This window comes from Suncus etruscus, chromosome 17, assembly GCF_024139225.1.
Source record: "Suncus etruscus isolate mSunEtr1 chromosome 17, mSunEtr1.pri.cur, whole genome shotgun sequence".
NCBI classification, from domain to species: Eukaryota; Metazoa; Chordata; class Mammalia; order Eulipotyphla; family Soricidae; genus Suncus; species Suncus etruscus.
In genome coordinates, this window is record NC_064864.1 from 61,180,465 (window position 1) to 61,252,009 (window position 71,545).

Consider the following 71,545-nt stretch of genomic DNA (forward strand, 5'->3'; position numbering starts at 1 on the left):
AGAAATAGCTCCTGGCAGGCATGGGGACCATATGGGACACCGGGATTCGAATCAACCACCTTTAGTCCTAGATTGGCTGCTTGCAAGGCAAACGCCGCTGTGCTCTCTCTCTGGGCCCGAATTATCAAATTTAATGTGTCATCTCTCTCAGGAGCATTGTAATTTTAGCAGGGGCTAATTTTTTTTTTTTTTTTTTTTTTTTTTTTTGCATTTTGGGCCACACCCGATGATGCTCAGGTGTTACTCCTGGCTATGTGCTCAGAAATCATTCCTGGCTTGGAGACCATATGGGACGCTGGGTGTTCAAACCATGGTCTGTTCTAGGTTCACAAGTGCAAGGCAAATGCCTTCCACTTGTGCCACCACTCAGGACCCAGGGACTAAATTTCTATTTGGCCTATGTCAAGAATTTCAGGCAGTCACATCTAAGTGTTTGGGAGGACTAAGTCACTTTTCCTCAATTCAAACTTGGTGGAAGTCAAGCTTACCCCCAAGAAAAGCCTGGGGATAAGGTGTCACTCACAGAAGTTCTATGTTGTGACTAGATAGTTAAGAGTATCAAGTATAGGGGCTGGGAAGGTGGCGCTAGAGGTAAGGTGTCTGCCTTGCAAGCGCTAGCGTAGGACGGACCGCAGTTCGATCCCCCAGCGTCCCATATGGTCCCCCTAAGCCAGGGGCAATTTCTGAGTGCATAGCCAGGAGTAACCCCTGAGCGTCAAACAGGTGTGGCCCAAAAACCAAAAAACAAAAACAAAAACAAAAACAAAACAAAAAAAAAAAGAGTATCAAGTATAGCTCAAGTATATATATAGCTCAAGTATAGCTCTGGTCTTGTATGCTTGAGAACCTAGATATCACTGAATCCTTCTCCTCAATCATGATTTTTTTTTTTTTTTGGTTTTTGGGCCACACCCGTTTGACACTCAGGGGTTACTCCTGGCTATGCACTCAGATATCTCCCCTGGCTTGGGGGGACCATATGGGATGCCGGGGGATCGAACCGAGGTCCGTCCTATGCTAGCGCTTGCAAGGCAGACACCTTACCTCTAGCGCCCCTCTCAATCATGATCTTATCTAGAGCAAAACCTGTATTTTATTATGCTTATAATAAGTATACAAAGACAGGCATCAGCAAAGGCAAACAACTCTAAGTAAGCTAGTTTTACTGACAGCCGCATACAATTAGTGGTTATAAGGCATTATGAATCCACAACATACTGCCCTATAAAGGCATGACAATTAGGTCAAGAAAATAATGATGCTAAATAACATGTGTAAGCATCATATATATAACGACAATGACAACAAAATAAACATGCTTCTGGATGAAGAAGATACAATTAACGAGAATTCGGTTAGATTAGGTGTGTGTTTCAATTATTCAGTAAAAAAGAAAGAAGTTCAGGCAGGAGAGAAGGTTCCAGAGGTGGAGCATAGAAATGCTTTGAGTGGGCCCGGAGAGATAGCACAGCGGCGTTTGCCTTGCAAGCAGCCGACCCAGGACCAAAGGTGGTTGGTTCGAATCCCGGTGTCCCATATGGTCCCCCGTGCCTGCCAGGAGCTATTTCTGAGCAGACAGCCAGGAGTAACCCCTGAGCACCGCTGGGTGTGGCCCAAAAAAAACCAAAAAAAAAAAAAAAAAAAAAAAAGAAATGCTTTGAGTGTTGCTGCAGGCCAGGATTTGATCTGCTGGCCTTAGGGCTGGGAGTAACCTCCATCACTTCCTGGCATGGTCTGAGAACCAAAAATGAAAACAAACAACAACCACAAAAATACTTAAAACAAGAAAAGGGGGGGCCGGGCGGTGGCGCTAAAGGTAAGGTGCCTGCCTTGCCTGCGCTAACCTTGGACGGACCGCGGTTCGATCCCCGGGTGTCCCATATGGTCCCCCAAGCCAGGAGCAACTTCTGAGCACATAGCCAGGAGTAACCCCTGAGCGTTACTGGGTGTGGCCCAAAAACCAAAAAAAAAAAAAAAAAAAAAAAGAAAAGGGAACGGAAGCTCTCGCAGGCACTTTGAAGGCTCCTGCACAGAAAACGAAAGTCAAATTTACCTGTCGGCCAAGACAAAAGCAACAAGAACAGAGGGAAGAAAAAGACAAGGTTACGTAAGGTATCCTCCTGAAATTTTGATTTCTGGCTCCATATTTCTGTTAAATACCAACAATAGTAACAACAAAACTGATAATAACAAAGGCTTCAGTATCAGTTAAAATTTCTTTTATATGTCAAATTCCCAAACAACCTCATGAGGTAGGTATTTATTTTCCCCACAGTCTTCCGGGTGAAAAAAACGAAAGCCCCTTTCCCAAAGGTGAAAAACAACTTGCCTTGGTGAACTGGCAGAGTTGGGGTTTAAGTTTAGATGACCTCCCTCCAGAGCAATTCCACAGTGCTACACCCTCCTTCTGCCTTTTCTCCAATCAACAAACTCAATTTTGAATACATGGTGTCATCCGGGGTGAGGCAAACTTACCTCATCCTCCTACTCTTATCAGAACCAAAAGGCCAGGGTAGAAGCGATAGCAAAGGGGGTAGAAAGTTTGCATTGCAAGCAGCGTACCGGTTTGAACTCCCATATCCCATAAGGTCCCCTGAGCACCTTTGGGAGTAATTCCTGAGTGCAGAGCCAGAAGTAACTCCTGAGCATTGCTGGGTGTGACTCAAAACCCAAAAATAAAACCCCAAGCCACCTAAGGGCCTCTTTGATAAAATACCACTACGAGCAAACAACACAGTTCTCCGGAGCACGGATATTTGCATAATTTGAGTCAACCTAGCCTAAACCCCCACCGGTTCATTGATGTTTCCTCAAGACATAACTCATTAGTTTGCCAAGTAATTATTTTCCAAAGCCAGGTGCTTACTTGCAGCTTCATCTCTCCTACTTATTAAGGAGACCCCTTCTCCTTTCTCCCCCTTTTCCCCAATCTCCTCTGACCAAAGAAATAAATGCTCTAAATGCTATTCTGAACGCTCATTTATGAGCTACCAAACAGGGAACATATATGATCAACGGAACCATCTTCCCATTGGCCTCCCTGGAGCTTCCTGTTCTGAGGCTGGAAAAAAAAATATCAACGATAATCATCTTGCAACCTATTTTGCAGCGAGCAAAGACACTGCCTGCCTCCTTAGCTGATTCCTTGTCCCAAACCTGGCCTGCCATTCAAGCCCCTCGGTGCTGCCCAGCATTGCATGCGCCTCTGCGGATGACAGATTTAACTGTCATCTGAGCCTCTCCCCTGCCACATCAGCAGGGTCCTGGGCACGGGAGGAAAACCAAACGGGCTGAGAAAGGCGGAATTTTCCCCAATGTCACCAGGACGGGGCCCGAGGCGCCGGCAGAAGCCGCGGGAGGGCGGAGACCGAGACCGCTCGCCTCCTCTCCCCGCCCCGCGGCGTCCGGCCGCCGGGCCGCCTCCTAGGCCTGCCGGGCCACGCTAGGCTTGGCCAGGCCGGAGCCTCTCCCCGGGTGGCGGCGGCGGCGCCCCCTGCAGGTGGCAGCGGGCAGAGCGGGCGGAAGAAGCCCGAGCCGATCTGCCACCGTGTCCGAGTCGGAGCCGCCGCCGCCACCGCCGCCGCCGGGGACGGGAGATCCGGGGGTGCCGCCCGTCCAGCGCCGATCGCCGCCCCTGCGCTTGCCCTCGCGTCGTGGCTCGGGTCCGAGCCGGCGCGGCGCTCCGATCGCCCGCCCGCCCGCGTCCACCGCACGGCCCCGCCGGGCCTGCTGCTCGCCCTGCTCGCCTGCCCTGCCCTGCCCGCCCCGGCCTCACTCTGGAGCGGCCCGGGCAGCCGCAGCAGGGCCGGCGGCGGCGCATCGAGGAGCTCTCCAGGTCGTCCCGGGAGCGGCTGCTGCAGTCCCGGGACAGGATGTTCTCCAAGTTCACCGCCATCCTGCAGCACGCCGTGGAGGCGGTGAGGCCACGGGCGGCGGGCGGCACGACAGGCCGGGGATGCGGCGGCCTAGGCTGGCTGGGCTCTGCTGGGCAAGGCGGGGAGGCCGCTGCGGGCTGGGTGGGCAGCGCCCAGGATCTCAGTCCTGGGTTCCCCCATCTAGACCCCCGGGCTGGGTTCCCTCCTCGGCAGCCTCCTCCTGCGCGCGACTTGCCGAGGACCCTCGCCCTCCCCACTCCGGGCTTGCCTGCTTCTTCTGATGGGGTGTGGGGTGCCAGGGGACTTGGGGTGCATTGCATGCACCTGGCTGGGCCCCTGGAAGCTCGCCCTGACCGTTCACCTGCTCTGGGGGAATCAAAGAGGCAGACAAAAGAAGCCATGGGGACCGGGGAATTCATGCATGGGGCTGGGGAGGGTGGGTGGGATGCAGGAAAGGTGTGCCCCTGGGGTCCTGGCGCCTGCCAGGATCACCCCCAGTTTCAGAGCTCGGCTGCTGTGGCTCCTGCAGGTCGCTGGTGGCCCAATTCGGTTGCATCTTTAGGATTTGGGGTGAAGTGGAGAGGTTTTTGTTTTTGTTTTTTTGAGGAGGACCGGGGGGGGGGGTCTCATCGAAGGGGGATGCGACAGCTCCCGGGTGGCGGCGGAACCCCGAGACCATCTGTTTCCGTTCCCGATGGCTCTTCCTGGACTCGATCCTGCAATTGTGTTTCGGGCAGAGATCGGATTCACTCCCACTGCCTAGCCCGGGCCCTCCGGGAACCAGGGGGCGCAGGGGGTCGTGCCTTGCTGCAAGCCTGGTGCTGAGAGAGCTCTACTGACCTTACGTTGTTTTCCTCCTTTGGGGAGAGCCCCTCCACTTCACTTCCACAGGCCCTCCCCCCTGAAAAGTGCATCCGGGGCAGAAACAGCTACTCTGCGAATTTTGATATTTTTGAAAATGTCAATCTCTTTTGGACTAATGGAACAATTTCACTTTCAGCGGTGCCATTTTTTTTAATGGTCAGATAAGTTACACAGTCCAGTGGGTTTAAATTGTTCTTTCTTTTTTAACAGTAGAAACAGTTATTTTAAAAGATAGGTGACTATGTTTACTATTGATTTTGAGCTGTGCTACAAAGTTTCTGGTGGGTGGACTGGTTTTAATTCTTGAAGATATTACACCTGAGGGAGATGATTTTAGACATCATTCAATATTCTTTCTTACATACAATCCACAGCCAATTTGGAAAGGGTTTTTTTTTTTTTTTTTTTTTTGGTTTTTGGGCCACACCCGTTTGACGCTCAGGGGTTACTCCTGGCTATGTGCTCAGAAATCGCCCCTGGCTTGGGGGGACCATATGGGACGCCGGGGGATCGAACCGCGGTCCGTTCCTTGGCTCGCGCTTGTAAGGCAGACACCTTAGCTCTAGCGCCACCTTCCCGGCCCCTGGAAAGGGGTTTTAATGCATAAACATAGTGTTATTTCTGCAGTTATTCTGTAATTTACACCAAAAGTCATTTAAATCTTGGCACTGAATTGGAATACTTGAGAATAAAAATTTATACATTATTCGCATCCATCTGTCAGGCTGTTACCTACAGAATTAAGGATTTAGAAACGTCTAATGACTTTTAACCTCTCCTGAGGAAACTCATTTTTGTCCTGAGGCAGGTCAGGGTGTAATTGTGTACTAGCGTCTGCCACATTATCCATGTAAATTGTCAGACTGATCTGTGATATTCAAGTTCTTTGCTGAAGTTAGAAAGAAAAGGTTGAGTAGATTAGATCCTAATCCAACAACTCATTGTTTTTAGAAAGTAAAATTTTTATTTGCGTAAAGTTTGGTTGTAGCCAAGGTACTTCCCACTTTACCTTGATTGGAGGTTCAATTTCATGAACCGCCTTTCTACCCCCTTTGAACATTCTCTTCTTGGCCAGGAGATACTAATTTTCAATAAACCAATCTTTTGATAAGGGACTATGTTCATTATTTTGGGGGTGGTTTGGTTTTTGGGTCAAACCCAGCAGCACTCAGGGGTTACTCTTGGCTCTATGCTCAGAAATCGCTCCTGACAAGCTCAGGGGACCATGTGGGATGCCAGGATTCAAACCACCGACCTTCTGAATGCAAGGCAAATGCCTTACCTCCATGCTATCTCTCCGGCCCCAGTACTGTGTTCATTCTAGCCCAATATTGTTTCCCATTAGTTTATTTGCTTGCATTTTCTTCCATAACTAATCTTAGCATTTCTCTGGTCGCTTCATTACTTTTTTTATTTTAGTTTTTTTGTTTGGGGGAGGGTACCCTAACAGTGTTAAGTGCTTATTCCTGACCTATTCAGAGATTTATTTGCAGGTGGGTAGCGTGCAAAGCCACTACCAGGCCTGTCTCAGTCCCTTTCTTTGCTTTTATTTCTGTACTTTTGATTTGGTGCTCAATGAACTGTTTTACATACTGTATTGAGATGTGGTTGCTAACAGAACCTTTTACATTTGTATCTTTGTGGTAGTTTGTCGGTCCCTTCAACTATTTGTTCAGCCATATTTGATATTTATAGCTATTTATTTCTTAGTTTGGGGATTACACCTGGCAGTGCTCTGGGTCCCCTCAGAGGTGATAGGAAAACCATGTGGTGCCAGAGATGGAACCTTATGCTCCCAAGTACAAAACATGTGCTCCAAAACATGTGCTCCAGCCCTTTAAGCCATTTTCAACCCCCACCTTGTAGGTTTCTTCTTTCAGTTGGATCAACCTTCAAGTGATTTTTAAAGTCTGTCAGACACATACTTATTTAATTCATTCATTTAAATAGGTTTACTGTTCCTTACTTTTATGTGATTTTTTTTTTTTTGGCTACGCTTCCTTCCTCTCTTTTTTTCTTTTAAGATTTTAAAATACTAGTTTAAGAGAGAAATTTACACTCTGGTCAAACACAAAGGTTGTCATTCTTACCTCTCTTTTCAGACATGCCAGTCTAGGGCCGGAGGGATAGCACAGTGGGTAGTGCATTTGCCTTGTACGTGGCTGACCTGGGTTCGATCTCTGACATCCCATATGCCCCCCCCCCCTTTGTGATTTCTGGACACAGAGCCAAAAATAACCCCCTAGCACCACTGGGTGTGGTCCAACAAGTCCCCACCCCCCAGCCAGTTTCTCTTAGGGATGAGTAAAATGTCCTTCAGCTAGTACTGGTCAATATTTGTTGAGTGCCTTGTCTGTGCTAAGGGAGCTGCCTGGGTCCTGGTTGCTTTGCTTGTTTTTGTTTTTTTTTTTTTTTTTTTTTTTTTTTTTTTTTTTTGGTTTTTGGTTTTTGGGCCACACCCAGCAGTGCTCAGGGGTTACTCCTGGCTGTCTGCTCAGAAATAGCTCCTGGCAGGCACGGGGGACCATATGGGACACCGGGATTCGAACCAACCACCTTTGGTCCTGGATCGGCTGCTTGCAAGGCAAACGCCGCTGTGCTATCTCCCCGGGCCCTTGTTTTTGTTTTTAAATTGATTTATCATTGTTTGGAGTTGACCCTTTCTAAAGGATCTGACAGCTTTTCAGGGCAAAGTCATTTCAAGAGGATAAAGGATCAAGCCTGGGAGGAAAGTTTTCTCTATTTTTTTGAATCGTTTAGTGCAGTGTTTTTCAACCTTTTTGTGCAAAGCCACACGGTTTTCATGAATAAAAGAATCACGAGGCAAACCACCATTAGAAAATGTTAAGAAAATTTTAACTCTGTGCCTATATTGACTATATACATAGTAATTCTCTTGAATCAAATAAACAAAGAAATTATTTCATAATTACTTTATTATGAAATAATCTAATGATTAATGATTTGTCTATTTGTGAGCCAAAACCGTATGTTACGAATGAAATTGGAATTTTTCCCACAGCACACCAGAAAATATGTCATGGCACACTAGTGTGCCGAGGCACAGTGGTTGAAAAAGCGCTGGTTTAGTGGAACTCAAGTTTCAGAATTTGAACGCAATGTTTTCTTTGGAAATTGCTGTTAATAGGTAATGGTAATTTTGAGCTTGAGCTTTTTGTTAGTCTTGCCTTGGGATTCCAGGGCAGCACTGGGGGAAGAGGGGGCCATGAGGCCACTTCCAGCCAAACTTGTTCCACTGCGCAGGTCTGAAAGTTCTGAGTTTGGGCTCAACAGTACCTCCATGCTTAGGGCTTCAGAGCTGGGATTCACCTGGGCCACCCTGGGTGGTGCTGAATGGGGTTACGGGGGAACATTTGGTACCAGGGTTCAAACTCCAAGGCTTTGTATACAAGGCCCTTTGACTCATCACCCCAGAACCATTATTATTATTATTATTATTATTATTATTATTATTATTATTATTATTATTATTATTATTATTATTATTATTATTATCATTATTTTTGTTTTTTGGGCCACGCATGGTGGCACTCAGAGATTACTCCTGGCTCTGCGCTCAGAAATCACTCCTGGCAGGTTTGGGGGACCATATGGGATGCCAAGGATTGAACTCGGGTCAGTCACTTGCAAGGTGAACACCATACCCACTATGCTATCGCTCTGACCCAGGACCATTAATTTTTTTCAAAATTCTACTTTCTTGGGACCAGAGAAATAGTAGAGGGCTAAGGCACTCACTTGCCCTGCATGCAGCTGACCAAGGTTTGATCTTCAGCATTTCATATGGCCCCTGGAGCATGTCAGGAGTGATTCGTGACCGAAGAGGCAGAAGTAAGTCCAGAGCATGGACCCCAAACAAATAAACAAAAGCAGCAAAATGTTCTCCTCCCTTGGACTAAAACCTCTAAGCAAACATATATAATGTTTTCTTTTTCCTTCAGTTCTCTTCTCATAACTTTAGTCAGTCTGCAGATGTCTTGTGAATCTGCCTCAATGCCTGGCACAGACACTCTGGGGTCTTGCACAGTGTTCACTAATTCAGGCGATTGCAAGCACAAGTTCAAAGTACAAAGAACACAGGAGAGACTGTGGTCCCAGCTCCAGCTCTGGCCCTCACTTCTACCAGGGACAAGTTGCTTCATTGTTTTATGTTTCCACTTCCTCACTGTAAATTGGAAACTCTTATACAAGTCTCATGCAGTTAGCATGAAATTCAGGCTGGAGCAATAGTACAACGGGTAAGGTGCTTGCCTTGCACCTGGAAGACATGTTTTTTCGATCCCTGGCACCCTCTGGAGAAAGTTAAACCACAGTCAGTTGTGGGCCCCCACACAAAAACAAAACAGAAAATAAAGATGAGATCTTCTGCATGAAGTTTTTCACGCTTGATAAGTGTTATCCAGTATGCTTACATTTGAATGATGCTGGTAGATGAAATCCTTTCTAAGAAAGCAAACATTTAGCCTATGTGCTTTAAAGTATATAAAGATAGTTGGGGGGAAAGTCTGGAAGAAAGGAGGACTTTGGGGAAGCAGGAATGAGAAGAAGGGCAGTAGGATAGTTACTGAGGAAGCCCTCTGGTAGATGCCCGCTGGTAGATGTGTGGCTTTTGCAGGGTCAGTGCTAGTCTGAATAGTCCTTGTTGGGCCTTTGTTGTGGTGGGTATTTTGGAGAATGCTCATTCAGGGTTTTGGTTACTCATAAGATGCATTGCCATGGTAGTTAACTGGCTTTGGGCCTGACCTGGAGTGTGTTGTGAGAATTTGAGACCACACAGACACGTCAACCTTGCAATGTGGTGTGTAGTTCTGCTGATGATGTATTCCAGTGACTAGAAGATTAGTCATTCACAGGGAGTTTAGGATCCTGTGGAGAAGGACAGGGGGCAAGACTGCACGGGACGGAATTGTGTTCTGGGCCAGTTTTGGTGGAGGTGGTGACTTAACATAGGTTTTCAAAAATTTAATATCTTTTGTATTATAAAAAGTTAACACTCATGGTCCCTCAAGAACTCCCAGAAGTGAGTAAGCCCTGGCTGAGCACAGCTAGGTGTGGCCCAAAATAAACAAACCAAAAAGTGTAAATAAATAGAAAGTTGGTGCTAATTTTGTTTAGAACTGAACTTAAATAGGGGTGTCCTTGGGACACTGGTGGAAAGATGTGAGCATTCTGTGATTAATGTGGTTGGGGTTGGAATGAAATAAGTAGGAAATGTATAATTAACAGTCTTGTAGGGGCTGGAGCAATAGCATAGCGGTAGGGCATTTGCCTTGCACGTGGCTGATCCGAGATGGACCCAGGGATCAAACCCCCTGTATCCCATATGGTCCTCAGCCTGCCAGGAGCGATTTGGAGCATAGAGCCAAGAGTAACCCCTGGGTGCTGCAGGGTGTGGTCTGAATCCCCCTCTCCCCCCCAAAAAATGTCTTGTAAATCCTGGTACTTGAATAAAACAACAACTTGTCTCTGATTTGAATCCCCTCCTGCTGATTCACACATCTTTTTTTTTTCTTTTTGGTTTCCCAGAGCACAACCATTTTTATGCAGTGATAAAATAGGTAATTTGCATGTTAGAATTAGCAGTGAAAGCTCATTTACTAGGAAGTTTTACATAAATAAGGAAATTTATTCGTGTTTGAACAAGATTGTTGCTAAACCAAGTTATTAGCAATTTAGAATTGTTTCCTTGTCAACTTAAATAAATTTCTTGTTTGACTCTAACTCCTGGGGAGAGAGGTGAGACCTGTTGGCTTGCCTCTGGATGTGAAGGGTTGTAGGACTCCTCCCTCCTTCCAGTCTCTCCCCCCACCCCCCCAAGACTTCTGAATCACTGCTGTGGCTGTATCTCCATTTGGGCACTGACATGCTTCCACGCCCAGAAAGTGCCCTGGTACATTTTAACCAAATGCTATATTTACATTTTGGAAAGCAGGGCCTTTCTTTTGTTTTTCTTGTCTTGAAAATTTTCTCTTGGAGGGACCTGTCCAGCAGTGCTTGGGAGCCGAAGTACTTGGTTCAGTGATGCCAGCTTGGCAGAGAGATGCTCTGGCCACCCAGAGTGTGGAAGGCTGCTTGGCCAGATTGAGGGGGTGATGGCAGGGAGGAAGGTGGCCTCTAGGCAGTGCCTCGAAGTCAGACTAGGGCTCAGAATTCCAGTTGTTGAATACATTGAACTGTGTAGAGAAAGCTCACTTTTAAACACCAGTTCAAAAAGTACATTACATATGTGTGTGTTTATATAAATATATGTAAGTCATATAAAATGGGTTTTATTTATAAAACAGATTTTAGGAGGAGTAAGCTCCTCTTAAAAATGAGAAGTTTAGCTGATTAAAGTATTTTTTTCATCTAAGATTGCCAGGAAGATTGCTTTGTTTTTCCAAGCTCCTACTTTAGTTTCTTTTTTCCTTTAATTTAGTTTAGTTTAGTTTTTGTTGCTTAAAGGGGATACTCCCAGCTTGGGGCCTGGCAAATGAGTGAATGAGGGGGAGTTCACTCCTGGTCACTCCAGGTGCTGGGAATTTAACCTGGGATTCCTCCAGCCAACTTTTCTTTTCTTTTCATTCTTCCACTGTATAGTTTCCTCCCGGAAATAGGAATTGTAAAAAAAGATCGTTGACAGAGCTTGTAAAAGTTTTCAAAAATTCATCTCCTCTTTTTAAAATACTAGATGGACTCTTCTGTTCTCCTGATTCAGTCCGTAGTCTTCAGAGTGGTGGAAGCAGGTAAGGGCTGGCTGCCCCTGGTAGTCCTGTGTTGAGACTGCTGAGAAGTCTTGGAATTCCTGTTGTTCCTCTGAGTGTATTTCAGCTGGACAGAGAAGCACTGCAGAAGCACTGCAGCTGTCTGTGGGCAATGCATGTGCTTTGCCCCATAGTTTGATTCAGATTTTGGCAGGGTTTGAACTTTAAGGTCTCTGCTGCAGACACCAAGAAGTCAAGGGATGCCCTGGCCTCTGAGTGCATTGGTTTTGTAGGAAAATGGAAGGTGACAACTCTTGTCATGTTTCAGGTTCACAGAATAGAATCAGGTTGGTTCTTGCATTAGCTGGGCCAGCTCTGTGCCTTCTGGACCAGGGTCATAGGACCATATAGGTCCAAGGTTACATTCTTAGCCTGTTCACTCTTGAAGGAAAAAAAAGGTGCAGTTAGATGTTATTCTAGCCATTTCACACACATTTTGGAGTACTTATTTAGTTTCCAGTTGGCTGAGAGCTGGAATGATGTCATGTTGGTCTTAAAACTTTGAAGAAGATGAGGGGTGGCTTGGGTGGAGAAGAAAGCATGCCCTGGGAGCTCTCACTTTAAGGGCTGGTACCCCTGCACCCCAGCTCTGGGTGGGGCCTCAGGCTGAGCAGTAAAGACTGTGGAATTTAAATTGGCAGTTTCTCAGACCTGTAGTTGCTTTAATAGAAAAAAAAAAGCTGCCCCTAATCTAGGCTTAAAAAAGAAAGATTCTTTATCTGTATGTTACTGAAAGTAGGGAACAGTTTTCATCTGATTACAGGTTGACTTTGGTGCCGTGATGTGTAACTAGTTACAGAGCAGTTTTTTACCGTGCAGCATATCAAAGTCCTAGGTACAAAGATTCCTGGTTATTGATAATTTCATTGTGCTGATCCTTTAGTAATAGGACATTGCATTTTTATTTAGTGCTCTTCAGTTTGGAACGAAATTTCAGGGGAGGGTGGAGGGTAGCTAATACTGTGATTTAATATCGGTGCTGGCTGACATGTTTTCCTTCTCAGTAAACCCTGTTCACTTACCTTTATACTGGAGTATAAGCCGACCCCTTAATTTTACCCTAAAAACTGGGAAAACTCGAGTATAAGCCGAGGTAGAAAATGCAGCAGTCACTGGTAAATTTCAAAAATAAAAAATATATACCCAAAACAATTACAGTAATTGAGGAATCAGTAGGTTCCATGTTTTCCAATATTTATTGCAAAAGAAAAACTGTAAACTAGCAGCAATAACTTTAAAACTTTAAAAAAAAAGTGCAGAAAAACCATAGCTTAACAGGTAATCAAACTAAATCACAGAGGTTAAAATCCTTCAAAACTGGGGGCCGGAGAGATAGCATGGAGGTCAGGTATTTGCCTTGCATGCAGAAGGACGGTGGTTCAAATCCCGACATCCCATATGGTCCCCCGAGCCTGCCAGGAACGATTTCTGAGCATAGAGCCAGGAGGAACCCTTGAGCGCTGTAGGGTGTAACCCAAAACCCAAAAAAAAAAAAAAAAAAAAAAAAAAAAAAAAACAAAAAAAAAACTTTCAAAACTGGATTCCTCCTTCTTATCACCTGTATGTCCAAACAGAGCTTCAGCTGTATCTGATGTGAGGGTATCAGCACAGACATTGTCATCACTGAGTTTGCAGATATCATCACTGCTGTCGGTCTTATACAAAGCGCAGAATATTGTGGGTTAAATAGTTCAGTGGCATCAGTTCAGTTCAGCAGCCTACCTCTTCAGCTCAGCCTCACTTGTGCACTGAGCTGAAGCACCGCCCCCTCCAGTAGAAGGCAGAAGACCACTGGAGACTACAGTGCATTTGATTCTGTGCGTGCACCGAATCACATAACCTGTATGACCTGAGTATAAGCCGGTCTCGGGTGGTTTCGGCACAAATTTTGTGCCCCCAAAACTCGGTTTATTCTCGAGCATATATGATACTTTCTGGTATTACCCTCTTTTCGTTTCTCTTAGATACCTGGCATACAGGTATACATTCTTTTTCTGCTTCTGTATCATTCATTAGTGAACAAATAAATACTCGTGAGGACTTTGAGGGAGACCATTGAAGAAAATGACATTTCCTTAATCGTTGTGGTCCTTTTTGTGTGTTTGCAGCTCGCGCCTTCTCTTCCTTTACAAGAAGATTTTGTCTATCACTGGAAGGCCATTACCCATTACTACATAGATACTTCAGGTAAGAGCAGTTTTGATGCTGATTCACAGCAGAATCTGTTTCTAAGTAGCTCGTTAAGTCATTTGTACTTAACATTTATAAACAGTTTTACTTGGAACTCCTTTTTCAGATTTCTCAGAAACAAATCTAGGCCAAAGAGCTAGTACAAGGACTCAGGCCCTGGATTTGAGTTTGATCTCTGTACCATATATGGCCCTACCAGGCGTGATTCCAAAGCACAGAACCAGGAATGATCCCTGAGTGCCACACTGTTGCCCAAATCACCTTCCCATCTCCCAGTCTCAAACACCTATTATGTTTTTTTTTTTCTTCTTCTTCCAGTTTTTGGGCTACAGCTGGTAGTACTCAGAGGTTATTCCTGGCTCTGCACTCAGGGGTCATTCCTTAGCCTGGGAAACATCTAAGATGCAGAGGATTGAACCCAGGTTGGCTGCATGCAAGGCAAATGCGCTCCCTACCTGCTTTGCTGTCTGTCTAGACCCACACCTTTTTAAATGTTGGCATCGCTCTGGACTCTGGGGACAGATCAGTGAGACTGACCAAATTCCAGCTCTGAATGAGTGAAGCAAATGCATAGTGTGAAGTGCTGAGTGTTCAGGGGGAAGAGCGTTGATTGCTTGGAGCCGAAGGGGCAGCGAACTCTCAGGCTAGAGGAAGCCTCATACCCTAGTGACTGTGGACTCACTCAGGGAGGAAGCAAACTTAGGGAGGGGATCTGAGTGTCTCAGGAAGTGAATTTTGTGCCAGGCCCTGAGGCAGCAGCATGCCATGTGCTCTCATGTCCCAGGGCTTGGCAGGAGGAGCACAGTGACCTGGTAGAAACAGTGGCAGGAAACACCAGGCTTGGAAGCTAGGCCCAGACTTTGGCTCTGGCTAGGGTGGGGAAGCCTTAGGAAGTGTCACATAATCTCTTTAAACCAAATCCCTTTGGTTTTTGGTAGGAAGTTGGATTGAAGGGGGCTGAGTGAAGCTGGTAGCAAGGTCTAAAATGCCCAGGGTGGAGGTGGCAAGAAGGGAGAGGCAATGCAGGTTTGTTTCAAAGGTGGGCTTGATAAGAGAGGAGTTGAGCCAATATATAGCTGACATTTTGAGTTGAGATCAAAGGCTCACTTAGTATGGGGACTGCCAAAGGACCAGGTTTAGAAGAGCCTATTTGGAGGCTCAGGAGAGAGTCCTGGGTTAAGGTGCTTGCCTTGTATGCAGCTGACCCTGGTGTAACTCTGAGCACTGTTGGGTTGGTGTTTGTTTCCCCCCACTTCTCCATCAAAAGAGCATTTGGGCATATTAGGTTTGAAATGTCTATTTCCTATCCAGTTGAATATATCAGATACTCAGTTCAAAACAGGAATCTGGGTCAGAACTGGAGCTGTGGAATTGAGGGTCATCAGCATGGAATGAATTTAAGGCCTTGGGATCAGATGAGATGATCTAGGAAGGAAGTGTAGGGAGAGAAGGAAGGAGACAGAGATGTGAGAGGGAGAGAGAATAGAGAGGGGAGAGAGAGAGAGAGAGAGAGAGAGAGAGAGAGAGAGAGAGAGAGAGAGAGAGAGAGAGAGAGAGAGAGAGAACTGTCTTTTTTTTTTTTTGGTTTTTGGGTCACACCAGGAAGCACTCAGGGGTTACTCTTGGCTCTATGCTCAGAAATCGCATAGAGAAGGAAGGAGACAGAGATGTGAGAGGGAGAGAGAATAGAGAGGGGAGAGAGAGAGAGAGAGAGAGAGAGAGAGAGAGAGAGAGAGAGAGAGAGAGAGAGAGAGAGAGAGAGAGAGAACTGTCTTTTTTTTTTTTTGGTTTTTGGGTCACACCAGGAAGCACTCAGGGGTTACTCTTGGCTCTATGCTCAGAAATCGCATGGGGGACCATATAGGAGATGCTGGGATTTGAACCAAAGTCCTACTGCATGCAAGGCAAATGCCTTACCTCCAAGCTATCTTTCCAGCCCCCAGGAAACTGCCAGAGAGGTAGAAAACAGCCCTGGTTAGACTCAATATGCCTGGGGCCGATTGCTGGATTTAGCCACCAGGAACTCTCAGTCTCTTGTCTATGGTCATAAAGTAGCAATAGAAGATCTTTGGAATAACTTGATGTTGCTGCTCTGGGATCAGTGCTCAGGAGCTACATCAAGCACTAGCTCTGTAACTTTAGGATTGTTCCTGGCAGTGCTTAGGAGATCATGTGGTACTGGGGGTTGAATTTAGGTCTCATGTGCAAAGTCTCATGTGCTCAGCCTGTGAAGTGATCTCTGGCCCTAATTTGAATAACTGTAAGAGAAAACAGGCTGAGGATATAAGTCGATGGTGTGTATAGTCTCTCTCTCTCTGTCTCTGTCTCTCTCTGTCTCTGTCTCTCTCTGTCTCTCTGTCTCTGTCTCTCTCTGTCTCTCTGTCTCTCTCTCTCTGTCTCTCTCTCTGTCTCTCTGTCTCTCTCTCTGTCTCTCTCTCTCTCTCTCTCTCTCTCTCCCCCCCACCAGGATTGAACATGCAAGACCCTTGTGAATTAGGGGATAGAGTAGTGTGAGTAGGTTGGATCCATGATCTGAGACCCCTGCCTTACACAGCGAGTGAAACTTGGCAAACTGCAGGGCAGGGCACTGGGCTCTTTATTTTTCATTTTTACTTTTTTTTTTGGGGGGGGGCACACCCGGCGGTGCTCAGGGGTTACTCCTGGCTGTCTGCTCAGAAATAGCTCCTGGCAGGCACGGGGGACCATATGGGACACCGGGATTCGAACCAATCACCTTAGGTCCTGGATCGGCTGCTTGCAAGGCAAACACCGCTATGCTATCTCTCCGGGCCCTCATTTTTACTTTTGAATTTGGGGCCCAGTCCCAACTATGCTCAGGGGCTTCTCTAGATTCTGTATTTGGGGTCACTTCTGGCAGTGCTCAGGGACAATCTCTGGCCCTGATTTTTTTTTTTTTTTTTGGTTTTTGGGTCACACTTGGCAGTGCTCAGGGGTTACTCCTGGCTCTATGCTCAGAAATTCCCCCCCACCCCCCTGGCAGGCACAGGGGACCATATGGAATGCCGGGATTCAAATCACCGTCCTTCTGCATAAAAGGCAAATGCCTTATCTCCATGCTATCTCTCCGGCCCCTGCCCCTAAATTTTTATTAATATCCTTATTACTTATTGAGTAAATCAAGATCAGACTGTTTATAATACACATGTATATACACTCAAACACACACATACATTGATAGGCATGCAGTGTAACTATATCAGTCTACTATACATTGGCAATACTTGTGTATTATATATAGTTTACATATAATATATAAATATATCATGTATCTATAAAATACTATAGTGATACTACATATTTATTTTATTTTATATATTTTATATAAGCATTTTATATAATATATTTGTAATATATAAATATATAAAGGAAAATATAAGCTCCTTTAAATATGTACCATCACTTTTCACTGTTTGTAGATATTTGGATAGTGTATATAAAGATATTTTGAGAGGAGCTGCCTTCTCAAATAAAAGGAAAGACCTTTTATGGCTTTTCATAACTGAATGATCTAGTTCTTTAAGGTGTGTGTGTGTGTTTTCATGACTGAATGATCTAGTTCTTTGCTTTAAGGTGTGTGTGTGTATATGTGTGTGTGTGTATGTGTGTGTGTGTGTGTTCTGCTAAAGTACTAAAGGAACAGATACAAAAAAGGACTCTGTGTGTGTGTGTGTGTGTGTTCTGCTAAAGTACTAAAGGAACAGATACAAAAAAGGACTAGAGATCCTTCATTTCTGACCTAGTTATCTGACCTGAGTGGTGCTTTCCTGCTATTCTGGGCCTAGTACTAGGAGAAGCCTCCTAAAAGTGCTCCCATCACCCCACCCCCTTGCTTCAGATCAAACTCAGGGCTTATGCATGTAAAGCATTATCTCCAGCCCTTTGAGCTGCCTACCTCTTGGCCCTGACCTTGCATTTAAAGAATGATTAGGGAGATAAAGAGGAGAAAGACATTTATGAAATAGAAAAAGCAACAACAACAACAACAAAAACCCAGCATTTGCAGAGGCCTAGAGACTCAAACATGACTTAGGACCCTGACAGTGAACTGTAGAAATAGATCTTGACTTCTCGTAAAGCTAGTATGTTAGTCTTTACGGCTCATTTATTTCTCAGTTTAATAAGTCTGTTCATTTCAAACCATAGTCATTATCATCAAACTATGCTGAACACAGATTCTTGACTGGAATGCACCTAGAAAGCCTGCAATTACAGGGGGAAACATTTAAAAAGGAAATTCCAAGGGATCTCACAAATGACCCTTTAACAACACCAACCATGTCATTTTAGAAGAATGCGAAACAAAATATCATGGGTTATCTGTACATATTCCAAAACACATCTGGTTTCATTGAAGTTACACAGCATATAGAGGGATTGATTTGCTTCATTTTATGTGTAGATGACGAGGCTTCATTAATGTGCCAGGTGTCCAGCTAAAAGTAATACAGATGAGATTTGAATCTAGGTCTTCTAATTTCAACTTCTACGTGCTTCATGAACCTGTCATATATATATATATATATATATATATATATATATATATATACTAAATTTCATTATCTATCCTCTCGGGAAATAAGTGGGAACCTTCTTCTTTCATTGCTTTCTTTATATGATTTAGTAGTTTGGTTTACTCTGCAAACATCCATGTGCATCTGTATAGACACTGCTACATTTCAGGTACATAACAGACTAGGATTGTGTTGTACAACCATAGATGAACCAAGGAAATGGCAACTGAGACTAAGAATTTGGCATTTCTGAAATACCTTGTATGTAAGCATTCTTTAAAATTTCACAATCTTTTTTTTGTTTTTGTTTTGGGTCATACCCTGTGGCGCTCAGGGGTTACTCCTGGCTCTACACTCAGAAGTTGCTCCTGGCAGCTTGGGGGACTTTATGGGATGTCCAAATTCGATCCACCATCCTTCTGCATGCAAGGCAAACGCCTTTTCTCCATGCTACCTCTCCGGCCCCAAAATTTAACAATCTATTAAGAGTAATTTAAGGATTGGTAGTTTGGTCCTGATTTTTAAATTTTTTTTTTTTTGGACATACCCAGCAGCGTTCAGGGGTTACTCCTGGCTCCACGATCAGAAATTGCTCCTGGAGGCTCGGGGGACCATATGGGATGCCAGGATTCGAACCAACAACCTTCTGCATGAAAGGCTAACGCCTTACCTCCATGCTAACTCTCCAGCCTTCTTTTTTAAATTTTTTACATTTGGGTTTTTGGGCCACATGCAGCAAGTTGTTCAAACCTTACTCCTGGCTCTGTGCTCAGGGATCACTCTTGGTGCTCCCAGGGTTCAAACCCAGGTTGACTACATGCAAAGCAAGCACCGTACTATACTATCTCTGGTCACATATTTGATTTTAAAAATAAGTCACTCATGTTAATAAAAATAATTTCTTCTGAGAAGTTTGTATTTAGGGAATACTTAGAAGTCTACTAATGATGTCAAAAAAAATTTTTTTTTGATGTCAAAATTTTTAAACAGAGGGTGCTTCCTTGAATTTCTCAGTTTTCTGTGGTAGGGGATGAATGGGGTATTAAACCTCAGATATTTCAGTGTTTGCAAATCAAAAGCAGCAATCATCCAGCAAAACTTGTCCTCTGCCTATCTTAATAAATTCTTCAGGTCAAGGCCCAACCTCTTTCTATATAGAGACTTTAATTTAGATCTATTGGAGTCCTAATTAATAATAATTTTATTTTATTTATTTTTGTTTTGTTTTTTGGCTACACCAGCTTTTGCTTATGACTTACTTCAGGCTCTACACTCAGGAATTGAATCACTCCTGATGGGGCTCATGGGACCATCATAAGAGGTGCCAGGGATTGAACTCTGCTTAGCCACATTGCAAGCCCTGCTGGACTCTCTGTCCCCCTTTTTAAAAGTAACTCTAAAAAATTTTGTTTTGGGCCCATACCTGATGACACTCAGGGGTTACTCCTGGTTATGTGCTCGGAAATTGCTCCTTGCTTGGGGGACTGTATGGGACGCCAGGGATCAAACCCAGGTTCATCCTGGGTCAGCTGTGTGCAAGGCATGCACCCTACCACTGTTACAGCTCCTGCACCAACTAAAGAATTTTGTGCAACATTCTGATGTGTTTAATGTATTGTTCCTGATAATGTTTTCATTCCCCATTTAAGTGAATTATTTCTAAATTGTTATACATGGATATTCATGTGTAGAATTTATTTCAGGATATCACTGGATTTTTTTAATAAGAGTACAGCAATAAAAGTATCATCTAAATTCTAGCAATTGTAATCAGGTCATGAAGGGTTAAGCTTGTTGCACTTTGAGTAGGTACCGGAAAGTAGAAAGATGCAGTTTATATTTACCCAATACCCATCAGACAAGGGGCTAATATCTAGATATACAAGGTACTGACAGAACGTAATAAAAGAAAACATCTAATTCCATCAAAAATTGGAAAGAAGAAATGGTCAATTTCTCAAAGAAGAAATGCAAATGACCAAAAGGCACATGAAAAAATGTCCCACATTACTACTCATTAGGGAGATGCAAATCAAAACAACAATGAGATATCATCTCATACCACAGAAACTAGCACACATCACAAAGAACAAGAATACTAAATACTGTCAGGATGTGGAGAAAAAGGAACTCTTATTCATTGCTGATGGGAATGCCATCTCATCCAGCCTTTATGTAAAGCAATATGGAGATTCCTTAAAAAACTGGAAATTGAGCTCTTACATGATCCAACTATACCACAGGTAGGGATATACCCTAGGAACATAAAAATGCAATACAAAAATGCCTTCCTCACACCTATATTCATTGCAGCACTATTTATAATAGCCAGACTCTAGAAACAACCAACATGCCCTTCAATAGATGAAAGGCTAAAGAAACTGTGGTACATATACACAATGGAATATTATGCAACCATCAGGAGAGATGAAGTCATGAAATTTTCCTATACATGGATGGACATGGAAACTATTATGCTGAATGAAATAAGTCAGAGGGAGAGAGAGAGAGAGAGAGAGAGAGAGACAGAGAGAGACAGAGAGAGACAGACAGAGACAGAGAGAGACAGAGACAGAGACAGAATAATCTCACTTATCGATGGGTTCTAAGAAAAATAAAAGACATTATTGTAATAATGCCCAGAGATGAGGGCTGGAAGGACTGGCTCTTGATATGAAGCTCACCACAAAGAGTGGTGAGTGCAGTTAGAGAAATAATTTTACTAACAACTGCCATAACAATGTTAATGAGTGAGAGAAGTAAAATACCTGTCACGAATACAGGCTGGGGATGGGGAAGGAGAGAGATGGGGGGCATTGGTAGTGGTAATGTTACACTGGTGAAGGGGTGTTCTTTTTATGACTGAAATCCAACTACAATCATGTCTGTAATCATGGTATCTAAATAAAAATATTAAATAAAAAGATGCAGTTTAAAAATGTCTGGATGTTGATTGCTGTTTTTTTATTGTTTAGATGATAAAGCCCCAGTGACAGACACAAATATTCCATCTCATCTGGAACAGATGTTAGATATATTGGTCCAAGAAGAAAACGAACGGGAGTCTGGAGAGACGGGGCCATGCATGGAGTACCTGCTTCATCACAAAACCTTGGAAACGTTGTATACCCTGGGCAAGGCCGATGTAAGTTCCCCACCCTCACCGGTTCCCAGGCCTGTAACATTTGCATTCATGTCCTAGAGATAGATGGTTTCCAGGTGCTAAGTTTAGTTATGGAGGTGAGTTGTGAGTATGGCAGAATTTGAGCCAGTACTGGGATGGTAAATCGAGGGAACAGCCTATTCAAGTCAGCCTCTCCAGAGACAGGAAAATACCCTGGGGTGCTAAACAGCTGCTTAAAAGTACTGTGTAAGCAATAGCACAGCAGGGAAGGCGCTTGTCCACAACCGATCCTGGTTTGATGATCCTGGTTTGATGCCCAGCATCCCATATGGTCCCCTGAACACTGCCAGGAATAATTGCTGAGTACAAAACCAGAAGTACATTGAGTGCCACCAGGGTAGACTCTAGAATAAAACAAAAATAAAATAATATAAATTATATGATTTGATTGATAAATTCCTATTTAATTTATATGTGCACACATTATATCATCACTTATACTTCAAAACTTGCAAATCCCTTCTGAAGATAAGTTTCAGCTACCAGCCCTCATTGGTGTGAGCAAAGGGAAGGCTATACCAAGTCTGCATATCCAGCCACTGGGCTACACCCCTGACCCCTGGATCATAATCTTAAGATACTTTTTTTCTAATTAGACCTACAATATTTTGATTTATATGTTTATTTGTTTGTTTTGTTTTGGGGCAACACCTGGCAGCGGCACTAGGAGTAATCCTTGAACATAGAGTCAGGAGTAAGTGCTGGAACAATGCCAGGTGTGACCCCCAAAAAGCAATAAACAAAGTAATAATTGTGCTTTAAATTATATGGCTACAGCATTGCCAGAAAGCATGTCTCTGTTGATGCTTGGAATCCTCATTTTGTGGCTATTTTAAATGTGAGGCAGTATAAAAAGGTTAATTGTGGACCTTTAACCTTGTTCATTATTATTATTATTATTATTATTATTTTTTTTTTGGTTTTTGGGCCATACCTGGCAGTGCTCAGGGGTTACTCCTGGCTGTCTGCTCAGAAATAGCTCCTGGCAGGCACAGGGGACCATATGGGACGCCAGGATTTGAACCAACCATCTTTGGTCCTGGATCGGCTGCTTGCAAGGCAAATGCCGCTGTGCTATCTCTCCGGGCCCAACCTGGTTTATTCTTGTTCTCTTATGTTACTCATGTGAGCATGACTTTTCAGACAATGCTGCAAACAGTGAGCATGCTATGGAAACATACCCATTGTACAATATGATGTAAATCATTTTGCAACTGATTAAAAATGGCATTGTTGAAATCAGTGACATCAGATTATATAGCATGAAATTCTATTTTTAGATTAGCATCTATATTAGAAGCCTTACAGGGGATGGCATGTTATTGATAACATGGCGTTAGTGTGAGAAGGCAGATTCTGCCTTTGCTTTTCCTTTGATTGGAGTTAACACTGTTCACTGTAATCATTTACCCCAATCCTGGCATTTAGAATAGAAATAGCTGGATGGTGCCTGAGTCCCTCACACCACCTTCAAGTTCAGATGTAACCTGATTTCTGGAATGCCCATCAGTACTTGATTACAAATTGCACTATGGGCCCCAGACTTTTGTCTAGGCTGAACACACATTTTCCAAGTGGGAGGTCTAGGTTCAACTCCCAGGCAGTGAACCTCGGATAAAGAGCTCCCAGGGAGGGAGTATGACCAGAGCAAATCAGAATTTCCTTCTGATTAGGCTGTTTGCTGGTTGAGATCTGTGGAGCTACATGCCCTTGTGCAGTGCCTCTTTCTCACACTCCCAAGTGAACCTCTTAGTGTGGTCTGTGTCTTGTCCTATTCATGTTTGTCCTCTCCTTGTCTTGTCTCCAGTGCCCCCCTGGGATGAAGCAGCAGGTGCTGATCTTCTACACGAAGCTCCTGGGACGGATCCGGCAGCCCTTGCTTCCACATATCAATGTACACAGACCAGTGCAGGTGCGTGTCCCCCACCTCCTGTGAACCTGTCTTGTTTCTTGGGGTATGGAAGAAACTAGTACATCTACACAGTGGAATACTACGCAGCTGTTAGGAAAAATGAAACCATGAAATTTGCCTATACATAGATGAATATGGAGACTATTATGCTGAGTGAAATGAGTCAGAGGGAAAGAGACACACACAGAATAGTCTCACTCATCTGTGGGATAATAAAAAGAATAAAAGACAATATGGTAACAATACCCAGAGTCAATAGAAATGAGGGCCAGAAGGACCAGCCCATGATATGAAGCTTACCACAAGGAATGGTGAGCGCAGTTAGAGAAATAATTGCATTGACAGCTACCATGACAATGATAGTGATAGAGAAGTAGAATGCCTGCCTCGAAGACAGGCTGAGGGTGGAGAAGGAAGGAAATAGGGGACATTGTTGGTGGGAAAATTGAAGGGCTATGTACATTCAATGACTGAAACCCAACTATGAACAGTTTGTAATCATAGTGCTCAAATAAAGAAACAATTTTAATAAAAGAATCTTACATGCTTGCCCAAGAGTTAAAAACAGTCAGGGAAATTGTTCTAAAGTTAACATACACATGTGTACACAGGTGGACTTTTTTAGGCATTAAGTGCTGTATTATTTGCACTTGATGTCTTTATACTTCTCTCTTAAAATGTGAGGATGTGAGTTTTTTCTTCACCTTTGTGACATTTGGAAAGAGGGTTTCTCTTGCCACTCATGAACATTTTAGGCTAAGAAATCTGAAGAATGTGTTTCTAGTACATTAATTTTGATATAGATGGTTCCAAATAGGTTCTGTTAGAATAAAAAGTATTTGCTTTATTTGAAAGCTTCAATATCTTCCAGGTAGATGATTGGCTATTATACGCATATACAAAGTTACTTAAGTTTATAATTAAAACACTTTCAGAAACTAATTCGGCTCTGTGGCGAAGTCCTTGCAACACCAACGGAAAATGAAGAAATCCAGTTTCTGTGTATCGTGTGTGCGAAGCTGAAGCAAGACCCCTACCTGGTTAATTTTTTCCTGGAGGTAAGTACAGACCCATCACTTCCCAAGTACACTGGTATCAAAAATATTATCATGACAGAGGAATTATAGCTCTGGGTATGGTATTTCTGAGAGCTTATTTTCCATCCAGAATATTTTAGACACTAATGATGTGCATAGTTGTAGATGCCAACGTTTCAGGCACACCCATGCCAGAGTTTTGGTTTTTTTGTTTTTGTTTTTGTTTTTGGGTCACACCCGGCAGCGCTCAGGGGTTACTCCTGACTCCATGCTCAGAAATCGCCCCTGGCAGGCACAGGGGACCATATGGGATACCAGGATTTGAACCGCTGTCCTTCTGAATGAAAGGCAAACGCCTTACCTCCATGCTATCTCTCTGGCCCCCAGAGTTATTATTTTTAAAGATCCCTGTTGTGTTTTAACATGAAACGTCCCAAGAGAAATGATATCCAGAGAATGGGATTGAGGCATCCATGCAGGAGAGCGGGATACACTGAGGACCAGAGTTGAGCTGAGCCTTAGCAAGTGCAGTGTGGAGCAGAGGAGGCAGAAAGTGGGGGTTGGAAGTGAGTAAACCAAGGCACGTTTGCTTGAGGGGGTTCCGTGGGGGGGGGGTGAGCGGAGAGTAAGGCAAGTGGGTAAAGATGTGAGCCAGCTACCCACCCCTCCACCCTCCAGGGTCGATGAAGTTGCTCACTTGGTTCATAGTCTTATCTTAGCATCACCGGTCATGAGTTTCCTGAATCAGTTGATAAGTTTAGATTTTACTTGTTTTGTTTGTTTGTTTTTTGTTTCTTTTGGGTCACACCGGCAGCGCTCAGGGATTACTCCTGACTCTACACTCTGAAATTGCTCCTGGCAGGCTCTGGGGACCATATGGGATACCAGGATTCGAACCATCGTCCTTTTACATGCAAGGCAAATGCCCTACCTCCATGCTATCTCTCCGGCCCTAGATTTTACTTTTATTTTAAATTAAAAATTATTTGGGGATGGGAGCCTGAGCAACAGCAAAGCGGTAGCTTTGCATGCAGCTGACCTGGGAAGGACCCGGGTTTGATTCCCAGCTTCCTTTATGGTCCCCCAAGCCTGCCGGGAACAATTTCTGAGTGCAGGGCCAAGAGTAATCCCTGAGTGGTGCTGGGTGTGGCTCCCCCCCAAAAAAAAACAATTGGGGGATGGTTTAGTATGTGAAATCCTCACCAGACACAGGGCACACTTGGGTTCGATCCCTGGCACCATCTATGGGTATATGATCTCCCAAACACCACCATGAGTGATCCCTGAGCACCATTGGGTGTGGGCCTTCTTTCTCTCACATAAAAACACCCAACTTGCTGTGCAGTTACTTCATGGTCTTCTCCCCACATTACCTCTTCTTCCTCCTCTGGGGGCCAGAGAGATGGTACTGGGAATGAGCTGCTTGTAGTTTGATCTCTGATAGTGTTGTGATTCACTGAGCACTGTCAGGAGTCACCTCTTAGCACAAGTCAGAAATAGTCCCTGAGTACCACTGGATGTGCTGGATATATCTCTCTGTCTCTTGTTCTCTCTCTCTCTCTCTCTCTCTCTCTCTCTCTCTCTCTCTCCCCCCTCTCTCCCCCTCTCTCCGTCCATTCCTCTGACTCTCTCTCGCTTACACACAAACACTCTGTCTCTCTCTCCCTCCCTTCTCTCTCTCTCTCTCTCTCTCTCTCTCTCTCTCTCTCTCTCTCTCTTTCCTTCTCTCCTCTCTCTGTTCTGAGTTTGGCAGGTGCTATAGTGTTCCACCACCTGCATTCCAGATTTCCCATGTACTGTGTCCCTTGCTTTTGAGTCAGTCCTTGGCTTGTCTGTGTGTCATGCCTTGTTTACCTGTTTGCTGGTGCAGTGTCTGGCTGCCCTAAGTGATATGTAGAGACACTGTGACTATCCATTTGTGTAGATTCAGGGTTTTAGTTCACTTGGGTAAATAACCAGCTGTGTGATTGCTGAATCATGGGGTAAGTGTATATTTAGTTTCCTTGGGAGCAGCCTCGTTTTTTGCAATGTGAGTTTATCCATTTGCCTCCCAGTGGCAATTCCATTCTCCTCCTTCATTATAAGGGACAGAGTGCCTGTTGTTCCGTATCCTTGTCATCCTGTGTGCTGTTGACAGGATTCTATTGTGTTTCATTTCAATTTTTTTCTTTGTTTTATTTATAGGTGCGATTGGTTTTCTATGTTTTGCTTATTTGTTTTTGGGCCACACCCAGCTTGCTGGGGTGGGTGATGGTTTACTCCTGGCTCTGTGTTCAGGGTAAGCTCAGGGAACCATATGGGGACTGGAGAGTGAATTCTGCTTGACCATGTGCAAGGCAAAAAACAAGGATTTTGCCTGCTGTGATAACTCTTCACCCAACTTCAAACCTTGTGTCACTTTCTGAATAAATAATTCATTCTTCTCTTTTATCCAGCTTCACGGTTGTGTTAGAATGTCCAGGCCAAGACTGAATGCTCAACATATTCTGAAAATATGTATTTTGAAATTTGAAAGTATTTGAAAATCCTTCAAAATGGCTAGAATAGCCTTTCAATTTTAGGATTTTTGTTTTTGTTTGTTTGGGGGGGGGGTCATACCTGGCATTGCTCAGCAATCACTCTTGACAATGTTTGAGAAAACACATGGAATATCCGGGATTGAACCTGGATGATTTTCATGTAAGGCAAGCACCCTGCCTGCTATACTGTGACTGAAATGCCTGATTTCAGATGATTTATTCATTATTTATTTTTGTGTTTTATTTTAATTGATTGATTACCACGCCCAGTGGTAATCAGGGGTTACTCCTGGCTCTGCACTCAGAAATCGCCCCTGGCAGGCTGGGGAAACCTTATAAAATGCCTCGAATCGAACTGGGTCCCTCTTGGGCTGGCCACATGCAAGGCAAATGCCCTACCACTGTGCTATCTCTCCAGTCCCTATATTTTGTTTTTGGGGTGGGTTCACACTAAGTGGCACTCAGGGGTTACTCCTGGTTCTGCACTCAGAAAATGCTCCTGGCAGGCTGGGGGACCATATGGGATGGCAAGAATCGAACCCAAACCCAGGTTGGTCCCATGTTGGCTACATGCAAGGTAAATGCCCTACCCACTATGCTATTGGTCCGGCCTCCTCATATTTTTTGTTTTGTTTTGTTTTTTGGGTCACACTGGCAGCGCTCAAGGGTTACTCCTGGCTCTACGCTCAGAAATCACCCCTGGAAGGCTCGGGGGACCATATGGGATGCCGGGATTCAAATCACTGTCCTTCTCCATGCAAGGCAAACGTCTTGCCTCCATACTATCTCTCCGGCCCAGATTTTTTTTTTTAAATTATTTTTATTTGGGGGTGTTTTGGCGGTTACCCCTGGTGGTATTCAAGAGTGACCTCTGGGGGCCGGGCGGTGGCACTAGAGGTAAGGTGCCTGCCTTGCCTGCGCTAGCCTTAGACGGACCGAGGTTCGATCCCCCGGCGTCCCATATGGTCCCCCAAGCTAGGAGCAACTTCTGAGCGCATAGCCAGGAGTAACCCCTGAGAGTCACCGGGTGTGGCCCAAAAACCAAAAAAAAAAAAAAAGAGGGACCTCTGACTTCTGGTGGTGCTTGGAGAGCCCTGTCTGGTGCTGGGGATTTGAACTTGGGCCTGCTGTGCGCCAAGCAAGAGTCTTGTCTTACTACTTTTATGATGTCTTCAGCCCTCTATTTTATAAAGATTTATTAATAAGGATAGCAGTTTTTAGTTTTGAATACATTAAATTTAGGTAAGAGTGATCCTTTGGTTGTCAAATCCATGTTTACTATAACTTTTTTTTTTTGGAATTTGGGCCACACCCAATGACACTCAGGGGTTACTCCTGGCTATGCGCTCAGAAATCACTCCTTGCTTAGGGGACCATATGGGACGCAGGAGGATCGAACCTCGGTCCATTCTGAGTCAGCCGCATTCAAGGCAAACACCCTACTGCTGTGCTATGGCTCCGCCCTCCCCCTTTTTAAACTTTATTTATTTATTGATTGATTGAGTGGTTTTTGGGCCATACCCAGAGATGCTCAGGGGTCACTCCTATCTCTGCACTCAGAAATCACCTCTGGCAGGCTGAGGGACCATATAGGATGCCGGGAATCAAGCCGGGTCCTTCCTGGGTCGGCCACATGCAAGGCAAATACCCTACTGCTGTGCCATCTCTCCAGCCCCTACTATAACTTTCTTGAGTTATTGATGCATGGAATTCCCCCCCCCTGCCCCCAAAAACCTTAAGCTTAAGGACTTTTTCTCTGCATCTTTGAAGCTTGTTTGCAAAGTGCCTCAACTTAGGTCAGCGGTAGGGGAACTCGGCAGCCTGTGCAAGTTGATGGTGAGACACTTCTTTGCCCATCTTCAAGAAGAATTCACATTTCGGTCTCAGCAACAAGAACACCCTTAGAATTACTACCATGTGGGCTTCAAGTTAGCATGTTTATAGCCCACGTTTCTCCAAAACCTTGGTGGCACCTCCAGGTTTTGAACTATCAGGACTTTTCATCAGTTTTCAGTGTCCATATCAGTTTCCCTGGCATTTGGGTTATTTCTTTTCTTTTTACTTTTTGGTGGTGACAGGAGTTGGAGTCACCCCTGGCAGTGCTCAGATCTTTTTTTTTTTTTTGGTTTTTGGGTTACACCCGGCAGCGCTCAGGGGTTACTCCTGGCTCCATGCTCAGAAATCACTCTTGGCAGGCTTGGGAGACCATATGGGATGCCGAGATTCGAACCAGTGACCTGCATGAAAGGCAAATGCCTTACCCTCATGCTATCTCTCCAGCACCGGTGCTCAGATATTACTTATGGCTCAATGCTCAGGAATCACTCTTTGTGGGATCAGGAGAACAATGGGGTGCTGGGGATCGGTCCTAGCCCTGCTTCATGCAAGGCAAGTGCCCCATTTGCTATACTGTCTCTCCGATCCCATATTTCTTTATTTTTATTTAAAGAAAATGCATCACATAGTTGGCATAGCTGATCACAATACATTTGATTTAAGAAGACCAAAAGCAACATGATTTAAAAAAATAGAAAATTGAAAGAAAAACTAAAGAGATGGAAGAAAAAGGAAAGAAGAAAAAGTTCAATAGCAAGTATATATTTGAAAATTATTTAGTCACCAATGAACTTATTAAAGCACCAGCAGAAAGTTTAGTAAGCTCTTCTTTTTTTTTTTATTTTTAAAGGATAAGAGTTAAAAAAAAAAATACAGTAATAACGGTGTGAGAGTGGCAATTGTTGTTTGCAATAGGCCCAGCAAAATATGGGGAAAATGGGGGGAAAAGCCTTGGCCTAAATGCAAGGTGACCTTATCCCTGAAGTTTTCTGGCTTAAGACTGACTCTGGGGCCCGGAGAGATAGCACAGCGGTGTTTGCCTTGCAAGCAGCCGATCCAGGACCAAAGGTGGTTGGTTCGAATCCCGGTGTCCCATATGGTTCCCCGTGCCTGCCAGGAGCAATTTCTGAGCAGACAGCCAGGAGTAACCCCTGAGCACCGCCGGGTGTGGCCCAAACACCAAAAAAAAAAAAAAAAAGACTGACTCTGTTTGTGACTGTAACCCAACTATAATCATGTTACTTAAATAAAAAAATATATTTAAAAAACTCAATTAACACCACCGGGAGAATAAATGATCCTGAGCAAAGTCTAGAGCTGATCCCATGACAGTATACTCCAAGGACGGAGAAAACCCATATTTCCTAGGCCAAGTAAATTCCTTTTCGAATGACCCCAACATTTACTGTGCCAGGGCAGGAGGGGAAAAAACAAAAATACAAAAAGCACAAAACCTTGGTTATTTTATATATTTTTTCCCTCATTTATTATTGTTATTATTATTTTTATTTACCTATCTATTTTGGTCGATTTCTCTGTTTGGGTGTGATTATTGAAATCGTTGTCCCCAATTATACTTATTTTTTTCTCTTCTTTTCTTTCGTTATGTGCTATGCCATGTTTCTTATTTCAAGACCATGGCGTGTTTTTGGTTTGTTTGTTTGTTTTTGTTTGTTTTTTTTGTTTTGTTTTGTTTTTCGTCTGTTTTTTTGTGGTGCTTATCAATATAGTTGGAGTCCTCACTGGATAATTGACACTTTTTTTGGTACTGGTGGAGTGTTTCACCTTCTTTTTCTCCTTCATCTCCCAAATTGATGATGAGAGCCTCTAGAAGGATTCCACCCATTTTTGGAGTATTAGACTCTTACCCCAGTTTATTTATCTTCTCTTTTTCAGGCAACACCACGCAACTTGAACTAGCTAGCTAGTCCTGCCTACAGTTAGAGGGGGAGATAAGGGAGGCATCAAGACCAAACAGGTGCAAGACTACTAAGTAGTGGGTTGGATACAGAGGGGACCACATATTCTAGCCGCCCTGGGGGTGAGGGAAGAGGAAATGGGAGGTAGGACAAAAACGGAGGTGTAGGGAGGACAATTTGGTGATGGGAATCCCCCCTGATTTTATGTAAATATGTACCTAAAATGTTATTGTCAACAATATGTAAGACACTATGATCAAAATAAAAATTATATTAAAAAAAACAATTAAGAAAAAAAATTAAAAGACTGACTGGGGCCCAGAGAGATAGCATGGAGGTAAGATGTTTGCCTTGTATGCAGAAGGATGGTGGTTCAAATCCCAGCATCCCATATGGTCCCCTGAACCTGCCAGGAGCGATATCTGAGTGTAGAGCCAGAAGTAACCCCTGAGCACCACATGGTGTGACCCAAAAACCTAAAAAGAAGACTGACTGAGTTTCAGGCATACTAGGTTGTCCAACCCCTGAGTCATTCTCTGTTGGCCCCATATTTCTACACATTTTATTTTTCTCCTGCTTGTCAAAAACTTCTCAAGGACAAGGATTATAACTCATTAATCTTTGGATCCCCCACAGCTTCTGTAGTAGCTGGCACAGTATGTAATAACTACTTAACTAACATGTAATGAGCTTATGAATGAACCTTTGGTAAAGACCTTGCTCTGTTCCTTGTAAGTCCAGGTATAGCACAGTGCCTTGGCAGTTTGCAAACATGTCACCCCTGAAATCTTTCAAATCCATTAATATCTGTGTGAGCTAAGTGCCCAAGGCAACTGAGTTTGCATCCGTCTGTGCCTGCAGGAGTTTATAGTCTGATAGTGAGGGTAAGAGGTATGCAGTCTTGGAAGACAATGCAAAATGAGTAGCAGGAGAAAAATGCAAAGGACATGCCCCTTAAATGTGCAGAGGTTGAGGAGACTGTCTTTGCCTTATAGGTCATTGGGGAAGCCTTCCTGGAAGAGGCTTTCTTTACACAAGTTTAGATAAAAGAATGGTTGAACACAAGAAAAAAATAGAAGTGGTGGTTGCAGTCAGACAAGTGTTGTTGGGGAGCCTGGTCAGAAGAGGGGCTGGTCAGGTCAGTGCAGGAATGGGCCAAGTTTTTGAAAGAACACCGAGTCAGTGCTTCCCTTCCCACCCCCGGAGAGCTTTTGTGGATTTTTGAGCTAAGAAGTTAGTGCGTGATAGTCTGGAATTAAATGGGTGGCAGCATCTTGTTTGGTGGATTCCTTAGAGAGGAGAAAGACATGCCGGGACCTACTCTAGAAGCTGCTGGAGTAGCCCAAGCAGGAGGGAATCAGACCTATAGCTCAGCGCCTCTGTGGAATCAGGGCTTGGGATGGACTATAAAGCCCTGTGGCCTCCTGCCTCGAGCAGGAAGCAAGATTGAGAATGATTCTGCCTCAAACCCCACGGCTATAAGGGTTGCTGCTGATGGCTCCAAGGGAGTCCCCCCAGAAGTCTATTTTGAAAAGATGATACTTTCAGTTCTGAATGCCTTCATGGGAATAATTGATGGCTGTTTGGAATTATAGGTCTGTGATTTGGAAAGGTGGTGTTTATTGAAGAGATTTCAGGGTGCTATGTTTCACTGTGCTGTGGGTATGTCTGGAACCCAGCCCTGTTTTAACAGAACCAAAGTGTACACTATTATATTGATTGCTAAGGGAGTGTTTAAACATGAAATTCAGGAAGCTGGAGTGATAGCACAGCAGTAGGTGGCGTGCCTTGCACTCGGACGACCCTGGATAGACCTGGGTTCAATCCCCAGTATCCCATATAGTCCACCTAGTCTGCCAGGAGTGATTTCTGAGCACAGAGCCATGAATAACTGGAGTACCTCCAGGTGTGGCCCAAATACCAAAAAAAGGGAAAGAAAATCAGGGGGCCAGAATGATAGCTCAGTGATAGGGCAGATGCTTTGCATTTGGACTACCTGGGACAGACCCAGGTTTGATCCACAGCATCCCATATAGTCCCCTGAGCCTGCCAGGAGCAATTTCTGAGCACAGAGCCAGGAGTAACCCCTGAATGCCACTGGGTGTGGTTCCCCCCCCTCAAAACAAACAAAAAATATTTTCAGTCTTCTTCCAGATATTCTTATTTAGTAGGTTAGGGAGTGGGGGCAGGAATCTGAATTTTTTAGGGGTTACATTCAGAGGTACACATGCTATTTTTGCTAAGTCCTGAGGGTATTCACCTGGATGTCAGGGGTGAAACTTGGGCCTTTTACATGCAGAACATGTACCCCAGCTCTTTAAGCTAGCTACCTAGCACAAAATTTGCATTTTTATCAGTCCCCTACATACCTGTGAATGATTGGTGTACACCGGTGTTTCTTTACTTTTCTAATCTTGGTGTTTCTTCACTTTTCTAATCTTGTCTCTGTTCTTCTCAATGACCCCCTAGTTCTTTTGCCATATCCTTCCTCTCCCCCCACTAATGACTTTTACCCATGGCCCCTGTGGAATATCTTGGGTCCACAGGGAACCATATGTTTTAGAGTTGAGAAATGCTGGTCTAAATTCTCCCTATAACTATAATAAATGATTTATAGGGCCAGAGAGATAGCTCCGCAGCGGGTGTGCATGCTTTGCACGCAGGAGGCCAAGTTAGATTCTTTGAGCATTTACTGCATTTTTGCGAGGGACAAAGTATACATGGGGAGGAACTGGGCTGTGGTAAGTTCTAACCTGTGTTGTGATTTGATTATTCTTTGTTTCTGGGCCTCACCTGGCTGTGATCAGGACTTTCTCCTGGTGGTGCTGGGATTGAACCCAGGTTGACCATGTGCAAAGCAATCTCCTTACCTTTCGCACTCTTTCTTTGGCCCCTGACAGTTGATTTTTTTCTTACTTACACAAATAGAAAAGAAGACATTTTCCTCATGAAACTTAAGAACTTGGTTCTGTTAGAATCTCTTCTGATTGGGTATGTATTCTAGAGGGAGATGATATTTCAAACAACTTAATATTTATCCTCAGAAACACTTGGGATTTTAAAAATGATCTGAGTAGTGAGTTTTTGTTTCAGAGATATGAGGAAAAAAAAACATAAAAAAGATTCTCTTAGAAAAAAAAAAGAATCTGTGGGTCGGAGCTGTGGTGCTAGAGGTAAGGCATCTGCCTTGCAAGCTCTAGCCTAGGGCGGATCCCGGTTTGATTTCCCCAGCGTCCCATATGGTCCTCCCCAAGCAGGAGCGATTTCTGAGCGCATAGCCAGGAGTAACCCCTGAGCATCAAACAGGTGTGGCCCCTCCAAATAAAAGAATCCATAGAAATGATAGATTGTTTTTGTTTGGTTTGGGGCCACACCCAGTGATGATCAGGGCTTAGTCCTGGTTCTGCTCTCAGGGATCATTCCTGGGGTGTTCAGGGGACCAGATGGGGTACTGGGCATCAAACCTAGATTGACCTTTTACAAAGCAAGAGTGCTACCTGCTGTACTATCTCAGCAGCCCCTCTATAGATTGTTTTTGTTTGTTTGTTTTAGGGCCACACCTGACAGTGTTCAGGAGTTACTTCCATCTCTGCACTCAGAAATCACTGCTGAAAGTGCTCAGGGGGTTATATGGAATGCTGGAGATTAAACCCAGGACAGCAGCATGCAAGGCAAACACCCTACCCACTGTGCTATCGCTCCAACCCCTAATAGATAGTTTTTTGAATCTGTTGCTGCATTAGAGTGTTAATTCTAGGGAAACCGGAAAAATCATGCTTGGGACCAAAGAGATAACACAGCAGCTGTAGGGCGTTTGCCTTGCATGCGGCCAATCTAGGACGAATGGTGGTTCGATTCCCAGCACCCCACATGGTCCCCCAAGCCTGCCAAGAGCGATTTCTGAGCACAGAGCCAGGAGTAACCCCTGAGCACCACTAGACCACACCCTGCAACCCCAAATCATGCTTGATACTTCTCCTGAAGAGATGCTATCAGGAACACCAATTCCTTTTCAGAATAAATTGAGGTCATTGGCATCCAAAGGGGGGCCGGGCACCATCCTCGATACCGCAGAGAAGAGCCCCAACTCTGACAGTGGCCAGGGCTGCGCTCCTGAGGGGCTGGCAGGTGCTGAGCAGCCAGAGGCCGAGGAAGAGCCACAGCCACTGCAGGAGCTGGAGGCCAGCCTGGACCAGCTGCAGGTCACCTCACCGGAGGCCTCTGGGGTACGGCCCCCGCAGGACTACAACCTGGTGAACTCTCTGCTGAACCTGTCCCGCAGCCCTGTGAGTCCTTGCTCGCCCTTCCCCACCCCTGTCCCCGACAGCTGGGCCCCAGCCTTGTGCCCTGGGCACCGGCTCGAGCTAAGGGCCGTGCTCGTTCCGCATAGGATGGCCGCATTGCTGTCAAGGCCTGCGAGGGGCTGATGCTGCTGGTGAGTCTGCCCGAGCCCGCGGCCGCCAAGTGCCTGACGCAGAGCACCAGCCTGTGCGAGCTGCTCACCGACCGCCTGGCCGCCCTCTACCAGGCTCTACCGCCTTCTGTGGACCCCCTGGACATCGAGACGGTGGAAGCCATCAACTGGGGGTGAGCGATGGCGGGGGTGTGAGGAGGAGCTGAGGTGACAGCAGACACAGAGCCCTTGCATCAGTAGCAAGCACAGAATGGGGTTCTTCGAGCCTTGTTTTAGCCCTAACCCAGCAGGTGAAGACCAGGCCATTGTCCAGCTGAAGCTGTGTCTTTCCCCTTGTGCGCTAGAGAGATTCATTTGTAAGGGAACAGTAAGGCCAGTGACTTTAATTAATTAATTTAATAATGAACTTTGGTTTGGGAGCCACACCAGAAATGCTCAGGCTTAACTCCTGGCTCTGCGTTCTGGGATCCCTCCTGATGGGCTTCCAGGGACCATGTGGGATGCTGGGGATCAAACCTGGGTTAGTCGGGTGCAAGAAAAGCAACCTCCCTGCTGTATCGATCACTCTAGCCCCAAGGCTAATGACTTTATATGATTACTTCAAAACAAAGGACATGAAAAGGGTGGGAATCTACTGGGTTTTTTGTTTTTTTGTTTGTTTGATTTTTTTTTGAGGGTGCAGAGCATTTATGGAATTACAGAAATATAAATAGCATAAGTAAAGTAACCCATAATCCTGTCACCGATAAAGCAGTCCACTATTTCTATGCAGTGACCTGCCATTGTGTTTTTCTGAGGTTGAATTTTTTTCTTCTCTTTGGGTGGAAGTTTTCCTAGCTGGGCTAAGGAGCTGTAGGGCCACCTCTGCTGATCCTTTTTCACAGTGCTGGGCTTGGTACTTGTAACCCGGGGCCACCTTACTGTGCTGTGGGTTACCAGGAACAGCTCTGGTGATGATGAGAAGGCAGAGGGGGCAGGAGATTGAACAAGGGATCTCCTGTATGTAAGACATGCCTGAGCTCTCTGCCTGGCATCTTTTATCTGTGTCCATTTTTGGGGGTGGGGGACATACCTGGCTGTGCTCAGAGTTTACTCCTGGCTTTGCACTCAGGAATCACTCCCAGCAGGCTTGGGGGATCATATGAGATGCTGGAGATTGAACCTGAGTCAGCCGCATGCAAGGCAAGCACCCTTGATGCTGTGCTTTTTGACTTATTTTTCCACCCTGAAACCCAGTTGCCTTTCGTGGCTGACCCACAGTGTCGGATTTCTACTGTGGCACATCTATGGCAGGAAGAAAAGCCAGCTCTGCTCTGCTCTTTTTCCTTCCAGCTCAGTTCACAGCAGGAAAAGAGATGCTGGCTCCGAGGTTTTCTTCCTGCACCCTCTGTCTGCTGTGCATCCTCTCTTTTCCGTTAGGGAGTGAAAAACCCTTACCTTTCATTGAAAAGGTTTTCACTTACCTTTGGTTTTTTACATTTATACAACCCTCGCTCAACAGTTTTCGACACTGCCCGTGAAGACATGTCTGTCATGGTATGGCCACTCTCAGGTGCCCACAGTTTTCCTAGGTGCTGAGTCCCTCAAATGCTTTTGTCTGACTTGAGGCTTCTGTGACCTGCAGCTTGGACTCATACAGTCATAAAGAAGATGCATCAGCATTTCCAGGGAAGCGAGCCTTAATTTCATTCCTTTCCTGGTTTGATTATTGTGATCAACTCATAAAGGAAGCACAAAAGGTTGGACTCCCTTTTTATATATACTTGGAGGGGGCTTATTGATAAATGCACATATGGAAGTGGGACTTATGGGGGCATGGCGTGGGATGGAATAGCTCTGACACCAGGGGTGAGCTGTATTCCAGACACAATGTGTTGAAACTCATCATCTTTATGTTTGGCAAAGCCCTGCTTCTTGGAGATTGTGGGTCACGGGGAAGTGATAGTTGGTCCCATATGAATCCTTGGCCACGTGTTCCTTGTTCTGCAGCTGGTGCAGATGGTTATGATGAATTGGCTAGTGTGGACCCTGGCTACCTTGCCCTGGGATTTCCCAAAGTGCCCTCCACCACAGTCTTACACATATCCCTGTTCGGTAGGGTGCTATACCCAGCACCTGCAAACACTACTTAAAATTAGAAATGTCTCCTCAAGAAAATCAGGGTCTTGGGTTTAATATTTCTAAATTCATGAAATAAAACTATCTTTAAAAACACAGCACATGTGTTTTTAGAGTATAAAGCCCCTGTAAATACTTTAGCACAACCCTTGACATGGTACCATTGACCTTCCTTATTTCTCCTCTTTGGGAGTTGGCTAACACTTAGCTGCTCTTCTCTTGGAAATTGAGAACCCTTTATATAAAGGGCCTAATTGATCATTTCTATTTGTTTGCCATCAACAAGATGGGCACTAAATGAGCTGTTTTTCTGTGCTAGAATCAGGAGGAGTGCATTTTGATTTACTGATGTTGCTAATTATCTTTTCCCCATAAAACAAAATCAAAACAAAATAATAATGCTTGTTTTATATTCCAGCCCACTGCTCTCGCCCTTGCCAAAGCCGTCCATGAGAGATTTTTTATTGGTGTTATGGAGCCTCAATTAATGCAAACGTGAGTGGCCTCTTGACTTGATGAGATGAGCCCTGTGGTGGCATGAGTTTTGCCCTCTGATCCCTATTTTTCTGTACCTAGTTCAGAGATGGGAATTCTGACCTCAACTGCTCTGCTCCATCGCATCATTCGACAAGTGACCTCTGATGTTCTGCTTCAAGAAATGGTATTTTTTATCCTTGGAGAGCAGAGGGAACCAGAAACTCTGGCAGAAATTGGCAGACACCCGTTAAGACATAGGCTAATTGAACACTGTGATCACATATCAGATGAGGTATGTTCTGTAAAAATGGTTTCAACTTAGAGTCTGTGGAATACGGATTTTAACCTGCTTGGAATGTTTTGAATACAACTTCTTTTTTTTTTAAATATATAGTTTTAAAAATGAAAAAACATGATATACAGGGTGGCAAGAATTACTTGATTTCAGCTTTTTGTTTTAGATCCTAGCTTTTATCCTTTTCGGTTTCAGATAAGCATCATGACATTAAGGATGTTTGAACATCTTTTACAAAAGCCCAATGAGCACATTCTTTACAACTTGGTCCTAAGAAATCTTGAAGAAAGAAATTATACAGAAAATAAACCCCTGTGCCCTGAAGATAAAGATGTGGTAGAGAATGGCTTGATCGCTGGAGCAGTGTAAGTTCTCATAGAGTTCCCTTCGCTTGGTGTTTTATGAAGAATCACATTTTCTCTTCTGTTATATTTCTCTCTCTCTCTTTCTCTCTCTCTCTCTCTCTCTCTCTCTCTCATTTAAAAAAAGAAAAGAAATATCAAAAAAAAAAGCCCTCTTAAACAGTTTAAGTTTTTATTGATTTCCTTTATTTTTTAATGGGATGGGAGGACACACTTGACTTTAGTCAGGGCTTACTTCTGGCTCTGTGTCTGGTGATGATTCCTGGTGGGACTCAGGGGAACTAAATGGGGTGCCAGGGATCGAACCCAGATCAGCTGCATGCAAGGCGAATGACTAACCTGCTATGCTATCTTTCTGGCCTCCCAGTTTGTAGCATTTAAAAAGTAAGTTTTAGATGCTCTGATATTACCATCCATTTAAACTATCTATTTAAATTACAAGTAGTATTGTCTCTTAATTAAGCTTAGCAAGATCACTGTGGTTTTAAGTTTGGGATTAGTCTAAAGTGCCCCTTTCTTTAATTTTCTTTATAAAACAATACACTATTCTTTAGTTCTCTTATTAGAAAAAATGAGGCTAATGTTTTCTAAGAACATAGCAGAGAAAATTTCGGTTTAGAAAACATAATAAAATGGTTTTTTTATACATCATTAAATTAAACTTAGAGATCTGGAAGAAGACCCATTATTTACTGACATTTCACCAGATAACACTTTGTCAAACCAAGAATGGCTTAGTTCTTCACCCCCTGCTACGCCAGACCATCCCAAAAATGACGGGAAAACGGAAGTCCACAAAATTGTAAATAGGTGAGTTGCTGTGCTAATTTGACTGTCTTTTCCTTTATTTTTTTTTATAACATAATAGCTCTATTTTCAGATTGCTACTACAAAATATATGAACTCTGTATCTCCTCTTATAATTCTGGTTTTTGATGGTCTCTCAGGGGTTACTCCTGACGCACTCAAGAATCACACCTGACCAAGTGGGAGGTACCATGTGGGATGCCAGGGATTGAACTTGTCATGGCTTCATGCAAGGCAGGCACCCTACTTGCTGTGCTATGGCTTTGGCCCCCAATTTTTCTTTAAAGATTATTGAATGCTTTTTGTCATGGTACGTAGGAGCAGCAGTCAGTACCAAAAGGGCAAAGCTCTCTGAGTGTAGAAGTTAAAATGCCTTTAGTAGTGGGGTAAGCCATCAGGTACATGATTTTTCTTGTGTGATTTTTAAATGATTCCCAATTGACAGCTTTGGCTGACCACACACACACACACACACACACACACACACACACACACACACGCACGCACGCACGCACGCGCACACACACGCATGCACGCACACACACACGCACGCACACATTGCCCATGAAGTGTAGCATTTTAAAGTTTGTAGAATCTTTTTAAAAATTTAATTGAAATCATTGTGATTTACAAAGTCCTTCATAGTTATGTTTCAGACATACAGTGAATCAGGGCCAATCCTGCCACCAGTGTCTACCTCCCCCTACCAGTGTTCCCCAAATGCATCCCATACCACCTCTCCTACCCCCAAGTCTGGCCAGCATAACAGCCCCATTTGTTAAAGTTTAGATCTCTTGATACCATTGTTGTTGCCTTTGGCTTGGATATTTAGTTCTGTCCTTTTTGAACACCACCAGTGAACTTAGACCCCTTGGCCCCTGGCCCCTATCCTTTAGTATTTGTGTAAAAACATTTTATGACTGTGCCGCTGCAACCCTTTCCTTCCATTACTGTGATCAGGCCTAGTACTGTGAAAGAGCTTTAGAGGAAGTCAGTCGTCTGTGACTCAAGATGTAGAATCTTGGACAGCAAAGGCTTAAGTTCAGTATGAAGCCCAGTTTTCTGACTAAACACAGGTGGTCATCTCTTGTTGCTCTGGCATAGGAAGGAAAGGTGGCCTTAGGTTTCCATCTGCTTTGAAATTGAATGCTTTTTATTATCTTATTTTGGATTTGGGGCCACATCCAGTGATATTCAGGGGTTGCTGATGGTTCACTTCTGGCAGTGCTCTGGGGACCTTATGGGATGCCAAGTATGGAATCCAAGTCAGCCATGTCAAGGCAAGAGCCCTACCCACTGTACTATCTCTCCAGCTCCAAAAATGAGTGATTCTTTTTATTTATTTATTTATTTTTTTGTTTTGTTTTGTTTTTTGGGGTCACACCCGGCAGCACTCATGGGTTACTCCTGGCTCTATGCTCAGAAATCGCTCCTGGCAGGCTCAGGGGACCATATGGGATGCTGGGATTTGAACTGATGTCACCGCTGTCCTTCGGCTTGCAAGGCAAACATTCTACCTCCATGCTATTTCTCCAGCCCTGAGTGATTCTTTTTAAATAGAGCCTTAACTGAAAGTTTGAATTGTTAAAATAGTTAAAGATAAGTACTTAAAAGCCATTTTAGTTGATTTTTTGGATTTTGAGGCCACACCTGGAGGTGTTCAGTGCTTACTCCTGGCTCCATGCTCAGGGGGCATGATGAGCTCTGATGATGAGCTCTGGGGGCAAAGATGGAACCTAGGCCAGCTATGTGCAAGGTAAGTGTCCTACCTGTTGACAGATAACTCCAATCCTCGTTTTATTAAGTTTTCACTTGACTAAATCAAAGCTATCACTAGGTAGTTTAAGTTTTCAAGAGGATAAGAATTGTTAAAACTATTTAAATAACTGCTTTGAACTTTATTTTTTTGTTCAAGTTTCCTGTGTCTGGTACCTGATGAAGCCAAGTCATCCTACCACGTTGAGGGCACTGGTTATGATACCTACCTCCGAGATGCTCATAGGCAGGTAAGAAAAGTCCTTGTGACCTCTTTTTTAAAATTATTATTAGGTTTTTGGGACATACCTGGCAGTGCTGTCTCCAGTGTACATATTCTTTTGTTGTTGTTTTTGGGCACACCTGGCTGCACTCAGAGGTCACACCTGGCTCTGTGCTCAGAAATTGCTTCTGGCAGGCTTGGGGGACCATTGGGATGCTGGAGATAACCCAGGTCTTTTGTTTGCAAGGCAAAATACCCTACAGCTGTGCAATCGCTCTGGCCCCCACTGTGCATTCTTGTTTTGTTTTGTTTTGTTTTTTTGTTTTTTCAGGCCACACCCGTTTGATGCTCAGGGGTTACTCCTGGCTAAGCGCTCAGAAATCACCCCTGGCTTGGGAGGACCATATGGGACGCCAGGGATCTATCCGAGGTCCTTCCTTGGCTAGCGCTTGCAAGGCTACCTCACCGGCCCCCACTGTGCATTCTTGAGGTTGGGCTGTGGCTCATTTGGCTTCCCTCCTTCTCTCACTCCCAACTTTTTCGTGGTGGGGCTCTGGCAACTTAGAACTTAGTAGCCTGGTACCACCTTCCACTCCCAAGAGGATATGGCCCCAGTCCAAGAAACCTGACCCTTCCTGTTTCTCAGAATGGTCCCTTTTCCCTCCTCAACCACACCTTTGCATCTTCCTGACATCTTTCTCCCAGGATTCGTTTTCTTTTTCTTTATTTTAATTAATTTATTTAGGATTTTTGGTCACACTTGGCAGTGTTTAGGGCTTCCTGGCTCTGAGCTCAGGAATCTCTCTTGGTTTGGTGCCGGGAACCATATGGGTTGCTGGGAATTGAACCCAATTTGGCTGTGGGCAATGCAAACACCTTCTCACTATGCTATTGCTCTGGGCTCTCTCTCAGGATTCTTTAACCTTTCCTTTTTCTTCTTTTTTATTTCCTTTTGGTTTTGGGGTCACACCCAGCAGTGCTCAGGGGTTACTCCTGGCTCTATGCTCAGAAATTGCTCCTGGCAGGCATATGGGATGTTGGGATTCGAACCACTGTCCTTCTGCCTAAAAGGCAAACACCTTCCCTCCATGCTCTCTCTCTGGCCCAACCTTTCCTTCATCCTGTGTGCCTCTCTCCTTATTCTCCTTTCCCTTTTTTCCTTCTCTTTCCCTCTCTTCCCTCCTCTTCCCTCCTCTTCCCTCCTCTTTCTCTCCTCTCTCAGTTCTGTTTTTGAAGGGATAGTTCCCCGATTCTTTCCCTTATTCTTCCAAATCATGATTTTGTTTGGTTAAAGTACTACTTTTCTAAGTCAGCATTTCAAAAGTCAATGTTAAAATGCTATACAAAAATTTGAGATGTGGCTTTGTAAAGAAAATAATTTCTTGAAAGCCTTATAGTTCAAAGCTTGTCATCTTTGTTGTTTTAAATAGTTATAAATATTTTTCTGTAAGAATTGAAATGAGGGGCCGGGCAGTGGCGCTAGAGGTAAGGTGCCTGCCTTGCCAGCGCTAGCCTTGGACGGACCGCGGTTCGATCCCCCGGTGTCCCATATGGTCCCCCAAGCCAGGAGCGACTTCTGAGCGCATAGCCAGGAGTAACCCCTGAGCATCACTGGGTGTGGCCCAAAAACCAAAAACCAAAAAAAAAAAAAAAAAAAAAAAAAGAATTGAAATGAGTGTTTCATGGTGAAAATGTTTTGATTTTTAAGTCATTCAAACTAAAGAAGTTGAACTAATTTTACTTTGCTGAATAAGGGGAATCTGAAAAGAGAAAGATTATGGAGGAAAACTGCTCTAAATTTCTTTTGTTTAAATTCAAGCAAAGTCACACAATGGGGAAGACTGTCACCCTTTCTTTTTACTACGTCTGAGTATATATGCTTTTGGAAATCCAGTGATAAGTTTGTACTGTCATTTGGGTAAATTACTTTACATATACCACAGACACATAATTTTGTAAAATACCAGATTAATGAATTATCAGAGAGCATATGCCTTATATATGTGAGTTCTGGTTTTTATCATCCAGACCTTGTCCCCCAGGTGCTTCAATTCTTCCCCCCTTCAGAATGATGATCAGATAGTGAAAAGATTCAATGGGTATAAAATATACTTCACTCAGTTGCTGTGGAAGTTTCTAAGTGCTTCCTCTTTGGCACAGGCTTCCTGTGCCCTCATGATGAACCCATGGTACTTGGGTTCTGGCCAGGGCAGTGAGCAGTGATTGCTGGGTACCACATCACTCTGGTTCTCTGAGGAACATACCTAATAGTGTTAGCAAAGTCCTGCTATGTAGGGTTCTGACACTCCTTAGTAGTCAGTGAGATTTATTAGATGAGATGTCGAATGGGAACTGGGAATTTATTTTTTAAATATTCTTTAAAGAGTCAGATCTCAGGGCTGTGTGGGAGCATTATTCTGAGGTGCTTTGGGAAAGTTGGGAGACCCCTGGCTCATGACTCTGTAGGTTATTAGCCTATAGGGATTGTTACCTTCCCTGTACCTATATAGGAGAGGAGCCCAATCTTCTGCAGGTGCCCAGGGCCAGGTGGGGTCTTTGTTGAGTTTTTTCTCTTTTTCCCCACAGTTCCGGGACTACTGTGCTATCTGTTTACGATGGGAGTGGCCCGGGGCTCCGAAACCTTTGGAAAAGTGCAATTTAGAAGCTGCTTTCTTTGAAGGCCACTTTTTGAAAGTGTTGTTTGACCGAATGGGAAGAATTCTTGATCAGGTAATACTTTGTACTCATCAATTTTCAGATTATTATTATTCATTTTAGGTTTAACTCAAGTCTGAGTTTAGATTGCTTTTCACTGTTTCCTTTTTCTACTAGGTGATGTTTTCGTGACATAATTGTTTATCTCCCGTTGAAAGCATTTCTTTGGTCGGATGGCTGTTAGAGAATTATGTGTTTTCCTTCTCAAAATGGGCAGGTCTCCATGTCCTTTCTGGTCTGCAAATTCTTAGTTTGCTTTCTTTTCATGAGTGATTTCACCTTGCCACCTCATTTTTTATTTTTTTACAGAGAATAAAATGCCTTAGATTGATCAGAGACCTTACTGCCATTTCACTTTGAAATAGGAACACAGTGCTCTTCTTAAAATGATAAAACTGTAGGGCTTGAGAGATAGTCCAGCACTTACTTGCCTTGCCCTCTGCTGGCCTATGTTTATTCCCCAGCACCCCATATGGTCCCACAAGCCAATAGTGATCCCTGAGCATAGTCAAGAGTCAGCCCTGAGCACTACCAAGCATGGTGTGGCCAAAAATACTAACACTACACCAGACTGTAGGAGGGAACCTGAATGTCTAAGAATGGTGAAGCCACATGCTTTTATATGCACTTGACCCAGATTCAGTCCTTGGCACCACATGGTCCCCATGAGTACTGTGGGGTGCTTTCCTTAATGCCCTAAGCATCTGTCTCATCCTTTTCTTAGAGCCATTGCCCAGCTGAGAGAGAAGTGTTGGTGCATCCCCTTGGCCTCACCATTTGGTAGACCCTCTCCCCCCAAATAATAATAGAATAGCTAGAAAATGGTGCATCATGAGTAATGCTCATATTTTAAGATAATGATTTTCTTATCTAAGGTGGATCAAAATTATCTTTATCTAGCATATTGCTGTTCCTTATTTAGTATGTTGAATGCCAGGAAATGTGACTTTGGGGTCCTAGACTTCTTTATCTTCCTCCTCATTGTCATTGATAAAGAAAGTTACAGTTTTTAATATATACATATATATTTAAATTTTAATAAAAGGACCATGGTTTACAAAGTTATTGATAGTTGAGTTTTAGGCATATAATATATTCCAACACCAATCCCACCACTAGTGTCAACTCCTATCACCAGTGCTCCCATACTCCCCATCTCCTGCCCCCTACCTGCCACCTTGACAAGCACATTACAAAGTTTGGTGGTTGCAGCTTAGATGTCATGTTTTCAATGTTGTTGAATCTGTTCTTTAGTTTTATAACTGGACCATCCTCCCAAGGTCATGAATGTAATCAAAGCCCTGATCCTTGTTCCCCTATTACTTCACTTACTCATCATCTATTATCCTTCCCATCTTCATTTCTTTCCTTTTTTGTCCTTCTTTTCCCTAGGCTCTAGGGTCAGGGTGATCTAGGCTTTCTCCTCCACCCCCCCTTTAACACATTACACTTTCTCATCCTGTTATTCTATATAAAGTGGTAGAGTTTTGAAATGATCTTACAAACTGGGGAGAAAACATTCAGTGGAGTCTTTATTTCTACCTATAAATTGAGTTCACCAGTTTGGAATTAATTTTAAATTGTATATTAAAGTATTTGTTCTTTTTTAGCATTTTAGTTAAATATTTATGCAAGTATAGGGAGCTATAAAAGAAAAGTGCTGTATAAGTGGGTTGTCTTCAATAACCAGAAAGCCAAATGAAGAAATGATAATTTAAGTATTTCACTGGGTTATAGAATTTATTCAGTAGTTTCTGATAGTAATCAATAAAGACATAGACTAAATCTCCCCAAACATAACGAACATTAATATTTTTAGTATTTAGTCATTTATTGATGCATTTGATTTACCAGTATATATTTCTTTATGCATCTGTAATGCTAAGGGCTGAACCAAGGACTTTATACATGAAGGCCCCTCCTTACCCTATTTTTTTGTTTGTTTGCTTATTTTAAATTCTAGTCTGTAAATCATGCTATGAGAACTTCCCCAATAGCTATGATTAATCAGTTCATCAGTGTGTTTTTTTCCTGGGGGTGTTGGGGGTAGATTTAGGCCACACTCAGCAGTGCTCCAGAGCTATTCCTGGATATGTGCTCAGGAGTGACTCCTTTCTGGCAGTGTTTTGGGAACATAAATAATACCAGGGATTGAACTGGGGTCAACTGCATGCAAGGCGAATCCTTATCTTCTGTACTGTCTCTGGCCCCTTTATTGTTTCTTGGTGCTGATTTGCCATGTGAGTAAGTGTACAGGACATCAGCAGTCGTATCTAGTCAGTGCTCTGCAAAATCTTGACCAAAAGCACTAAATAAGAGTGTAATTTTATTTTATTTTATTTTTTGGTAACACCTGGCAGTACTCAGGGGTTACTCCTGACTCGGTGCCAGAAATCGCTCCTGGCAGGAGACTATATGGGATGCTGGGAATCGAATCCAGATATATCCTGGGTCAGCCATGTGCTGTCTCTCCAGTAGTGTGCCCTACCGCTGTGCTATCTCTCCAACCCCTGAGCGTGTAAATTTTTTTTTATGGTTATGCTACAGGATAGATTTTACATAGAAAACATGTTTATTAATAAATTATTACGTAGGGGTCGGGCGGTGGCGCTAGAGGTAAGGTGCCTGCCTTGCCTGCGCTAGCCTTGGACGGACCACGGTTCGATCCCCCGGCGTCCCATATGGTCCCCCAAGCCAGGAGCGACTTCTGAGTGCATAGCCAGGAGTAACCCCTGAGCGTCGCCGGGTGTGGCCCAAAAACCAAAAAAAAAAAAATATATATATATATATATTACATAGGGGCTGGACAATAGTATAGACATTTACCTTGCACTAATCAATTCTTAGTTCAATCCCTAGCATCCAATATGGTTGCTTCTCTATGCATTGCCAGAAGTAATTCCTGAGTGCAGAGCCAGGAGTAACTTCTGAACATTGCTGAGTACGGCCCCAAAAACCAACAAAAAAAATCACTAAGAAATCATTACATAAAACAGGGACTGGAGCAATAGCATAACAGGTAGGCCATTTGCTTTGCATGTGGCTAGACTGGGTTAGATCCCCAGGATCCCATTTGCGTGTAAATTTTTAAAAGAGGTTTCGGGATCTTCTCAGAGTTGAAATTTTTTTCCCCTAATTCTTCCTCATACTTGATTATTTTTTCCCTATAGACATAAAAGAAAGAGCTAGTTTGAAATGCTTTTTTAAATCCTTTTATTTCGCCAGCCTGCTCTGACCTGAGTGAGGCCAGCTGACACCTTCAGTCTCACTCAGCCTTTTTACATGGAACCCTGGGTGCTGGGCAAGGCATGTTTCTCAGGTTTTATAAAATAAGGTCCTTAGCATCAGTGAATTGACTTAGAGCTGCTATGTCATGGCGCCCAGCCTCAAGCCTTTTGTCTTATTAAAGCTTCAATTTTTTCATGGGAAGAGCATGAAAGGATTTATAATCAGATCCAAAAAGAATTGTAAGTCCTGGTGTGCTCCACATGCTTGATTTAATTTTGTTTTCTCTAGTTTTTAGAATTTAGTTTTTTGCTAAGGCTGATGTGTGCTTCTGTTTTCTTAGTATTTATCTTTAATAAGGCGAGGATCACTTGGCAAGGATTAAACATTTGCAGTGGTTAATAAAGTGAGCTAATATCTGCATGCAAAATTGAGAAGTTATCATGTCCAGTTATTAAGGCACGATTGCATTATCACCAGGCTAATTTTTAAATGTTACTTAACACAGACATTTAGTATTACTTATAACTATAGTCACTTTGAAAAAGATGCTAAAAATGCTACTGTACAGAGTGCCTGCTGTACTATCTCTCCAGCCCATGCTCCAGCTGTTGGCTTTATCTCTCAGTCCCTCCTCTGTAAATTCCTTTTTTTTTTTTTAGTTTTTGGGTCACACCCAGCAGCGCTCAGGGGTTACTCCTGGCTGGCTATACGCTCAGAAATCGCCCCAGCAAGCACTGGGGACCATATGGGATGCCAGGATTCAAACCACTGTCCTTCTGCACGAAAGGCAAACACCTTTCCTCCATGCTATCTTTCCGGCCCCAAAATAATCTCTTGTGCCTCCCCATCGGGGATTCGAACCTTGGTCTCCCGTGTGACAGGCGAGGATACTCAACACTATACTAACGAGGAACTGCACTGTCCTCTGAAAATTCTTTTTTTGTTTGTTTGTTTTTTTGTTTTTTGGGCCACACCCGGCGGTGCTCAGGGGTTACTCCTGGCTGTCTGCTCAGAAATAGCTCCTGGCAGGCACAGGGGACCATATAGGACACCGGGATTTGAACCAACCACCTTTGGTCCTGGATCGGCTTCTTGCAAGGCAAAGGCCGCTGTGCTATCTCTCCGGGCCCTCCTCTGTAAATTCTTAAGCAGGGATATGTTCTTTGTTTTTGTTTTTGTTTTTGGGCCGCTCCACACAGCACTCAGGGGTTACTCCTGGCTCTCTGCTCAGAAATCGCTCCTGGCAGGCACGGGGGACCATTTGGGATGCCGGGATTCGAACGACCGTTTGTCCTGGGTCGGCTGCTTGCAAGGCAAACGCTCTACCGCGTGCTGTGCTATCTCTCCGGCCTCAAGCAGGGATATGATTTTGTTAAATTATTGCTAGAGAAGCCTGGAAGATTGCTCAAGGGCTAGTGCACATGCTTTTCATGCTGGAGTGTATTACCCAGCAGTATCTAGTCCCTTAGCATCACCTGAGCTGGGAATCATCTCAGAGTGCAGTGGTGTATGTCCTCTACCCCCCAAACAAGCCAAACAATAATGCTAGAGACTAAAGTAATGCTATAGAGAGTGAAATACAAATGTTAAGTGACAATATATTCTTATTCAGAGCTAAATTTGCATGGAGTATTTAAATGTCCGAATTTAGTGATCTCACTTTGTGAGTTCCCTGATATGAACACACACCAGAAATACATTAGTCATATTGTAAATGCTTTTGTTCACAGTCACTTAGCAAAATACATCTTTGACTTACTAGATGCTTCCTTTTGGCTTCAAATACATTTAATGTGAATCCATTGTTAGGAATAGAGTCTTGAAGAAGGCGATCCTGTTGTGAAGACTAAAACTAGACTGAATGCATAGGACTTATGTTTTGTTCGGTTCCACTATGATAGGTAATCTTCGGTGGCTCTTGATATCTATGTTCATAAAATTCTTGCCCACTGATTCTCACCTCTTGGCCTCCTACCTGGCATTCTCTGTATCAGGGTTTGACAAGATTTCCAGGAAAACAAAACAAAACAAAATAAAACATGCAGACTCTATGGTTAATGTAAAATTTGAGCTTAAATCCTGGCACATTTCTCACCTGGCTACTTTGCAGCCTCCCAGAAATCAATTGGTTTCAACCACTCTGCTTCCTGAAGCTACCTGCTGAAGAGAGAAGAGAAAATAGGAGAGGAGGTCAAAGAGTTGTCTGTAAAGTTCCAGGCTGTGTATTATCGGCAGGTTTTGTTGGGGGTGTCTTTTCCTTTGATTTTGACACATTCTGTAATGCAGCTGTTGGTTGCTATCGGTGAAGAATAAATTCACGAAATTCAGCATGAATATAAATTCATGGAATTTCAATATGTGATAAGCACATTGAAAAGGCAAAGGTAGAAACCAGGTAAAATTGTGATCCTACAAGTAGAGATAGGGCAGGAGGGCCAGTGCTCAAACCTGCGGCTGTTGGGGGTGTTAATATCCTCACAGGAAACGTGATGAGTGGCTTGAATTTTCTCATCATCTTTGAGGTACCTGGAATATATTTCTAGCCTAAGTTTTCTTTCTGTTGACCAATTTTTATGATGTGTTTTATTCTATCTTAGTCATTTTTCATGCTTTGAGTAAGAGCCAGTTGAATACTCAAAGATCATTTCTAAAATCCGACTATTGTGTTTTAAGAGAATTAACACTTTGGGTTTTTTGGGGGGTGGGGTTTCACTGAATTATCCTGTTCATAATTAATTTAGCACTGATGCTTTTTACCGCTTCTTGAACTATTTCATTAAGCAGTTTGCAGAAAAGAGATATTTTGACTATGTTATTGTTTGTTTTTATTTATCTTTGAGGTATTAGGACTATGATACATTTATAGTGAACCTTGACTAAATAGTGAGAACTAATTTTGTTAGATTTTTTTTTGTTGTGTTTTGTTTTTTGGGCCACACCCAGCGGTGCTCAGGGATTACTCCTGGCTGTCTGCTCAGAAATAGCTCCTGGCAGGCACAGGGGACCATATGGGACACCGGGATTCGAACCAACCACCTTTGGTCCTGGATCAGCTGCTTGCAAGGCAAACGCCGCTGTGCTATCTCTCCAGGCCCTTTGTTAGATATTTTTTATTGTAGAAGCACTTGAGGGAGGAATAAGATGGTAGACTTTCTTTTTCTTTTTTTAGAAATATATAAATAAAGTTTATTTTTATGGAGTAAGAGGTCAATGAGTACCACACACACCACAAATATTAAATATCCAGCACCTATAGTAAAATGAAATATAATTACAATTCAAAGAAGTAGTAGTTTTATAATTAGCATCTGCTTTTTTCACTTGCTCCAGCTTGCCCCAAGGACAGTTGCCATATTTGTGTTTGTTCCACATTGCAGATGACATGTTTTGAATATAATGATACTCAGTGAGTATATATTAAAAGAGTAAAAGAAAATAGCTGAGAAGTAAGGGGGGAATACATTTTTTGTGTGTGTGTGAGGGGGTCACACCCGGCAGCGCTCAGGGGTTCCTCCTGGCTCTATGCTCAGAAATCGCTCCTGGCAGGCTCGGGGAACCATATGGGATGCCGGGATTCGAACCACCGTCCTTCAGCGTCTAAGGCAAACACCTATCGCTTAACTATCTCTCCGGCCCATTCTCTTTTTTTTTTTTTTTTAAGATGGTAGATTTTCTACCTTGAAGAGACAAACTGAAGCTGTAAACCCAATGCGAGGTTACAAACATTATAATTAATGCCAAAAGCCTTTCTGTGTTTTTAATCTGTCTACAGCCCTATGACGTAAATTTACAAGTGACATCTGTACTCTCAAGACTCTCTCTCTTTCCTCATCCACACATCCACGAGTACCTTTTGGATCCTTATGTGAACCTGGCATCTGGCTGTCGATCTCTCTTCTCTGTCATTGTCAGGGTGAGTTCTAGATTTTGTCTGTTAGAATTTGTAAACCTTGTCATTAAGTTCCTTACATCACTGTATGTTATTAGTGAACAAAATGAAAAATGTTAATGTATCAACTTTTATAAGCAATCACTTTACTGCAGAATATAAAGGGAAAATGGAAAATGTTTTATTTTATGGAAAAGAAAGGTTTCCCCTCACCTTTTAAGATGATTGTTGCCATATCTAGGCTGGGGAGGGGACAGGAGCATGTGACACTTGGTAACACGTGACATAAATTGCACTGCTGGCCTTGTTGATTATGGGGTTAAAACATGCAATATACAGGGCAAGCGTTCCTACCACTGAGCTCTCGCCCAGGGCCCAGAATTCAATATTTTGTTTGTTTTTGTTTTGGGGCCACACTTAGTGATGCTCAAGGCCTACTCCTGACTGCACTCAGTAATTACTCCTTGTGGTGCTCAGGGGACCATATAGATGCTGGGGATTGAACCTGGACACATGTGTTCAAGCAAGTGCCCTCTCTGCTAGTCGCTCTCTAGCTCCACAATTCCTTCTTTCCCCTCCTTTCTTCCTTTCCTACCCTTCCTTCCCTTCCTTCCTTCCTCCCTTCCTTTCCTTCCTTCCCTTCCTTCTTTCCTTCCTTTCATTCCTTCCCTTCCTCCCTTCCTTCCTTTCTTCCTTCCTTCCCTACCTCCCTTTCCTTCCTTCACTCCCTTTCCTTCCTTCCTTCCTTCCTTCCTTCCTTCCTTCCTTCCTTCCTTCCTTCCTTCCTTCCTTTTTTCCTTCCTTCCTTTTTTCCTTCCTTCCTTCCTTCCCTCCCTCCCTTTCCTTCCTTTTCTCCCTTCCTTTCCTTCCTTCCTTCCTTCCTTCCTTCCTTTTTTCCTTCCTTCCTTCCTTCCTTCCCTCCCTCCCTTTCCTTCCTTTTCTCCCTTCCTTTCCTTCCTTCCTTCCTTTCTTTTTTCCTTCCTTCCTTTTTTCCTTTTCTCCCTTCCTTTCCTTCCTTCCTTCCTTCCCTCCCTCCCTCCCTTTCCTTCCTTTTCTCCCTTCCTTCCCTTCCTTCCTTCCTTCCTTCCTTCCTTCCTTCCTTCCTTCCTTCCTTCCTTCCTTCCTTCCTTCCCTCCCTCCCTTTCCTTCCTTCCCTCCCTCCCTTTCCTCCCTTCCTCCCTTCCTCCCTTCCTTCCTTCCTTCCTTCCTTCCTTCCTTCCTTCCTTCCTTCCTTCCTTCTTCTGTTTCTTTCCCTTCCTTCCTTCTTGCCTCCTTCCTTTCTCCCTTCCCTCCTCTCCCTCTCCTTCTCTCTCTTTTCCCTTTCTTTCATCACCTGGTGATGCTCAGGGGTTACTCCTGGCTATGCACTCAGGAATCACCCCAGGCATAGGGGACCATATGCTGTGTGCAAGGCAAATGCCCTACTGCTACTCCATTGCTCTGGCCCTCTCCCTCCCTCCTTCTTTCCTTTCTTCCTTCTCTTTTTTCTCTCTCCTTTTTTTTCTTCCTTTCTTTTTGAGAAGAAGTCCAGAGGTACCCAGGACTTATTCATGTCTCTACACTCTGAAAACACTGGCAGAGCTATAGGAGACCCTAGCAGATACCAGGGATCAAATTTGAGTCAGTCATGAGCAAGGCAAGCTCCTTACCCATGGTACTATCATGCTAGCATCCTAATTCCTTCTTTTATATGTTGTATGTAACTTTGTTATTTTGATGACTGTATTATCTGAGGCCTTCATCAAATATGGCCTGAATCATGAAAGATAGCATACTTAGCAATTGAAAACAAACTGTTTCTTTTTCCTTCCTGAAAAATCCTTGTGCAGTTAGTTCATTTGAGAGACTCAGTTCCTTTTGTCTCTGTGGGGCAGGTGGTTGGAGACCTCATGGTTCGAATCCAACGTATTCAAGACTTTACACCAAAACTACTGTTAGTCCGAAAGCGATTACTTGGTCTGGAACCTGAAGGCCCCCTGTAAGTCAGAGTTTTGGCTTGTTTTTTGTGCTAAATGTTTCACCAAAACTAGATGACCTGCTAATGTCATCTTGTACTGAAGTCTCATTTGCTTTCCTTCTCCAGTATCGACCACATCACATTGCTGGAGGGTGTGATCGTTCTAGAAGAGTTCTGCAAGGAGCTGGCGGCCATTGCCTTTGTCAAGTACCATTCTTCCTCCACCCCCTGAGGCTTCCAGATTTCCAGAAGAGCAGTGTGCATGGCCTCGAAAAAGACTGCCTCTCCCCAGCCAGCAGAGGGTAGAAGCCTCTTAGATTAAGTACTGCTGTAAATTGGGCAGAACCATTAAGAACCTGTTGAATGGACACAGGGGGAAAAGGTTGTTCATGTTCAGTCTTCACTGGTTCCTTCTCAGTGGTTCTCAGTAAAAAGTTGCACGTCCTTGAATCCAAGATACAATCAAAGGAACTTCAGGAAATAAGCATTTCTAGTGACTGTGTGAGAAACTGCAAAATTCCCGATGTCATGACTTTGATGAGATTTCTGTTATTTTAATATCCTTTTAGGTAACAAGGCATTTTGACATTCTTTGGGAGTCAAATGGCTTCTACGCTTTTGGATTAATAAGTAGTAAAAAACAACAACAACTAATTTTATATTCTTTTTAAGACCAGAATTCTTATATCACAATATGAAAAAAAATAGTATAAATGAGAAAAACAATTCAGGAACCACCAAGCTTGTCAATAATAGAAGATCAGAATGTGTAATCTACCATGAACTTTCTTCAGCTTTTCTAAAAATAGCGATTTAATATGATAAACTCTTGATTCATACAACATATATATATATATATATATATATATATTTTTAAAGACACATTTTTCTTTTGCACATGTTTGTGATTGATTTTCAAATCAAAGCCCCAGTTTACTTAAACTGTCATGTATTGGGCAACAATGTTAAATTCATGCTCTTCATAGGTGGTGTGGCCGGAGTAGTGTTTTGTTTTTTTTTTTTAAGCAAATTACCATATATTGGATTGAGAGCCTTCCCTTCCTCCCCGCCTGCTTTGAATATTGCATTCTATTTTGATTTTTTTTTATTGATCTGCATGGGATTGTCTCTGCAGGAGATCACTCTTAGGCAATGATGTTGCCAATGCCTTTCTTAGTGTTTACATTTAGGTTTTTCTTCAGTCCTTTATTTTTAAATATTCTAAAGCAATTTAAAAAAAAAAACAAACAAGTTTACACATGAGCACATTCAGGTCTATGGGATTTGTATGGAAGTTTCAATGAGGGGCACTGTGGGCAGTGCCCACAATGAGGGGCTGGGTACAACAGGCTTGTACTTAAGTTACAGACGGTAAGGGCTTGCTGGTCCCTTCTCTAGGTCACCCCTTCTATGCCCCGGCCCCCTACACCCCATTTTCCTATTTTCTTCTTTTACTGCTCCAGCTTCTTAGTTGAAATCTCCAGCAGTAGCACTTGCTCTCTATCCATTTGCCAATGGCCAGGAGAGCAGACTATCAAATCTCCCACTTTGAAAGGCCCCTTCTGTCACCGCCCTTGGAGAAATTGGTTTGCATGGCACCTTCATCTCTTCTGCACCTTGGGGCATGTGCATAGGAACATGCTTTGCCCCCCTGACCGCTAATTCTATTGTATTTCTCTTCTGGTTGATGTTATAGTTTGTGTTTGCTATTTATTAAGAACAGAGTTGCAAAAGATAATGAATGTCATTGTCTCTAGAATGCTCCCCACCGTTCAAACAACAGACAGGGGCCAGAGTGATAGTACAGTAGCTTGATCCTTGGCACCCCAAATGGCCTCTGGAGCACTACCAGGAATATCTCCTCAGTGCAGAGCCGGAAGTTATCTTCGAATCACCTGATGTGGCCCCAAACAAGCAACAAAAACAAACCAAAACAACAGACTACATTTTAATTTCATGCAAATCTTTGTTAACTATTCCAGAAGATTCATTTAGCAGCAGGATGGGGAACTCAGTGGGAGCTCGTGTGTGCGTTCTTGTGGAATGATCTCCGTGATGGGAGCATCATTCAGTTTTCCGTATTTATTGATCCTCTCTGCATGGGGCACTGCAGCCTCTTCATTTCTGCTAAAAATACAACATTAAGAGAAAGTAGATATTTCTTCCTGTTTCCCGTCTCCAATAGATGTGATAGTAATGATGTTACCTCTCAAACCAAATATGATTTTCTCCTGAATTTCACAGTGGAACCTTCTAGCTAATCCATAAAAAACCAAGCTCAGAAAAGCTTTAATTTTGTGTGTATGAATTGCTGCTTTTTAAAACATAATTATATTCCTAAGTTATTGTAATGCCTCTGATTTGCAATCAGCTAACATTAAGGGATACTTTGTTTCATTTTTAAGTTCTTATATTTTTATTTTTCATAGTTTATATCTAGAGCTGGCATATTTCACAGGGGAGTTGGAGTTGTTAGAGAAACATGTATTTATTACTCTATTTTTGTTGTTACTGTCTCCAACCTTCAGAAGCTGAATATGTCTTCAGAGCTTGCCAAACAGTGACTTACAGCCCAGTTTGGGTGGAAAGTATCACCTTATGCCAGAGCAAGCTCTAAAGTGAATGTTAGCTTTACTACATATAGGTATTAATAGGTTGCTCCCCCTTTTTTTTTAATTTTTTCTGTGGTCTTTGGATTTTGTTTTCTTTTTTTCCAGAAATGAGCCACGACCTTTACTTGATAGAAATCAGATTTGTCCTTGGCCAGCTGCACTCTAGTCCTCACCTTCTCACTATGTAATGTCTCATAATGTAGCTGTGCAATATGGGAGCTATGAATGAGTTCATAGCTTTTTTTGGTTTAATTGTATATTATTGTGTGTATAAATGTGTACATATGTACATATATATAAAAGGACCAAAATCCTTGGCGTGCTTACACTATTGCTAGTGTAAAGATTATTACACATTTTACAGGGCACAAATTAGGGGATTCCTTCCTGACACGTGGTTACCTATTTCCATAAATTATTGCATTCATATACAATTACCATTTAATTATGAAGTGGAAGGATATTGACAGGTGTTATGTGTGTACCATGAAGTGCTAAAAACATAAATTATACAGTCCTTTTATTTTTGAACTGTACAGTTAACCCGAAGATGCATGGCATTGTGACACTGTGGAAGCCTAATGGGTAATCATAGTTGTAGGCCCTGTAAAATAGTGTTTCTGTAATATTCTGTTTGCCTCCCGCCTTGTTTACATTAAACAAAAGGTATTGGTAAAATTTTCTATTGACTGTGGAGTAGCTCACTGGCAGTGTTATTAAGGCCTGGAATCTTGAGGACCTGATTCCTGGGAAGACGCTGTTCATCTGCAGATGCAGTTGTACCTACTCTGTCTTCAAGGAGGTTGGGATCGAGTTCAATTTTTGTGCTAACAGTGCATGCAGAAAGATAATCTCAAAATAAATAACATAATTTAAATAGTGTCTTATATTTTTGTTAGGAGTCTCATAAACTGGGGCTGGAGCAGTGGCACAAGAGATAAGGCGTCTGCCTTGCGCACGCTAGCCTTGGACAGACCATGCTTATATCCCCCTGTGTTCCATATGGTTCCCCAAGCCAGGAGCAATTTCTGAGTGCATAGCCAGGAGTAACCCCTGAGCCTCACTGGGTGTGGCCGAAACTCCCCGCCCCCCAAAAAAAGCCTCATAAGCTCTTTGTTCCCCTTTAAACAGTTCATTCAAAATTCAAAGGGCCAGAACAATAGCACAGACCTGCATGCAGTTCTCCCTCCTAGCTCTGCAGATGGTCCCTAAACCCACCCAGAAGTGATCCCTGAGTGCACTCAGAAGTAAGGCCTGAGCACAGCCATCTAGCCTGTAAATCACAACTAAACCAAATTATATATATATAAAACTTCTATAAAGAAAGACCTTTTTAGCCAACTCTTAGACAACTGATTTTTAGTAAGCATTATTAGTATATTTTAAAGCACATATAAAATTCTTTTGGGGGCCAGAAAGCTAGTACAGTGGTAGGTGAGGCACTTGCCTTGTATGCAGTTTGATCCCAGATTTGAACTGGCATCCCATATTGTCCCCCACAGCCTACCAGGAATTAATCGAGTGCAGAGCCAGGAGTTACTCCTGATCACCACTGGGTGTGCCCCACAAAAACACAAAACAAAAGTCCCTCTTTGATAATTAAGATAGTTATACTGTAGGCTTATTTTATTTCAAGATTTGCCACAATTCATTCCTTCATTGGAAAGGGAAAGAAACATAATAAATGGCATGATCAAAAGAGAAAAATCAAGTGACTTAATCCACCTATCTATGATGCTTTTCAGCCAGTGTTATCCAAAATAATTTTAAAAGGAAATAAGAGGCTAATAGGTTGGAAGGGTGCAGGGAGATCAGGCATCAGCATTGAAAGTTGACATTATCCTGCCTGCCTTGAGCTACTTCAAAAGAAAACTGCATCTTGGGAGTGTAATTAGATAACAAAATCCAAAGGCCTGCTTCAGACTGCCACCGACACACCAAATTGACAGCCTTTCATCTAGCAACCTAGTGATCTCAAAGGAATTGCATTCATGTAAAATTCTTAAGGTAGAAATTTTGTTAGAATAACTGTCCAATCAAAGGGTGAAAAAAATAAAAACAAATGGAAATTGTATGATGGTTTAATGTTGGATCAAGGGGGCGGGGATGAATGGGTTTTAGTTGGTCTTTTAAACCAATTAGCAGAATGTCACATCTGGGCTTGCTCACTGGAAACCAGTTTTCAGCTTTCCATAATCTCCATCCATTTGGGTCTGGGGTCTTTCTTAAGCATTCCCTATGCTAGGGACAATAGCTGTGTGCGCAGAAGATGTGAGGAATTAAAGGGAGTCAGCTAACTTGATAATTTTATGTGATGACCTTTCTCTTCTGTCTAGTGAGACTAGTGAATAAACCATGGAGCCTTTAGAATCTCTATCAAAGGACTTTAAAAAGGGACATTGGGGTAATGATGACTAACCAAACCCGAACCCAGCAGGGCTCCCAGATCCAAACTGCAATATTACATGTTCTTGTCTGAGGAGGTGAGTATTGAGAGAAGGAAACAGCATCCTTCTGGGGGTTGTCTATTTGGGGACGTAATTGTTTTTTTATCACACCCAGATTCTGTACAGTCCTTTGCACATTTGTTTCTCTATTTACTCTGAACAGAGGTTTCATTCCTGTGATACTAAAGGCTGTAGGGGAAAAGAGCAGTTTACACCAGTGGTTTCCAGCCTTCTTATTCCTGTGGACTGATTAGCCCACAAACTGGCATTTGAAACCAAACAAGTCACTTTGTCAAACATTTTTAGAAGTTGGAGATATTGTCTTGGGTACAAGCCTTAGCAAGCACAGGACCATAGTTCTATCTTGGGCTATGTATCATTGCTAACCTTAGAGACCCCCAAGCATCACTAGGTGTGGCCCTGGTGGCACAGGCACTGTGGGGTCCTACAGCACCACATTGCTAGGTCCTGACATTGATGTCTCTGATTCCCAGACTTCCCCTCTCCCCCAAGCATGGCTTCCTGGAAAGCCTTCCTGCCCCACAAAACAAATCCCTGTATTTTAGGTGGAGAACCAAAACGAGATTTGAAAAACGAGAAGTGACTCTGAAAAATAAAAATAAATGGGAGCCAATGACACACTTTGCCTGGGAGAGCAGGCAAGACAAAACAAAAGCTTCTCTTAAGACGTCTCTGCCTCCGGCCTGTAATTTATGAGCAAGGAATCATAAAATCAATTTCACTGTAATGCAGAAAGATGAGATGACACACACATTCCGTGTAGTCTGGATAAAGTTATATTTCAGAGCCCCGAAGATGAGATTCATTTATGTAATAACAAGTAATGTATTCCTCATTCCGCTCACAAGTAGGAGAGTGTAGGGTTTTAATTGATTAAGCTTCCCCAGAGAGCTGTGTAGTGAAGATTGGTCATGGCAAACAAATTAGCCATTTCTTAAACATAACTCATATTTCAAACATACTTTTCTACTTACATCTTTTTATCCTGTTGCTTTTACCAACAATGGGACAAATTGCAGCACTTTTTTGCTTCTGTAATCTTGATGAGCTGCTTCAAGGATTTGAGTTTCCTGTGATTTTTATTTGCATTTTGTTTCAGAAATAATTAGATTATAGTTTTCTTTCTTTTTTGGGGGGGACGGGGAGGGTGTTAGGAATCCAGCCCACGATCTCATACATGTAAGGCCTCGCACTGTCCAACCGTTGAGCCAGGTTCCAGCACAACCATTTTTATAAATTGAGTTGCCTGGGTATCAGTACTGGGCTCCAGTAGAAGTGGAAGTTGAGACTAGAACATCTATTTGTACTATGTAAACATTACTTTTCTGATCATTTATATACTTCGGCTACTTGACAATTGTTATTGTTTTACACAAACTATTCATAAAGAATCTAATATGAGGTGGAGCCAAGTAAACCTTTCTCTGAAAAGACTGTTAGGATATCAGGTGATTTGGAGGGGCCGGGCGGTGGCGCTAGAGGTAAGGTGCCTGCCTTGCCTGCGCTAGCCTTGGATGGATCGAGGTTCGATCCCCATATGGTCCACCAAACCAGGAGCGACTTCTGAGCGCATAGCCAGGAGTAACCCCTGAGCGTCACTGGGTGTGGCCCAAAAACCAAAAAAAAAGAAAGAAAGAAATGTTTGGTTTACACATTTGTTTGGGCCCGGAGAGATAGCACAACGGTGTTTGCCTTGCAAGCAGCCGATCCAGGACCAAAGGTGGTTGGTTTGAATCCCGGTGTCCCATATGGTCCCCCGTGCCTGCCAGGAGCTATTTCTGAGCAGACAGCCAGGAGTAACCCCTGAGCACAGCTGGGTGTGACCCAAAAACAAAACAAAACAAAAAAAAACAGGTGATTTGGAATTTAAGTTCAGGCTACACACTAAAAAATTTAAATTAAAATAAAAATACTTAAAATGCAACATGCATGGCAATTTCTGATTTTTTTTTTTTTGGAATTTGAAGTTAAAATAAAAATACCACACTTCATAATGGCTGAAGTCTTCATGTATAACATAATTGATATTCATTTGAGTTGAGTATTTTTGTTTTTGTTTTTGTTTTTTGGCCACACCCAGTGACGCTGAGGGTTACTCCTGGCTATGTGCTCAGAAATCGCTCTTGGCTTGGGGGACCATATGGGATTTGGGCGGGGGGGAGGGGGGGTGTCTTGAACTACGGTCTGTCCTAAGCTAGCGCGCACAAGCCTTACAACTTGCTTCACTGCTCCTGCCCAGAGTTCAGTAATTTTTTTTAAAGTTCATTAATATTTTCCAGGTCATGTTGCTCATTTATGATCACTTTGCTTTTGTTTTTTGGGCCATGTATGCTCAGGAGTTACTCCTGGCTCTGCAGTCAGAAATCACTCCTGGTAGGCTCCAGGAACCATATGGGATGCCAGGGATCTAACCCAGGTTGGCCATGTGCAAGGCAAATCCCCTATCTTTTTTATCACTTTGTGCCCCATGATCACATTTATTTCAAGAGGAAGGGAAAAAAAACCTGGGGAAACGTAATTAATTGGACACAGAACATTCTAGATAAGACATTTGAGTGCTGCACCATTTTAAGACCATTAGAAAAGTTTTCTGTCTTTGCTGTCCTACCTGCCATAATGATCCTTTAGGATACTAGATCATTGTATTTCTGTTCTGCCTGTGTGCTCTGCCTATGTGATCCCTCTGCTAATAACCCTTAATGCTGGAGAATAGCAGTCCTCACTCTCGGCCTTTTTGGTTGAGAAAGACAGATAGGTATGTGTACCTGCTGAGCTTTTCTACTGCTGACCCTGCGTTATACTTTTTTTTAATCTGCAAAATCTATAACAAAATAATCACCTAACCATAAAAACTGATCCCTGCCTCTTACAATGATTAAAAAGAAAAAGGGAAGGCAGGTGACAGGCTTTGAGCTGCCCTGAGCACTTCTGTTCAGCAAACCACTATATCTAAACAAAGGAGGTTTGCGTTCTTCCGCTGGGATGTTCCACAATGATCTAGCTTAGAGTGGAAAAATGCTAGCTAGCTAGATGGATTTGCAAGCTGTGTTCAAAAATATAGAGCTCTGTGGTCCCAATTAGGTTGCATTTTGCGAGAAAGAGCGACCTTATCTCTGACACCCCGCTAAAACTACTGAACTGTCAGGCTAGGGCCAGGGTAGACATCCTCAGGAAGTCCCTCCCTGAGAGCTCTGCTGGTCCAGCCAAGGCCATGAACCAACTCCTGTGCAGGCAGAAATTGCAACCATTCTTCTGTTCCAAGTGGGTTCTTCTCTGCCTACAGCCCTGGGCCAGATGCCCACAAATGAGATTTCTCTGTTAGTGGCTTGTTTTCAGGGAGTCTAGAGGGAGAAAAAGTAGGAGGGAAGGATAGCATCTTTGTAGCAGTGGTTTCTGATTCTTTATTCAGGGCTGTGATGATCTAATGTTGGGCCCAGGCAGTGCTCAGAGAATCTGGGGCCAGACTTGGTGATTCTCAGCCCACTAATCTCATGTGAGCCTTGGGAATATGCTGTTGCTCTGGCCCTACAGTGCTGGGGACTTTTGGGACTACCCCACAGAGCCCTTAGAGTGGCGACACCAAGATTTCTTAGCCATGCCAGGGTGAGTGAGGTAGAGTGCGCCCCAACCCCTGGTTTTCTCCCCCAGCCCCTCCGCCTCTCCATTCTTTAAATTCTCCCCACACCAGGCTATAAGGCAGCAGAGACAGGAGTGCACCTTCTCAGCCCCACACCTGTTCCCAGTACTCTGCCCACCAAGCTTCTAGGCCTATAAGTAGTTTCTTCCCTTTGTTTTCAGCCTGATGCTGAGCAGCTTTCTGGGTCTTTTCTGGAAAACCTTCATGGCTAACCCTCCCTCTACACCTGATACCCATATTCCAGTCATTGGCAGAAATCACAACTGGTCCCTATTTCTTTGACCGGCCCCATGCCTGTTTAGTGGCATTGTCTACTAAACAAACTATTTCCATAGAGACCCAAGTGATAGTACAGCAGGAAGGGTTCTTGCTCTACAAGTGGCTGCCCTGAGTTCAATCCCAGGAATCCCACCCATCTGGTTCCTCCAGCCCTGCCAGGAACAATTTCTGAGATCAGAGCCAGGAGTGAACCCTGAGTACCACCAGGTGTGACAAACAATAAAGACAAATAAATGGCTTCCTCAAAGCAGGTTTGACATCTCACTTTTACTCAGTCCCTTCGTGAGGGCCACATGGAGGAACTACAGCTGGGCTGTGTGGTCCACAGGGTTCCATATTTCTGTCCCTGAGGTTTGGACCCTTTTTCTACATTGACTTCAGGACTCTTTGCACTTGGCCCCTGCAAGGTAGGGGCTGCCAGTGAGGTACTGGCAATACCCCCCCAGAAGATCAATGGAGATTCTTCCAGCTTTGCTGGGCCAACTAATATTTTAATCCTGACTCAGAGAAGCCACTAAGTCATGGTTGGGTCTAGACTGAATGTTAGATTTTATTTTCCTTTGACTCCATTCTTACGTTCACCTCCAGATTTCTGCTGTGCTCTGGAGCATTCCCCTGTCCTTTGAGGGGAGACTGATTCCCCTCATCACCCAATATATTAAGCTCTGACTCATATAGATCTTCAAGCACACACTGCCACTCACAGAGGGCTTTGCTCTTTTCTCTCAGTCTGGGCTAAGTTTATAGGTCTTGCTAAGTATTCTAGGGATTTCTCTTTCCCATACAAAAATTTTTCTTTCGTTTTTTTTTTTTGGTTTGTTTGTTTGTTTGGTTTTTGGGCCACACCCGGCATTGCTCAGGAGTTACTCCTGGCTGTCTGCTCAGAAATAGCTCCTGGCAGGCACGGGGGACCATATGGGACACCGGGATTCGAACCAACCACCTTTGGTCCTGGATCGGCTGCTTGCAAGGCAAACGCCTCTGTGCTATCTCTCCGGGCCCTTTTTATTTATTTATTTTTTCAATCTTTCCAGAAAGAATCTTCCAGAATGGTAAGGGAGAGACACAGCTCGGTAAACAAACACAATTCCATGCAAGAAAATTTCACTTAGAAGTCATGGTGAGTCTATCAATTCAACTTTCATGAGAGTAAAATCAGGGCCTGCTTTTTGTGTTAAAATTATTTTTGTGGGGGGACAGATAGCACAGCAGTAGGGCATTTGCCTTGCATGCAGCTGGTTCAAATTCTGGCATTTTATATGGTACCCCGTGCCTGCCAGAAACGACTTCTGAGCACAGAACCAGGAGTAACCCCTGATCACCACTGGGTGTGACCCACAAAAACAAAAAAAAAATTATTAACTCAAGTGGTGCTTAAGAGGTCATAGGCTCTGCCTGTAATTCCTGGTCAGCAGAGCTGATAATTCAATGCAAAGGCTCTGGGAAACCAGGGATAACCTGGACCACCCACGCAGTGTCCTGGGGCCTCGATTTTGGGCAGACCATGTGGTAACTGAGGTTGAACTGGGGGTGGCCCCATACAAGATAAGCTCTGCATTCTTCAGCCCCTGTGTTAAAATAGTGCTATCCTAATGGTTTATGCTTTACTAATGATAAAGCATTTTTAATCAAGCATAATTTTTTTTGTCTGATTTGGGTGTTTCTTCATTGTAAAATCCCCAGAAAACTAAAAAGGAAGAGGCTTACGAAGCCATAGAGCCTCTCAAATATAGACTTTCTTTCCGTCTGACAGGAACAGTTTGCTCAAATCTGTACGGATGAGAACACAATTATGGTAGAAGAGGAAAACCTACGCTGGCTTTGTAGACGTCTATTTGCTCTGCAAAGGGCAGCATTTATGTTTCTTCAGCTGTAGCTTGAATGCGTTCCAGTTTCAGAAGCAGGCGTGCTGGTGAGCTTGGCTGAGGGGTTCTCTGGGCCTGCCTTCCAGAAAGGACAACAAACACCTGATTTTGATTTTTCTCTGACCTCTTGGGCCTCTTCCTTGAGTTCCTGTGAGGAGAACATGCCTTGCTTAGAGGATATACCTGGAAGGCAAGAGGATTTTTCTTGAGCTTTTATCATTCTGAGTATCTTTTCCTCCCTCCCTCCCTCCCTTCCTCCCTCCTTCCCTCCCCCTCCCTCCCTTCCTCCCTTCCTCCCTTCCTCCCTTCCTCCCTTCCTTTTTCACACCCAGCAGCGCTCAGGGATTACTCCTGGCTCTACGCTCAGAAATCATTTCTGGCAGGCTCGGAGGACCATATGGAATGCTGGGATTTGAACCACCGACCTTCTGCATGCAAGGCAATTGCCTTATCTCTCCGGCCCCATGCTATCTCTCCGTCCCCGATTATCTTTCTTTTTTTTTTTTTTTTTTTTGGTTTTTGGTTTTTTATTTTGGGACACACCTGCCAGCGCTCAGGGGTTACTCTTGGCTTTGTGCTCAGAAATCACTCCTGCCAGATTCAGGGGACAATATGAGATGCCAGGGATCAAACCCTGGTCAGCCACAGATTAAGACTAACGCCCTATCCACTGTGCTATCACTCTGGCCCCAATTCTGAGTATTTTTCAAGCTACTCTTTCTTCTAAATCCTTTCTTCCTGTTCTCCCTCCCCTTTTTACTGTTTTGTTTGGGGCCACACTTGACAGTGCACAGGGATCACTCCTGGCAGTGTTAGGGGATCCTATGGGCTGCAGGGGATTGAACTCTGGTTGGCCAGAGGCAAACCAAACACTACCCACTGTACTAAAGCTCTAGCACCTCTTCATCTTTTTCCTCTGAGGAAGAATGATGAAATGGAGGAAAGGAGTAGGAGAAGGAAGAGAAAACACAAAACATTAAGAGGAAAGGAAAGCCCAAGGAGGAAGGACACCTCAGACCTCCCAGCTAATCTGAGCTTGCCCTTCCTCACTTTCCTCTGGGGTATCTATTGTCCTCTGGATCCTGCTTTCCCACCCAGCCTCCATTTTTTTCATCCCCAGCAGAAGTGGGCACCATCTCAGGCTCTGATCCTGTGTTCATGAGAAAAGGCCACAGGCCACACTGTGGATCTTAGGTGGGACCCTTCTCTTTGGGCCTGTTCTGGCTGGGTGCCTGCTACCCTGCTACCCCTGACTTTCCTGGGATCCGGAGCCAGACCACACTGCTGCCCATCAGTGAGGATTCTGGTATTCAGCCAGCCCTCTCCTAGCCTCACTCTATCCTTTATAAGAAAGGAAATGAAGCCGCCCACCCCAAAAGAGTGTGTATTATCTGAAACTATCCTAGAGCTGGAAGACACCAGAGGAGGAAGGGCAGGCTCAGCTTCTGCTCCTCAAAGCCCCCAGATTCCTGATATGACTGACCCTTGGGAAAGCTGATGGCACCAGAATGGATCCTGGAGCTGCATGTGGAGTGGTGCTCTGGCCCCACAAAGGTTTGCTGGTCAACTGTCAAAGCCTTCTGATGTACAGTTAAGTTTCCTAAGAGATCCTGTGCTTACTGGTTTCTCTGTTCCCATTCCCTGTAGTCCCACAGTCCGTGGAGATTTCCACTCTCCATGAGAAAACCTTCTTCCTGTGGACCCCACACAAGAGCAAACATTCAACGGACTCTCCTAAGGAGTTTGGCTAGGCATTTAGAATCCTTTCCACATCCAGGAGCTATTACAAGAATTTGGTTTCTTTTTGGTATTAGTCTGGTTTAGGTCACAATGTTTCTATAGTGTTAACACTTATGGTATTTGCACAAAGTTGCAGCACCTTTGCCACCACCAAACTGCCCTTGCCTCTCTATCTCTCTTCCTATGTCATTTCTATGTCATCTCTCTCACCCATCCAGATTGGTGATCTGAGTTCTCATCCAAGATCAAGGGCTTGGCATTGTTCAATAACTGTAGAATTGGAGCTTTACTCGACATTTCCACGTTGACTGTACCTCAGACCATTAGAGGGCTTTTAAAAAAAATAACTAGGGCCCGGAGAGATAACACAGCGGCGTTTGCCTTGCAAGCAGCCGATCCAGGACCAAAGGTGGTTGGTTCGAATCCCGGTGTCCCATATGGTCCCCCGTGCCTGCCAGGAGCTATTTTTGAGCAGACAGCCAGGAGTAACCCCTGAGCACTGCCGGTGTGGCCCAAAAAAATAAATAAAAAAAATAACTGAACAAATTCCTACGCACACTGCACATATCTTATTTTGAAGTAAAAAAATGGGAACAAATACAATATTTAAAATTAGGAACAAGTAAAGTTACATCAACAATTTACCATTATTTCAAGGGAACTATGGGCCTGCTTTTGGCAGGAGAGAGAGAGAGAAAGAGAGAGAGAGAGATGGAGAGAGAGGGAGAGAGAGAGAGAGACAGACAGAGAGAGAGAGAGAGGAGAGAGAGAGAGAGAGAGAGAGAGAGAGAGAGAGAGAGAGAGAGAGAGAGAGAGAGAATGGAGAGTACAGTGCACATCCCACACTTGCACACTGGTTGTCTGGGACAAGTCGGTAGCTAAGCAGAATAGGCAGCAGTGGCAAAAACACCCGGTGGGGACATAGTTTGGGGACCCCTGCTCTTGTTTATTATCTGCAGCTGTCATTCCAAATCTTGAGGACCAATCTGAAAATTCTCTGTGTGGGGGTCCCAGCCTGTTGCTGACCAGTCAGTAATGAGTAAGTGTAGAGTAGACCAAAGTTAAAGGCACTGCCAGGGGGCATGTCCATACCTCAGTTAGGCGCTGAGGGCTACAGACCCTTCCTAGGGAGATTGCCAAATTGGGCTCCCACAGCCTTGAGGCTTGTTCTGGGTAGAGAAACAAAGGGAAGGGTGAACCGCGCTGACTCGATCGTTACCAAATGCTACCGCTGGGGGCAGTGCCCCCAAATAGTCTCTGCATCACCTGGCTGCCCGCGAGTTGCCAGTTCCCTGAGTGAGCCAGTAGGACATTCTGGCAACTGGCAGCTTTTTAGAAACCTGCGGAAATTGGGTCTTTTGAGCTTCAATCCGCAAAATAACTCTTGCCTTTGCGTTCAGTCAGACAGCTGGTCTGGGCTCTCACCCTGACAAGAGTCCAGAACCCCTGCCAAAGGCTAAGCACTAGAGTCGCCTATTGGACTCAAAACACTAAGTAAATCACACTAGAGACTTGGGAGTGGGGGCGCATGTGTGTTGTTTGTTGTTGGTAGTTTTGAGGGAAAGCACATTCAGCAGTTCTCGGGGATTATTCCTGGCTCTGTACTCAGAAATCGCTCCTGGTAGTGCTCAGGGGACCTTATGAGATGCCACAGATGGAACCTGGGTTGGCCACATGCAAGGCCAGCAACTTACCTATTGTGCTATAGCTCTGGTCCCATGGGCATGTTATTCAAATGGGGAACAGGCCTGCACTCAATAATCCGAAACAGACAATTTTCTTTAGGTGTCACACTTACAGGCTCAGTGGGTCATCCGGGACAGACTGTCCTAATCTTAGAGCAGAGACCACCCAATCAGGAACTGTCTTCTCAGATCATCTTCAGGTGGTGTCCGGGGCAAGTCTGGTCAGAGGTAGTCCCCAGTCTTCCTCCCTTTGGGCCTGCCCCTCCCCGTGGCTTCTCCCAGGTCCTTTCCATTCTCTCAGCAGAAACCCTCTGCCTGTCCCTTTTACTCTACCAGTGCAGCTGTGCTGGACTTTCTACTAATTTTGCTGAGGTTTGCTCTGAGCTGTTGCGGCAGATATTAAGGGGAACTCTGTGTGTGTGTGTGTGTGTGTGTGTGTGTGTGTGTAGAGAGAGAGAGAGACAGAGAGAGAGAGACAGAGAGAGAGAGACAGAGAGATACAGATACAGACAGAAAGAGATAAAACAGCAGATAAGGCTCTTCTTGCCTTGTATACTGCCAACATACATTTGATCCCCATCACCCCATGTGGTCCCCTGAGCTCCTTCAGAAGTAAGTTCTGACCACTGTTGAAAGGGACCCAAAAATCCAAATAAAAAAATTAATGGGAAAAATGTTTTCCCCTGGGGGTCAGCCCAGTAGAGTTGGGGGAGAAGAACTGTGGGGCATTCCAGCTATGTGAGTCTGAAGGTGCTGGGGGAGAGCAGTGGGCATGCTGCCCTGGGGATCGAACTCAGGGTAGGTACAAGAGCTATCACTTAAGTTACCTCTTGGAGCCTATAGGAAAGAATTTGAATTTTAGAAAATTCTATTATTTTTTTGTCTGTGGAAAACCACCCTTGATTTTTGCTTCTAAAAGTTGAGGTATAGGCCGGCGAGGTGGCACTACAGGTAAGGTGCCTGCCTTGCAAGCGCTAGCCAAGGAAAGATCTCGACCACGGTTCGATTCCCCGGCATCCCATATGGTCCCCCCAAGCCAGGGGCAATTTCTGAGCGCTTAGCCAGGAGTAACCCCTGAGCATCAAACGGCTGTGGCCCGAAAAAACAAAAAATAAAATAAAATAAAAGTTGAGGTGCTAGCTTACTCTGAAAGGTCTCCATGGGGGAGAATTTTACCTGAAATCATTCTGTCCCAGGAAGCTTATTTCTAATCACAATTCCCTTAGCGGGGCTAGAGAAATAGTGCAGCAGGGAAAGCCTTGTGCACAGCCAACTTGGGTTTGATTTCCTGCAGCCCATTTGATCCCATGTGGTCCTTGAGCACCACCCTGAGTGTAGAGCCAGGAGTAAGTCCTGAGCCCTGCCAGTTGTAGCCCCCAAACCAAAAAACACACATCATGAATCACAATACCCATCCAAACTAACATAATTAACACCTGTGTACAAGACCATTGCTTAGATTTTGAAAACTAAGACCAGAGAGCTGAATTTTGCTAAGGTAAAGAGAAGAAAATTTACTTTCATTTCTGATTTCCCCTTGCCCCTCACCCTTCCATATTAAACTTTCCTTGAAAGGTCAGAGAAAAGTTTATGTTTTGCTTTGTTATAGGACCATATCTGGCAGTGCTCAGGGCTTACTCCGGCTCTGTGCTCAGGAATCACTCCTAGCAGGGCATGGGCGGCTACATGAGATGCTGAGGATTGAAGCCAAGTTGGCCACATGCCTTACCTACTATACTATATATTCATCTCCATAAAGAAAAAAAAAAAAAGATTTGGGCCAGAGAGTGAGCTCAATGGGCAGAAATATATGATTTGCCTATAGAAGACCCCTGTTCAATCCCTGGCATATCTGGGTTCCCCAGGCACTATTGAGAGCAACCCTGAGCATAGAACCAGACTCTAAATCCCAAAAAAACTATATATATTCTTTAAAAGCATTCTGAATGATTACCTAAACTCACACCAGATGAACCGACTTCAGATCATACAAGTATAGTAAAACATGAAAGCATCTGAGAATCTCACTGGTGCCTTGAATTTTGGAGAGGTTTTTTGTGGGGAGGGGAGTGGGGGCAACACACCCAGTTGTACTCAGGAAACATGGTAGAATTTAGTCAAAATAGGTCTCTCAAATTCATTTTGTCTCCCTAACAACTGTCTCCTATGAGTGGCGTTATGTCTCTCTTCCCAAGGGCCTGGAAACTTAGATAGAAATCAATTGGACCCATCGAAAATTTCCAGAAAAGGAACTAATTGGCCAACTGTGAGCTAAAGGGCCATACTGGTGTGGGATAGCAGAAGAGAGGGGAGAGCTTCCCCAAAGCTGCTAGAAGTACCTTCCAGAACCTTTCGGCTGAATGATGGGAGCAACAGAAAAAGGTGCTAGGCAGGTGCTCAGGATATCCCCCAAATCCTATCCTTCTCTTGACTGTTGAACACGAGGTGCTATTTTAGGAGTGGTGTGCACATTCAAGGACTGTCTTCCTGGAGCTAAGCATCCGGATATAGAACAGTGGCTGACCTGTTGCACAATGTTAAAGAACAGTATTACTTGATGCTTTCTGCTCAGCAGATTTTATCTGCCAACTTTCATATGCTTGATCATTGGAGTCTTTACGATAATTCTAGAAGAAAGGCTCCCATATTCCAAGTCTATGAGTTGGGAGAGGTAAAGTGACTCACTGAAGGTTGTACATTGAAATCAGGCGGCCAAACCTCATCGTTATCCTAATGCCAGGCGTTCTCAGGTAGACCTTAGTTACTGGGTCACCTGGGCGCAATGTGGAGTGAACTACTACTGAAGGATTCAAAGCTAGAGTCACCAAGAACACTAGCAAGATTTGCTACTCACATTTACACAGGAATGGAGTTGAGTCAGCCATCAAATTAGGTGAGAGAAGAAAGCAGATATAAAAAAATATATTATGGGGCAGGAGAGGTAGCATGGAGGTAGGGCATTTGCCTTGCATGCAGAAGGATGGTGGTTCGAATTCCGACATCCCTGAGCCTGCCAGGAGCGACTTCTTCTCTCTCCCTTTCCCCCTCTCCCCTTTCTCCCTCTCCCCTTTCTCCCTCCCTCCCCAATATCAACAGAGGGGTATTCAGTTACTTTGCTGAAGCCCCTAATGGCATCACTAGCTGGAGGGTGTGGTTTCTCAGGATAAAGTTGGTAATTTTTTGAGGGCCACGCCCAGTGGCACTCAGGGGTTACTCCTGGCTTTGTGCTCAGAAATCACTCCTAGCAGTCACAGCGGATCATATGGGATGCCGGATTCGAACCAGCATTGGTCCTGGGTCGACTGCTTATATAGCAAATGCCATACCGCTGTGCTATCTCTGTGGCCCTAAAGTTGGTAATTTTTAAAACTGTTTTAGGATGTAATTCACACACCATCCATTTAAAGCATTTGACGCAATGACTTTTAGTCTACCAACAGAACTGTGCTTCCATCTGTACCATCTGTTATAGAACATTTTCCCTTTTTTTTTTCTTTTTAATTTTAGGGCACACCTGGCTGTGCACAAGGCTTACTCTTGGCTCTGTATTCAGGGATCACTTCTGGTGGGCTTAGGGCGGTGGTGGTAGTTTGAACCCAGTTTGACTGTATGCAAAGTAAGTGCCCTACCTGTTGTATTATCATTTTTGGCTTTTGGAATATTTCCTCTTTACCCCCCAAACAAAGCTTGTTTCCTTAGCTGTTATTCCCAGTTTCCCCCTCCCGCCCCATCCTGGACAATCTCCAGTCTGTTTACTATTTTATATGAATTTGTCTACACTGAATTGTTCCTGTCAAAGAATTCTACAACAGAGATGCCGAGCAGAGTTTGTGCAGTTAAACACACAGAAGGCCAGATGTGTGTCCCCACTTTGGCTCCAAAGTGGCCAGCCTGTTAGGCTTCCAAGAATCCTGCAGGCCCACCCCTGGGTTTCACTATCCCAAGGATCATTGAACATTAAACACCCAAGAAACATCTTTTTAGGGACCTTCTTTTTAGGGACAAGTTAGGCAACTGAACTATCCACAAGACTTGCCACAAAATCCATGGCCTGGGCCCCTTCTTCAGTAAATCTTACATGTGGTCCTTTTTTGTACATTTTTGGTTGTTTGTTTTGGAGCCACACACCTGGCAGTGCTCAGTGATTACTCCTGGCCCAAACTCAAGAATCACTCCTGGTGGGCTCAGGAGACCATATCAGATGCTGAGGATAGAACCTGGGTTGGCTTCATGCAAGGCAAGTGCCCTACCCACTATACTACCAGCCCCAGGTGAGTAGATGTTATGCAGAACTTAGGATAAAACAATATGTTCTTTTATAGGCCAGTTCATATTTCCTCGTTAAATTTTCTTAATTCTCTTCACATTTTTTTGGGGGGAAGAGTAT

General features: G+C 43.9%; 1 protein-coding gene and 1 long non-coding RNA gene across 2 annotated transcripts; both read left to right on the plus strand.

The window, feature by feature from the left end:
* The first annotated feature begins 3,793 nt into the window (after window positions 1-3,793).
* FHIP2A (FHF complex subunit HOOK interacting protein 2A) lies at window positions 3,794-56,165 on the plus strand. Its single transcript, XM_049764440.1, has 17 exons — window positions 3,794-3,917; window positions 13,612-13,690; window positions 21,201-21,370; window positions 23,217-23,321; window positions 24,257-24,379; window positions 34,649-34,918; window positions 35,023-35,219; window positions 36,671-36,785; window positions 37,583-37,659; window positions 37,741-37,933; window positions 38,132-38,301; window positions 38,965-39,108; window positions 41,021-41,111; window positions 43,670-43,813; window positions 50,799-50,939; window positions 52,790-52,893; window positions 52,999-56,165. The coding sequence occupies exons 1-17, from the start codon at window positions 3,873-3,875 to the stop codon at window positions 53,102-53,104; spliced, it is 2,274 nt and encodes a 757-aa protein (XP_049620397.1). The 5' UTR covers window positions 3,794-3,872; the 3' UTR covers window positions 53,105-56,165.
* Window positions 56,166-59,147: 2,982 nt separating this feature from the next.
* On the plus strand, window positions 59,148-59,934 carry LOC125994972 (uncharacterized). The gene is made up of 2 exons (XR_007490697.1): window positions 59,148-59,400; window positions 59,807-59,934. It is a non-coding gene; the product is annotated as an uncharacterized LOC125994972 (long non-coding RNA).
* The last annotated feature ends 11,611 nt before the right edge of the window (window positions 59,935-71,545 follow it).

Excerpts from the sequence above, each read along its gene's own strand:
- FHIP2A (XM_049764440.1), top strand. The coding sequence starts at position 3,873 with ATGTTCTCCAAGTTCACCGCCATCCTGCAGCACGCCGTGGAGGCG. Across the intron at positions 36,786-37,582 it reads TCATAAAGGAAGCACAAAAG|CCCACTGCTCTCGCCCTTGC; the intron begins GTTGGACTCCCT and ends TTTATATTCCAG. Across the intron at positions 37,660-37,740 it reads GAGCCTCAATTAATGCAAAC|TTCAGAGATGGGAATTCTGA; the intron begins GTGAGTGGCCTC and ends TTCTGTACCTAG.